Source organism: Vicia villosa, linkage group LG1 (assembly GCF_029867415.1).
Source record: "Vicia villosa cultivar HV-30 ecotype Madison, WI linkage group LG1, Vvil1.0, whole genome shotgun sequence".
NCBI classification, from domain to species: Eukaryota; Viridiplantae; Streptophyta; class Magnoliopsida; order Fabales; family Fabaceae; genus Vicia; species Vicia villosa.
In genome coordinates this window covers 57,101,255-57,173,343 of record NC_081180.1, presented here as the reverse complement: position 1 = coordinate 57,173,343, position 72,089 = coordinate 57,101,255, and the positions used below count along the sequence as shown (strand labels likewise).

At 31.0% G+C, this 72,089-nt stretch overlaps 1 protein-coding gene, 2 long non-coding RNA genes and 1 pseudogene across 5 annotated transcripts; 2 read left to right on the top strand and 2 right to left on the bottom strand.

The window, feature by feature from the left end:
* The first annotated feature begins 2,707 nt into the window (after window positions 1-2,707).
* Window positions 2,708-4,153, top strand: LOC131606893 (probable xyloglucan endotransglucosylase/hydrolase protein 6). Its single transcript, XM_058878986.1, has 4 exons — window positions 2,708-2,959; window positions 3,081-3,181; window positions 3,267-3,463; window positions 3,549-4,153. Exons 1-4 carry the CDS (start codon window positions 2,764-2,766, stop codon window positions 3,937-3,939), a joined length of 885 nt encoding a protein of 294 aa, XP_058734969.1. The 5' UTR covers window positions 2,708-2,763; the 3' UTR covers window positions 3,940-4,153.
* A 27,900-nt stretch (window positions 4,154-32,053) lies between these two features.
* On the top strand, window positions 32,054-33,297 carry LOC131606885 (uncharacterized). The gene is made up of 3 exons (XR_009285097.1): window positions 32,054-32,116; window positions 32,853-32,925; window positions 33,223-33,297. It is a non-coding gene; the product is annotated as an uncharacterized LOC131606885 (long non-coding RNA).
* Window positions 33,298-34,064: 767 nt separating this feature from the next.
* Window positions 34,065-40,882, bottom strand: LOC131643442 (uncharacterized; annotated as a pseudogene).
* A 571-nt stretch (window positions 40,883-41,453) lies between these two features.
* LOC131606870 (uncharacterized) lies at window positions 41,454-44,063 on the bottom strand. 3 transcript variants are annotated; one of them, XR_009285093.1, is made up of 3 exons: window positions 43,935-44,063; window positions 42,331-43,723; window positions 41,454-41,904 (listed from the first exon to the last, which is right to left on the bottom strand). It is a non-coding gene; the product is annotated as an uncharacterized LOC131606870 (long non-coding RNA). The 3 variants fall into 3 exon arrangements; XR_009285091.1 differs by having other exon boundaries at window positions 41,456-41,904; window positions 42,331-43,378; window positions 43,504-44,041; XR_009285090.1 differs by having other exon boundaries at window positions 41,461-41,904; window positions 42,331-42,750; window positions 42,827-44,036.
* Window positions 44,064-72,089: the final 28,026 nt, after the last annotated feature.

The window sequence follows — 72,089 nt, the reverse complement described above, 5'->3', positions numbered from 1 at the left end:
TGCATCTTCAACATGGCGTTAACAACATCCCAACTTCTACATAAATCTCTCATGCTACTTATTAACATATTTTTTTAGTCTCTAGTGAGCAGACTCAACCCTATAAAACATAAACAAAACAATATGTCATTATTTAATAATTAGTAATATAACTATATTTATATTTAAATCGATGTACATGTTCGTTGTTGTGTTCACTATACGAGTGACTCTATTAGTCCAAGCAGTAACAAATATTTCTTTATAGGGTGTCAACCAAGTTTCATGCACATACTGAACAAATTTTGGAATATCAGCACATATAACTTCAAAATGCTTTAGGTGTACCAAAAAAACTTGTCTTCGCATTCGAATATATGTTGTTGTTCCACCCATCTATAAAATGCTCATGCCTATGTGATTCGACATACTCCTTACACTTCATATTAACATTTTTTAAATATGGAACAAACACAAATGAGTTTAGCTTAGAAACACAACTTCCACAACATTCATCAACGCTAGTTCATGGTCAGTAACCAAAACATTTGGTAGAAACTTCATGGAAGAAAAAAACTCTTTTAGCTTGTCTAGTGCCCACTTGAAGTTTTACTCCCTTTCATGCTCAATATATGTGAATCCAACCAAAAAGGTCAACTTTGTAACTGTAACACCAACAATCTCAAGTAGTGGTAGTCGATACCTGTTTGTTTTGTATGTACAATAAATCAACAATAGCCCCTAACAACTTCCAAATCAAATAAATCAAAATAGAAGCATTTGATATAAGAAGTACCTACTTGTTTTGTATGTGCAATAAAAAATAAACTCAAGATAAAACATGTTCAACAACTTCATTGAATCAGGATGCGGCCAAAAGATGTCAGCAATACCATTGGAAAAGTCTTTGTTTCTGGTCCAGTACATGTATTTATCTTTATGAATAAGACTCAATAGATGTTGCATTTTAGTCAACGAACCTCTCTTGTTCGTATTGTATGTAGACCTTGCCTTGTAAACTTGGCTAATGCTTGTTAGATTTTTTGGATCTATATCTTTCAAAGCATCAACTATGTATATGGGAGCCATATAGTATTTGGTCATGTCATTCACAAACTTTCTTCCCAGATCTTTTAAACGACCTAATACATCACCCCATGTAAGTCCTTAGATAGCCCATGATTGTGAAACTCACACCTGACCGTAACCTTCCAACCACTTCCACTGGGCACAGATCTCAGCATAAATGGACATTTCACTTTCATAGTATAACTTCCCGCAATCACATCTTTCTTCTTGTAATTTCCTCCTCTCTCACAACCCATAATCAATTTATATTTCCTCTCTTTCATCCCATTTGCGGTATCACAACGAATAATAACAACAATAATACCATGTTGTTTACCAGCGGACTGCGCCTATGCCAAAACTCAGCCCGAGAGGAAAATATATGACATTTACAACGTATACAAAATAAATTATCAATGTGTGAGATATCATAAATCTATTTAAACTACTTAAAAAGTAAACATTTTATGTAAAATATACCGCGTCAGTGGTGAAAAATAGAGTAAAATCCACAGGGCAACTATCAGGACTAGGACCGCACAATTGAAGCATACTGAACTACCAGATTTTTAGGTTTATGCAAAAAATCTTGTATACCAGATTTTTTGGAAAATCCGATACACAACAAAGTTTTCGATTTTTTTTGAAATCTCCGATAATACCAACATTAGAATCTTGCGAATTCCGAACTTTTTCTAAAAATCCGGTAAAACTTCAAAATGTTTCCACAGTTTTCCTAAAAATCGGGTAAAACTTCACATTGTTTTTCGGATTTTTCCTAAAAACCTTGTAAAAATTTAAAAGATAAATAATATAAAGGATAAATTTATCATTATAAAAAATTGCGGGGTGTCATGCATGTATAACTAGGGTGCGAGAAAGAAATCTCTATATTGTCGTGCCATCAGAGTTCTCCAAGTGTTTTCAACAAAAGGTTCATTTTCAACACAAGTAACAGAAATCAAGATATAGGAGAAGACCTAAAAGAATTATTTTAAAATAAATCTTTATATTAGAGGTTTCATCTACCAAATTAATCACCAATAATTTATATGTTTTTGATTGGTTCTAAGCTCAATCCTTTAAAGGAACTAATCGTTACAAACTAATTCAGTGACTCCATTAACACTGTCTTAACATTCAAACCTTAATTAATGAGATTAGTAAAATCCATCATATAAATTTCAATTTATGATATAGACTAAGATATATATTTTGTAAATCCTAAAAACTCACATCCTCAATTATAGATTACACCACCTTTTCTGAAGAGTTACCGTTGCCCCTATATGCTTCTTCCACTAATTTTTCATATATCTACTAGACATTTAAACATAGTATCGCACGAGTATTCGAAAAAAGAGTGTCCCTAAATTATACATTAAATGCTTTTCATTTTGACTCAAACTATATTTTACAATATTCATATATTTGAAGCACACGCTCATAAAGTTATTAGACAAACAGAGGATTAAATGGGCTAAGAGCAGAAGACAAGCTGTTTAGGTAGGTCCTAATGACGGCAAGCCCTTAGCTGTATGGAAAGCAATGTTATGTTTTTAACATCTTCCATTTCAATGCGACAATGAGTTGAGCCTAATTTTTCTTTCATTTTGCTTTCCAAAACCTCATGTATAAGTATAGGACACTTCCCCATTTCCATTTCACAATCAAATATTTTCTTTAATCTAACAGGTTTATCTATAATAACCAATCATGGTCATAATTTACCCTTTAAGATACAATAGTGTCTTTTCTATGATATTATTATTGTGGATTCTCGTATCTGGTGTTTTTGTTTGGGGAAGACCAGCCACTTTTGAGCAAGACTTTCATGTCACATGGTCTGAGTCCCATATCAAACAAATTGACCAAGGCAGGACAATCCAACTTATCCTAGACCAAGGCTCTGGTAAATACCATATACTTGCCCAAATGTCCAAAACTTTAATATATAATTTTTTAATATATAGTTTGGATAACTTATGTTACCTATTATATCTATCACAAATATTACTAAATATATTTCACAGGTTGCGGGTTTGCTTCCAAGGTGAAGTACTTGTTTGGACGTGTTAGCATGAAGATCAAACTTGTCCCTGGAGATTCTGCTGGCACTGTAACTGCATTTTATGTAAGTTCAAATTAATATTTATATACCTACTCTTTGTTTTAAAGATAATTAAAAAACTGAAAAAAACAATGGTTGTTTGTGGTAGATGAACTCTGATACTGACTCAGTTCGTGATGAGTTGGATTTTGAGTTCTTGGGAAACCGTACTGGACAACCTTACACAGTTCAAACAAACATCTATGCTCATGGAAAAGGTGATAGAGAACAGAGGGTCAACCTCTGGTTTGATCCTGCTGCTGATTTCCATACGTACTCAATCTTGTGGAACCATCACCGTATTGTGTAAGTAAATATATTCATAAACCATATACTGATTTAATATAGTTAACTATGCATATTGAAAAAACCTTGAATATACAAATGGCAGGTTTTACATTGATGAAGTTCCAATAAGAGTGTACAAGAACAATGAAGCAAAGGGGATACCATACCCAAAGATGCAAGCAATGGGGGTATTTTCAACATTATGGGAAGCTGATAATTGGGCAACAAGAGGTGGATTAGAGAAAATAGATTGGAGTAAAGCACCTTTCAGTGCATACTATAAGGATTTTGACATTGAAGGATGCGCGATTCCAGGACCAGCTACATGTGCAACTAACCCAAGAAACTGGTGGGAAGGGGCTGCATATCAAGCACTAAATGCAATTGAAGCAAGAAGGTATAGGTGGGTTCGTATGAATCATATCATCTATGATTATTGTCAAGATAAATCAAGATATCCAATCACCCCACATGAGTGTTTTACAGGCATTTAAAAACCCAACTATAACTTTGTGAGCATTGTTTGTGGTATAAGAAAGTTTGTGTGCATTATTGTGATCAACTCATGAATAAATGTGTACTTAATTGTTGTTATATAGTAAGTAAGTGTCAATTTATGTGGAAAAAAGTTTTCCTCTGTTTCTGGCTAGACAAAAATGAAACTGATTTGATTAATAAGGTTGCCTCTGTTTCAGGGTGGTTTTGACATGTTTGATTTGGAAAGTATTTATTAGTTAGGAGTTTTAGAGTTCAAATTTTTAAAATTGTTTAATATATTTTTTTTTGAAAAAAATAAAAATGATAGGAGTTCAATTGATACTCCAAGTAGATATCATTTATTTAAAAAAAGGAATAAGAGAAAATAAGACATATATTAATACCTTAATTTTTGGCATCTTATGTGTTTGTTTTGAGGTTGTAAAAGATATTCATGGGAATATGGTCATAGAAATGCAATATTTTCATGTTTGATTTAATTTTAAAAAAATTATTCCAAGGCATATTTTATTTCAAGGAACTCTATTAACACATACTATTTCAAAGTTTAAAGGGTGCATTCTCATAGAAATAAAGTTCAACTAATTATAACTTTCCACTACTATTCACATGTATTTATTTATTTTACTTTTTATAAATTTTAAATTAAATAAATATTATAAACTTTTCTAGGAAATTTAGTTTTTGAATAATATTATTTCAAGCAATAATAATGATGGGAATGGAATTCCAAAAAAAAAAAAATTTTTAACTTGAAACAAAACACATTCATAGGAGTTGATACATAATTAAATTTTCTACACTGGCTGTTTATAAATGTAATATGAGTAAAGTTTGTCTATGGAAAGATAAATGACAATTTAAATTGGTGGTTAAAATTATCATCAAATCGGTTTATATGAGCGGTTTAAGTTGAGTTTGGCCAATATTTCTATGAGAATTTTTTTCTCACATTTATATCTTTTTAGGGGTCTCTGCATAATTTTTTTTTCTATTGAATTCAAATATGCATCTACAAACGCACCACATTTTGTATTTTTAGAGGTGTTTTCAGATATGCATATCCGAATTCACCAAATTCACCTTTCTTATGTGGAAAAGAGTTTTTTCAAAAATGCATTTATGAAATATTCCAATATTTGAACTTAAAATTTTTCGGAGATGCATTTCCGAAATAACCAAATATTTGTTAAAAAAATTAAAATCAAGGTGAATCAATTGTATGAATTGTATAATTAATTGTATAAATCAAGATTTCAAATTTCTTTTGATTTTATTTTGTAAAGATAGTTATTTATAATATAGTTATAATTTAATAAATATTTAATTTTATTTTTTTATAATATAGTTATTTTATTTAATTAATAAAAATTTATTTATTTATTTTGAAAAAATATTTGATATTATTTTGAAAAGATTTTATAGATGATTTCTATAGTTTATAAATCATTCATATTTTTCTTACAAGAAGTTAACGCGTTGTCTATTCATTTAATATTAAATATTCTATATTAAAATTATTAATTTTTGATAACATTCAACTTTTGATTATAATATAAATATTTCTTTAATATAATAATTTTTTTAATTACAACTTAAAAATTAATTATCAATTCTATAATAATTTTTTCTTTAAAAAAAGTTTAATTAGAAATGTCAGTTGTATTTCTCCAAATAAAAATGTCATCTAAAATAAATTTAACTTTTAAAATTACAATTAAAAAACATTTCTTATATATTTTATTCAAAAATTATTCATAAATTATTCATAGATAAATAAATAAAGACAAATACATTTCACATTTGCAATTCAAAATTTAATTAATGCATTGTTTAATTTCATATCATAAATTTAATTTAATATTTAGTTTTTAATTATAATTATTCTTCATTAATAATAATTTAATTTAATTATTTTATAAATATATTATTAATAAATATCTTTTTAAAATAAAATCAAAATATATTTTGGATATTGGTTAGTTCGGATATGCATAACCCAAAATCTTTGAAATTAAAATATTGGGATACTTCAGATATGCATATCCGAAAAATTATACCTTAAAAAAAAATTGGATGCGTTCGGATATGCATATTGAAAGGATATTTTGGGGTTTTTAGAGGTGTTTTTAACCACATAAAAGTGTTCTAAGAAATTATCAATCCATATAGGACACTCCGATTTGGGTGAGGTAAAATAACCATTCGCTACATCAATGAGGCAGTTTGGACAAACACACTAATTTTTGGGTTGAATTAGGTTGGGCAGTGGATTGCCCAAATAATTTTTTTGTTTTATTTATTAAATGACTAGATGATGAGTGTCATATTTTTTCATAAAAATTGTTCAACATTTTTTTCTTCTTAAAAATAAATAGATAACCTATTTTTACTATTTCTTAGCATTATAAAATAATAAATGATAACAACAACTAATAAATTTTTTCATAAAATACTAGCAACAAACTAAATTTACATGATATAAAATCGTATTGACATCAATATAACCAAAAAAGTGAAATATCCAAAATTAGTTAAAACCATAGTTCACTAAAATAGTAATTATTCAAGAGAATAAAATTGCAACAATTAAGTTATTATTCATCAAAATCATCTAAATTGTTGAAATAAATGTTTGATTCGTGGGTCAGTGGGTTTTTTGGATTGGGTCTGATTTTACCTAAAACCTTAAAAAATTAATGGATTTTTTAGTTTTTAAATCCATATCCACCCAATTACCCGACCCAACCCACTTTTATGATTTTTTGAGTGGATTTGACCGGATTTTGTGGGTTGACCCAATCCATGTACACCCCTACCTTTATGGATTGACAAAACATGGTAGAGAACGTTAGTTCGAGTTTGTTGCATGTTTTTGTAGATAAGATATGTTCGATTAAAATGAGTTTGAAATAATATTTTATTTAATTTAAAAATAGATTTAATTTAAAGTTAAAACTAATAAATTTAAATGAATCCTATGAACACAAATTATAGTATATTGTTATGGTATATAATACTCAAGAACGGTGCACTTTGTACGATTCTAGAGACTATCGTAGGAAAGTGAATATGAGAAGATTACTACCTTTATTGTCGTCTTAATTTTTCAGAAATATTTATTCGTTTAATGGGATAACGTTTAAATAACTAAACGGTTGAGAGCAAAGACCTCTCATTGGATTTAACTGAATGGTCCAACCCATCACGGTTCATTCAAACACAAAGCCCAATTAAATATTTCATCAATAATTAGTGTTTATTTATAATTGACTGTAGTAAAATTAATTATAAATTGATTAGGTCAATTCATGTTTGATTAATTAAATAATTAATCTAAAATCTCCCACTTGGATGACAATAATCAATTATTAAAAAGTTTAACATTAGATTATTAATTATGGTCAAAAACACTAATCAATCAAAAGAAATGTAAGCTTCAACGTTGCAGAAGTTGTCTTCGATAGAGAAAACAAATCATACATGTTAAAGACTGACATTTATATAAAAATGATGAATTGAGAGTAACATGTTTAAGTTAATAAAATATGTAATAAAGAATGGTCCAAACATATGAAAATGTTATTGATAAACTCCCATTAACCCAAAATATCATAAGACTTACTCATGTGTATAAGTCTTTGGGTAGTGATTATACTGATGAGCTTTAAATTATAGATCATAGAATATCCACATAGGTCTAAAAATAGTAATTATAAATAGGAGTATTGTTGGAGCGGTAAAGCGGAAAGCAACAAAAGTTTTGGAAATATTTATCCGGGAAATTATCGTGTCCACAGAGATTAGTGCTACTGAATTGTCGTTTGACGGATTCTTAGTTATGAGTTTGGGTTAAAATGGGTTTAGACGGTAAATACGGAAATTTAACTTATGAACATAAAAAAGAATTCATTCTTGATAGAGAATAGCTTATCTGGTTTGAATCTAAACTACTCCTCACAAACTTAGATTTATCACTCCGCCGTACTCAATCTACAATACTCTTCAGAATCACCACATATCCCTCACATCAATGTCCATGTCTGCAACACCGACAGAGTTCAACTATATTGCTCTTTCGACGATGTCTCAACCGATCGAACAACACAGAGACATTAAACTCAGATATTAAGTGGATGTTAACCTCAATCCTATGTCTAGAATCAAAAGCTAACAGATATCCCCCTAATCAAGATTTGTGATGTCTATTTCTACAACAACACAAATCCAAAGCATTTAAGCAAAAAGATCAAGGAAACACCTATTAAGATTTGTAAAGCAAACTTTATACAACTAGTAGAAAAAGCAACAAACATCCATGGGTTTAGAGTAATTTACATACAAACTCACCAAAACAGAAATACAAAGAGAAGAGAAGAAGAGGAACCAAACATTTCTTGGTTTGTCAACACCAATCGATGAGAAATTCGACCTTCGATCATCCGATTACAATCTCCAATGGTGTTTCCAAGCTAAATCTACCCAAAAATAACCTAAGATGAGTTGGGGTTCAAAAATACCCAAAACATAACCTAAAAAATCTGATTTCCGCCTATTTATGCAATTTTGAGTTCTGTCCAATGCGCGTCGCGCGCAGGAGCGCGCATCGCGCCCAACCTGCTGAATTGAAAAAACAGCTTTTAGTAAAAATGGCGTAACTTGAGAACCGTAACTCCGATTTACGCCCGGTTCGAAGCGTTGGAAAGCTTATTCAATTTCCTATATAATAATGAATAAATGACAGTCCAATTGATGATTTTTATCATCCTCATTTTGAGCCTTAACCACCGAATGAATTGATTTCGTCGCTCAAAATCGCGCGTTTGAAGCCGTGTCTTCGACACTTTATTGCTCATCCTCCAAATATGCAAGAATACTTACAAAAAGAGTAGAAAACTATCAAAAAGTATAAAAGTGTGTGAAAATATATCTATTCACAAAGTATACGTATTTATGCACAAAACGGGGTATTATTCAAACGTTATTAACAAAAAGTATCGATAAGTGCCACTATTTACAAACACAAAATAACTACATTTTGGCACTTAACAAGTACCCTATTAAGAGAGTAATTACATTTAATTATGAGCACCTTCTTAACACAATATCATACTCGATATGAGTATTGATATTTACTTGTACTTTTATATTATGACCTGACAAAAGTGAACTATTGAAGATAGAATAACACAATATTATTGTATGCTAAAGAATTATTGTGTCTTTTCAATATCGACCTAAACATCAAATTATGGTGTTTCTTGAGATTAAGAGAATAATATATAATCTCAGTATACTAGAATAAAAATTCTTAGAGTTATTGTATATTTTGAAGTCTTTTTAGAATATATCATATTTTATATTGAATGTAATAATATATGACAATATGAGAATAATAATCTATTTTTTTATTTAGATTATTTGATTTTGTATACATGCACTCCCACTGATCGAACATGAATAGCATAAAAATATATCAGACTCACTAGTATTAAATACTCTGATTATGAATGTGATACTAATTTTTTTAGTGCAAAACTATATAGAGAAATGTTTGTATAATATATCATCATTAAAGTTTAACAAACTCAACCACATTGAAATTCTTTGGTACATGGTCAACATATGTTAATACTAATGTTCCAATCAGAACATGACATAAAGACAGATGTTATGACATCTGCTCTTGATATAGAATAATAGCATTCACCTGTAATTTTTGCAAATAGATAAATCACCGAATGACAATCAGTACAAATCACAAGTTAAGACAAATGTCTCAGCATAAACCATAATATCAAGACAGATGTCTTGACATCATCTGCTTGTCATACCCCAAAATTTGCCCATCACATTTTTACTTTCAAGCTCATACAATGATTCAAGGCTCAAGGGTTAACCTAAGGCACACTCTCTTAATCAAAGGCTCCCACAACTAAGGTCTTGCTTCTCTCCAAGTAAAATCAGGCTCTGACACCTCAAGTAGACTCCATGGCCTCTCATATGCCTCATAGTATTCTCATGCCAAGTTTCAAGCTCTAATTCATAAGATTGCTCAAACAACTGCTCAAATGGTCAACAGTCGATCAGTTTGACCTAAAAGTCAACTATGGTCAAATTACAGTCAAAACTCCTGACTTTTGGTCAACATCCTTATTTTGAAGTAACATCCATCATTTGATCAAGGGTTGATCATGATTCATCAAGGAGAGCTCAGAAATCATCAAAAGACCAAGTTGCTAATTTAAGGTTTCTAAGAGAAAGTCAACTGAACTTTGACTGGTCATATCTCTTTCATACTTTATCAAAAATTCCCCAAGCAAAGCTCATTCTCAAGGAAATTCAATTCTATACAACTTTGATGTTGGGTCCAAGATCCAGAAATGCTTCAACATAAGAGATATAAGTCAAAACATTATAGGTCCTTCTAGAAGCTCGCAAAAAGCAGTTGTTTGTCAAAAGCCCATATCATCAAGATAAAATATTCAAATGGAAAAAAGGTTCCAAAGTGGCTTGTAGAGGACATCTTGAGATTTCCAAAAAGTTATAGAACACCTCCATACCATAAAAATTGAAGGAGTTATGCCTTGTCAAAGTTGGTAAATTTATGAAGAAATGCATGAAGAGGATATTGATTAATATTGAAAATTCTCCAAATGGGCCCATATTTCTTTGATACAAACATGATTCTAATCTTGTTAAAGGTCCCTTGGCCCAATCCCATGCCATTTTATTATTTATTTTATGTATCTTGATTTTTAATTCATTTCAAATTCAATGTAATTAAAATAAATAATGGAAAATCAAAGATTTGGTTTTAGGTCTATTATGTGATCAAAATATCATAATTATATCCATATAATTAGATCAAGATTCGTGCAAGGCAAGATTGGAAGAATTAAATTGAAATTGGCAAAATTGGAAGGTTTTACAAATCATATTTCTTCAAATTGCCAATCTTGGATTCAAAGAGATTTAGCCTAGAATTTGTACCCTAATTCCATCCAAAAATATATATATATATATATATATATATATATATATATATATATATATATATATATATATATATATATATATATATATATATATATATATATATATATATATATATATATATATATATATATATATATATATATATATATTTATACAACTCGTGCCAATGCGAAAGAGGAGGATTCACAGGGATTTTGACTGCACCAAGAACCTGAACCGAAGCAAGAAGAAGGTGGAACAAGTTGAATTCGCAGTCAGAATTTTAGGACGTTTGAGCCCATTTGAAACATTAAATAAGGTTCCTCGACGCATACTAGAGCGAACCACATCGTTACCTTCGAGCAACATGTCCATAATCACGGTGCTAGGGGGCACGGTTTGTTGCACTTTCCTTTGTGTCGATTTCATTGATTCCGACATAATTAATATGATTTGAGGACATGTACATGTTCATAATGATGTTGTGAAGCTTCTTGCATAAATTGATTGAAGTTTGAGTGCAGGTATCACGATCTGCCATTGTTAGGTTTCCAAAGCTTCAAATTGGGAACCATGGATGCAAGTAAAATTGGATAGTATTAATGGTACCATTGAACTCAGAAGGGGATTTCGAGTTGGACCAAGGTCTTATTCTTTATTTGTCATGTCTATTCGTCAAATTAGATTTTTGCAGGAATTGACTATGAATAATTTTGTAGCAAAACTGAATTTGTTTCGTAGCAAAAATTACAGTCTCCATGAAGAAGACAAGGCTTGGGCGCGCGTAAGTTCCTGTTTGGATTTTTGACAACTTAATTTTCCTATATTTTATTTGTTGTTCATACCACTAACAAAGTAGCGAAATTGGCCTAGTGGAGTTAGTGTTTGTTTACAACTATTTAGTGCAGGGGCGTGGGATCGATCCCTGCTCCCTGCATATTGTTTTGATTTATTTCTTTGATAAGCCTTAGTCACGGATTCGGTGTTACCTATCCACGTGCTACTACGGTACGCCTGCACATCACAGCCTCAAATTTCCACTGTTACGGGATCAAAAGGCCAGGAAACACTCCCCCATGGTGTTCCTTCTAGACATGTCCACACTGGAGTATACGCCAGGTTTTTCATGATTTTTTATTTTTTATTTTTTATTTTATTATTCCAATGCTTTTCTTTTCTCTTTTTCTTTTAACTTAGATTTTAATTAGTTTTAGGTTAGAACTAAGGTTGATTTATTTAAGTAGAATTTTAGGAATAATTAGATTAATTAGGGTTTAACTTTCCATAAATTAATTAATTGTTTTCCCAATAAGATTAATTTTTAAGTAATTGATATTTGGTTCGATTATATTTAATAATCGCGCTGATTATTAATATCTCTTCTGATTAAAAATGTTCAAATTATATTAATAATTATATAATTTTTATATCAAGGTTTCATTCGTTAATTGTTTTAATCAAACCAATTGATTATGATGATTAGCGATAAAATAAATTTTGTCAAGCTAATTTATATTAGGATCAATTTATTAATTATTTTAATCAAATCAATTAATTACAATGATTAATAATAAATTATTCAATTTTTAATTATAATAATACATTCAAATAGGCTCATTTACTAAGGGTTTTAACCGATTCAATTGGTTACGACAATTAGTAATTATTTATTAATTTGTTAATTATGTTGATCAAATCAATTGATCAACACGATTAACGAAACTTGAAAATATTAATCAGGGTTGTATGCCACGTAATAAATCATTAACATCTTCACAAACTGCGAATTACACAAAATTATGACAATTACCAAACTGCGTACGGTAATTTAAAATACACTTCAACATACAAACTTCAAAGGCGTACAACCTCTAAAAAACACCAACATACCCCGAACTACGTAGACTCTGATCCTCCATAAAGAGGTACGTAGGCACTTGGTAACAAGGCGAGTCCCCTTCCCCAAAACTCCAATTAGGTTCGAATCTTATCGTCCACCCTTGAAAGAATAAACCTTGCCTTAGTATTTTAAGCCACAAACATTACCTTAGAAAAAACCTTAGGAAAGGGTTAAGGGTGCCTAACACCTTCCCTTAACCTGATTATAATAACTTATCCAGATCTGTAAACTTCGTAGGGTTTCCTATTCGCCCTGGCAGAATAGGTAGCGACTCTAAATTCTAATTTTTTAGGGCAAGTTGCTACACTGTTGACATAACACATATCTACAATATAAGAAAGTTAAATGTTCTGGAAAAGACCGAACTGCCCCTTTGCATTCTGCCTCAGCCACGTGGATGCATTGGTTGAGTTTCTTTGTTCTGCTCACTTCATACTTCCTTTTCTCACTTCATTCACTTCACGTTTCCTTTTCTTCTCTTTCATTTCACCAAACCCAACACTTTTTCATTTTCTTGGAAACACAAGTATAGTCTTTTTGAGACTCAACCTCACAACTTTTTCCATTTCACTATTACATCAGAAAACTCTCTTTGTTATTTCTGTAACCGACCTTCATCTTCCACCTTTGCTATTTCTCTAACCGAGCTTCATATCCCACCTTCCTCCGTCTTCAACCTCTGCGTTTCCTGATTTTAACGCTCTGAATCTACATGGCTCGACCGATGGAGAAAGTTATGGACATTAACGACACCAAGAATCGATTTATGGTGTGCGAATAAATTGGATTGTGATTTTAGGGTTTCATATATTTTTTCTAATTTCTTCTGATTTAGTGTTTGTTGTTTTAGGTTTGATTGTGTTGGCTCATGCGGAAAGGGGGAAGATGCGCGGAAAAGGAGATTGTTTCTTCCTTCTCTTTCTGTTTCTGCAGCAAAGTATGTTGTTCTTTTCATCTTGCTAACAAAAATATGAATAAGGTTTTCACCAGTTACTTTTATGTTTTGACATTCAGATCTGTAGCAGCATCAACGGGTTACCGACGATTAGTGTGGTGGTGGTGGAAATGGGTTTCCGACGACGAGTGTGGTGGTGGTCCGATTCGAAAAGGTTTATGTATGACATTTTCAATTTAGGTTTCGTTATTAACTTTCTTTTGTAGAAAGTGTAGGATTTGAACTAATTATTATAGATCTGATATTATTATTATAGATCTCAAAACTCACTCATTTGGTGATGGATTTATCTTATGTGTTCGATCACGGTGGCCGCCGGTGATTAATTAGAAATAAGTTAGGTTTCAACCTTATTTTTTTTCTAATTTGCTCTGTTAATATGATTGCTTTGTTGATATGGTGAAGACATATTGGTGGACATATACGTTTCTGAGAAAAAACCATAATGATACAATAATTTTATTTTTGTCGGTCTTTATGATACAATATTTTTCAACTTTGATAGTTCTTTTTGGAATGGTCAAATATGAATGGTTGGACCAGCTGTTGCAAAACAATCTATCCTCTTGCTGTTTGATTTTACTTCGTCTACTTCTTCTCTGTTCCATGTGTATTTTAGTTGTGCAGGTTGTCGTAATTGTCGGTGAAAATGTGTATAGGGAACGGGTGATGGAAACGTTTGAGAAGGATCTTCATTTACCGGTTGTTTGTGTTGATGCTGTAAATTCAACCGGTTGTTTGGCATGCAGTAGCTTCTTTGTCTGGATATTGGTATAACTCTTTCGCACTTTCGTACAGTCTCCCTTTTGCGGCCATTGCTTTAGTGTCACTTGTGTTCATTGTAACTTCTGTCCCGGAGACAAAAGGCTTGAGCTTAAAAGATATTTAATTAATTTGGAATTACATTAACAAGTAAGCAATGAATTTACTTTCTGTAGGATATGGTGATTCCTGAGTTAGCACTGTTACCTTTCAAGCCTATTGCAATGAAGGTTCTTCAATGTTTGTTTCCCTTTGGAATATGGTAGGATTTCCTTTCCCTTAAAAGACTTGAATTACTTCTAATATGCTCATAACTGTTTGTTGTTTTTGCAAATAATTATTCGAAATCTGGAAAAACATCTAGGCTATATATGTAACAGGAAGTATTGTATAGCCTCGGGAACATAGGTGAGAGAAAACCTTATAAAGAGTAAAATGCAACCATAATAAACTTTTTTTGTGACAGTAGTATTACAATACATGGGTGATTTGGATTAGCATGGTCTTCCTGGCACCATATGTAAGTTGCTACTTTCAGTTGGTGATTTGGACCACACCTCTTTTTGGACTCAAACCTCTGCTTAAGAATTAGAATGAATTTTCATAATGGCACTTCTTTACTAAAATTTGGTCGATGAAAAGTGTAGGTTTTGCTTAATACTAAAAAACGTGTGATCTCTGCTGATGACAGTATGGTTTGTGTATTTAACTTCCTCTCCATATTTGCAGGTTACAGAAAGTTCAACCTATACTCAAGACACTGCAACCAAAGATTGTTCTGATAATTGTACAAATGTTACTTTTATACACTTATGTTTGTTTTCCATTGTTGGTTTGATTTATGGAAGATTTACTATATAAATACGGTATTGACGTTGTGTTCAATGGACGTGTAAGCATATTGCTATTTTTATTTCAAATAATTATTATGCGAAATTCTAATGAGAACATTGATCAGGTTCATTCCTATGAAAGATCAGTTGAGGTAGGAATTCTGACTCGGTGTTTTCGGAGTCATTGTTGCAGCTGGTTTTTTCGGAGTCATGTTCTTATCAATATTTTGGTTGGTCTGGTGCAGGTGAATGATTTGGAGAAAGGTTGGTTTTTGTATGTTGAACGATAAAACTAAGCTTATTTACCGATACATTCTTATGGCCACACGTGTTGTGTATATATGTTAATTAATTTTCATTAATTTCTAGGAGTTATTGTCGTTGTTAGTGTCGCATTTCCAGTCGGTTGCTCTCTGTTTCGATTAAACCGGATGCAATCGGGTGCAACAACTCTAATGAGGAGAGTTGGAAATTGCAATTATTCTGATTGTTTTATATGAAACATTGGAATTTAAATTTTGCTTTCTGCATTGTTGTAGTGAATTGTGTTACCGAAAAGGTGGGTGACACTTATTCTCGGCGTCAAGGTAATTTAAATCGCTTTCAATCTTTTCTATTACGATTTTAAACAATAGGACAGTGTGGATGCAGCAGATGAAAAACCAGAAGATGAAAACGTGGATTCTTACCTGTCTATTGAAGGTAAAACTATGCCTTTTAAAAACTGAAACGAATTTCAGGAACAAACAGTAAAAATGAAAATAAAGGTAAAATATACATAGAAGTGTGCTTTTATGCAAGCTATACAGTGAGTTTGAGATTATCCACTTTCAGATTCTTACCTGTCTATCTTGTGGTGTAGTTTGAGATGAGTCATTGTAGTAAGAGTGACAAAAACCTTTTTGCAGGATGAAGTCAATCATCATAGTTGGTTTGTTCTAAATTATCTTCGTCAACCGAATGGCACGAATACTACATATGTGCAAATGATGGTTTTAATACTGGTATTTAATACTGGTATTTTGTAATGGCTAAGTGATATATAAAATATATAGTTATGCTATGTGAATTGAACTAATATATACTAATTGAGCAGGTTTTGGCAAGTCTCAGATAACTCTGGAATTGAATTGATATATAAAATAAATAGTTATGCTATGTGAATTGAACTAATATATACTAATTGAGCAGGTTTTGGCAAGTCTCTTATTTTATTCAACTGTTTATTCTATAAAAAAAAAAGTATCAAGTTTAAGCATTATTGGAATGGAAAAGCAATGATAGAAAGTGAGAATAAAAGGTAATTAAATGAATAGGACGACGGAATGAATAAAGTGAATATATGATGAAAAATAGTGTATTGAATTTTAATGGAATAAAACTCATGTTTCAATTGTGATTCCAACTCCCCAGTGGACCGTTTTGAGTTTCTATTTAAATGTCGACTGAGCCATTCTCCATACAATATATTTGTATCAGTACAACTAATGTTATTGTAAGGAATAAGTATCTTGCAAAAAAGTGTGGTGTAATTTATATTTAGGCTAAATACCCTTTTTGGTCCCTTATGTTTACCTCGGGGTCCATTCTGGTCCCTTATCTTTAAAAAGTTCCAAAGTGGTCCTTTAACTGTTCAAAAAGGTCCACGTTAGTCCTTTCCGTCTATTTTTTTGAAACGGCGTTAACTTGATGGCACCTGTTTGTACATGACATCTTCAAAGTCATTAAAATTCTGGAAAAAAATTCTAAAATTCTTGTCTTTGACAAGATTCGAACCCAAATCCTTTAGGTTGCATAGATTAGTAACTTACCACTAAAGTAGTTCACAATTGATGATTATTATTCAAATCAATTATACTAATCATATAAACTTTCATTCTACAGTCTTCAATTAAACATTAAAAATACAAAATAATAATTAGAAAACATAAATAAAACCTAGATCTAACTTCATCTCTTTCAACCATTTTTGTTCTTGCTGAACCATATATTGTTCTTGCTGAACCTTATTTTAATTTTCACCTTTTTCGTACAGAACTCAAATCAATTTTGATTTTCACCTCAAAATCCCAATTGACTTTCACCTTCAAAACCCAGAGTGATTTCATCAATGAAATCAATTTCTAATGCCCCAATTTATTTGCAGATCTGGACAGAAAATTGATCCCTATTTTCATCGTTGTTACTGTGAAGGTGGGTTTCACTTTTACTCTCTTTTTCTTGTTCATCCTCCAATGCCAAAAGAAATACACAATTTGTAAATGGAGCTAAAGTTACAATCCAAATCTGCATCTTTTCTGAGATAGCTTTCTTTCTACCAATGATTTGTATCCTTTTATTCACTCCATTGAGACCGTGACGAGTTATTGGAACTAGAAGAAGCATTCCTCCATGAATACACATTATCGTAATTCTGTTGAGTAAGGCTAGCAATGGGAACCATTCAAGATTTTTGATGTAGCTCTGTTGTTGGAAATTCAACGTAAATGGCAAAAAGGCACGATTTTGAATTCGATTTCCATCCCCTTTTGATCTTCTGTGTCAATTCCCTTTCAAATATAACATTTTCTATGGTTATGTAAGGTAAATAATTGATTATTATTCCAATTTTTTTTAGGTTTATGAATCTCAAATCAATCTTGCATTTTCTATGGTTAGCTGATAGCTTTGTAGTGCAATCTGTTGTAAATGATGTTGAAAATGGTTGCAGACTGGATGTTGTTCTGATGAAGATGAACGTGATTTTAATGTTTTTTCTGAAATAATAAACTTGATAAGAAATGTGAATGAAATAGTTAGCATCAATTGTAAAGTGGCGTGGCGGTTAGTTACAATAGCTTGTAAGTAAGGTGTACTCGGTTCGAATCTAGACATGATAAAAAAAATTGGAATATTTTTTCTTAATTTTAAAGACCTTGAAGTATGACCTAGTGCCACGTCAGACGCCACACAAGCAAGAAATGCCACGTCAGACGCCACACAAGCAAAAAATGACGCCGTTAGAAAAAAATGGACGGAAAGGACTAACGTGGACGTTTTTGAACAGTTAAAGGACCACTTTGGAACTTTTTAAAGATAAGGGAAGGACCACTTTGGAACTTTTTAAAGATAAGGGACCAGAATGAACCCCGAGGTATACTTAAGGGACCAAAAAGGGTATTTAGCCTTATATTTATATTTATATTGTCATTTTACAATACCAATGAAACAATTAATATAGTTTTCTCTATTGAGTCCTTAATATTTATTACTCTCTTTCTAACTCTTTTAATTTACTAAGCTCATACCATTACTAAAGGATAATTTTGTAAAGTAACAACAAAATTTGAATTTATTTTTAATTTAAGTTAAATATAATTTAAAGATAATATATGAAAAATTAAAATATATATTATTGATGAAACAATTTTAGTAAAACAATTTAGTTTTTATTTAAAAAATATGTATTTTTTTAAAAAAATAATGAACTATTTTAGTTGAATAATTTTATTTTTATTATTTACATTTTTATTATATTTTGAAAACAAAAGCGTTCGTACCACACCATTACCCGTGCGAATGCAGGGGTTACAAACCAGTACCGTATGAGTGCACGGGTAATCAGACCAATTTCTGTATGAACACACAGGTAATACACCACCGTGTGAATGCACGATTAGTTAAGCCAAATCAGTGTGAACGCACAGGTTACGTACCAGTACCGTGTGAACGCACGGGTAACGAGTCTAAAATTCGTGTGGACGTATAAGTTAACATATAATACTTTTTAAGATAATATATGAATAATTGAAATATATATTATTGATGTCTTTCTGTTAAAAATTTAAAATTTGATACAATTTTGATTTTATTTTAAAAATATGTCTTTTTTTTATATACAAAAAATTTACTATTCATCCAGATATTTTTTATAACGATGCCTAAAAAAATATTTATACATGTGAATATGAAGTTATTGATCAAAATATTGATTGTTAACGGGACATGAAGTTACTGATCAATTTTTTTAATTAATTATGAATTCAATTATTATTTTCTCACGGGTAATCAGACATTTTTCTATTAAAAATATATATATCGGAAACAAATGCGCGTCCCGTACCAGAACCCGTGCAAACGCACGGGTTTGTTACTAGTTTACCAAACAGAAAAGAATGCAGAATGGTCAATAACACAAGGAATTGTTAACCCAGTTCTGTGCAACAACACCTAATCTAGGGGCTACCAAGCCAAGAAGGAAATCCACTATTAGCAGTAATAGTTCAAAATCTAAATAGTCCCAGTTTACAACTTCTTGCCTAACCCCTACCCAGTAACACCCCAATTTTAGTAATTAATTATATATTATATATTAATTAATTGTTTTATTTTTGTGACTAATTGAGTTTATTTAAATTATTTGATAGGTATGTTATGTGATGGCTTAGTCGGTTAAGTATGTTGAAACCATTGAATTATAATTAGTAATAATGTCAGTTTGTGATGCAATTATTTTATTAAGTGAGAATTATAAAAATAGTAGAATAATAAGTAATTGGGCCTAATGATGAAATGTGAAGGGTAAATATGGGGGTATGTTAGTAAGCCCAATAGTGATTACTAGAGTTAGTGTATTATTAAGGGTTTAATAAAAAGAAGAAAATAGAAGTTAGTAAGAGAATAAGAAGAAAATAGGCTAACATAGAGAAAATAGAAAAGGAGAAAGAGTATAAGAGAACCTTAAGGAAGAGATTCGAAGAATTTACCTACAATCAAGGTAAGGGTGAGTTTTTATATGGTTATTGGGATTGTATGATAATGTATGATGGGTAGAAACATATTTATGATGAAGTCCCTAAATTTCCATGGTTTTGTAATTGTTAGGTTTTAATGATAATCCTTGATATGTGATGATTAATTGTGTTTGGATTGTTGTTTGAATTCATAATTGGTATTATGTGTGTGATTATAGAGATGATAAATTGATGTTATGATGGTTTATTTCCCTTGATTCACGTGCCATGTGATATGATATGTTTTGGGGTTGTTGGAGGTCAAAACTTAGGGTCTGGGGTCTATTGAAGGGCTGAAAAATAAGAGAGATCGCATAAAATCACGTGAAAAATATGGTTTTCTGGGCTCTATTACGGCCCGTGATAGCTGTTACGGGGAGCCGTAATAGCCCTTTGGAGTTTTATACCAGAAACGTGAAAAAAGTGGAATTCTGGACTGCGAGCATTACGAATCTTAATGGCCATTACGGGGGGGGGGGGGGTAACAACTCAGGTTTTTGTACTTTTAAATCGTTTTGATCATAACTTTTAATCCGCGTGTCCAAATGACGTCCAGTTTGAAGCGTTAGAAAGCTAACACACTGAACTATAACATGATGGATATGAGTTAATTTTCTGAGTGTTATTACTATGTCCATTATGTATGTGAAGTTGATTGTTCATATGTTGTTTTTTTATAATATGACATGCTTGACGTTTTACCTCATAACTTTTGACCCGTAAGTCCAATTTGAACGCTGTTTAAAGCGTTAGAAAGCTAGTGCGATAATATTTTTAGTAAAACTAGTTTTGTTAGAAGTAGGTGATATAATTAATGTGTGGTTCTGTAAAATGTTGTGTATGTTGTGGAAGTACATTGCTTGTGATGTGATAATGTGATGGTTTGGCATGGTTGCGCTATGAAAGTGAATTGTGTGTGGATAATTCATGAATAAATGTATGTGTGTTTAATTGTGTGGAAATTCAATTGTGATTAATTACGGAATATATGCATGGATGTTAAGATTAGGGAACAATCTTAATTGCATACGGGTGTTGAAATTGAACCTGCATCATTTGGTCAAGAGGCGATGTTCGTTAGTTCTGTGGGAGCTAGTGAGTTGTCTCAAACCTAGAGTGAAGTTTAAAAGCTTAGGGAATGGGATTTTGTTGTGTTATTGGTCTCGGGGACGAACCCGATTTAAATGTAAAAACCGAATAAAGTAATAGGTGATTGGTACCACATGCATGAGTATTGCATCGAGTCTTGCATAGAGTCACATTGTGGTTATGTGAAAGTATGAAATTGTGTAGAAATTATACCTTTTGTGAAAATGTGAATTTCCGGTGTATTCTTGAAAATAGTATTATGATTGAGTGGTGCTATATGTGTGAATTATATAAAGTGTGGTGAATTCATAATTGTGTATGTATGTGATTCATTATATGTTATTATATAATTTCTATAATGATGTGAATTATCACCCTTCTGTTAGAATGATGTTTTATAATGGCATCGCTCAGGTACCGAAGACTAGAGTTGGTACTAGTATGCTTGAAGCTAGAGAAGCTAATTTATTTTATTTTAGCATTTTGGGTTTTGAGTCGTGCTCTGGTCATGTAACACTGGGAGACTTTTTTTTGTGACTTCAATAAGTTAAATGATGTTTGGCTTTTGTGCCTAAGTTTTTAATAAAGTGAAGTTATTATGAGACAATGATGTTTTTGTCCGAATAAATGTGATTTTGTCTTGAAAGTGCATGTGTTGAAGTTTATGGAAACATAAATTATATTTTAAGTATTTTTGAGCATGACAGGTGTTTGTGGTTTTTGCATTATATGTGACACCCATGAAGGGATATGTATGATATATTACTCTGATTTATGTTATATTTTTCGCGGGGTTTAGAAGGTGTTACATACCAACTTCTACCTAAAAATCAACATCTAGATATGAGAAATCGACATCTCACCTCCAATCACCGCAATGATAAACAAACAGTCACAATCCCAGTTACTGTTTCAAAATAAGTCACACCCTAGTAACAAAATCAATCACAAACTAGTTATAAAAGAATATCATCCAAAACAAAATACTTAGTCTTGCTACATAGCTTCAACTAAGAACAATACTTGATCTTGCTTAAAAGCTCCAATCAAGAACAATACTCAATTTTATGCTTAAAAACTTAAAGAGTGAGAACAATACTCAACTCATTACCTAAAGGCTTCTGAGAACATATTGTCTACCACAAGTATCAAAAGATACAAAGATGACTTACACCTACATGAGAGACTCTCAAAACTTCGGACCCAAGGCTTCCCCTAATTTTTCAATTGTGTGAGTTATTCTCTAATTAGGTTAAGGTTCTATTTAAATAGTTTTTCAGCAGTCCATGGACTTCATAACCTTTTTCCAAATGCTACTTGATCCACAAGCTGAGAGTTGCGGTAAATATGTAGAGAAATATTTTTGAATCGTGGAACAAATTTTCAAATTTCCTAAATTGTTCAATCAACCAATTTTAGAAACTTCAATTTTGTCTTGATTTGATTCTATAGTTCCAGATTGAATCTTCTTGACCTGCGAATGTTATTGAGATATATCTAAAGAAAATACACAAAATCAAATCAAATATGTCAAGATTTAAAATAGCCCGTATTGATGTTCTGATACAGAATGTCATGACATCTTGTTAGAAAATCTGTCTTCAATATAAGCTCAAACTTTGTTGTATAAGTATAATCAAGATGTTACGACATCTTGCTCAGTATCTGTCATGAACCATATTTTAGCAAAATTGTTGCCAACCCTAAAAGGTTTACCATCATTTGAGTGAGATAAAATCCTATAATTTAAAATAGAATATATGATTACATTTAACATCTTAATAACTCACTCAAAACTCAAATGATACAAATATAACTACACACATTTGAGAAACATATTATGTTATACGCAGACAAAAAATTGAAACATTAGATGATTTAATGTTGAGAATATAACAAAAATAGTCATAAACTTTAATTACTAACATAGGACTATAATATCCTCAACATAAGTCTTCATAAAATAACATTATATTAAATAAATAATATTTATTTTTCATTTCAAATAGAGTTGACATGTTAAATTTTTTCACTTGATAGAGAATAATAGATAATTATTAATTCAAGAGTTTAGAAAATATTGTAAACATATATTCAACTATTTTTCCTATCACAAAATGATCATGTCAAATAATGTCTTATCAATAGGGTATGTCCATCACTTACATAACACTTGGAGAATTAAAATCTATTTTGAAAATAAGATTTGAAATAAATTATTGGATTTCATTAAACTAAAATATTACATGTCTTTAAAGAGAAACTATTATTTATTGTAGTATCAAATGATGTATCAACAATATTAAATGAGAAATATAACAATGTACAAATATTATGTCATCAAAAATTTATAATACCAATATGATACTCAAATTATAATTTACATAATGATAGCTTACACGTACATTGAACAAAAACAAATTATATTAATAACAACATACGATAGAGTATAACTATTGTTAATATAATATTTGTTATAATTAAAATAAACTTAATTATTTTACTAAATAAAATTTGTACAATTATATCTACGATATGTGAGTTATAGCTATACAAATTAAGAATAATTATATTTTATTCAAAACAGAAAAAATTGTATATTTACATCAACGATATATATATATATATATATATATATATATATATATATATATATATATATATATATATATATATATATATATATATATGTCTCCCTCTCTCTCTCTCTCTCTCTCTCTTATAGTTAGACGTAACTCTTGTGTTTTTAGACTGTATTACAGCTCTTCACTCAGATCTTTAGAATGTTCAATAGCTACATCAATGTAATCAAATTGAGGAATAAGTGATCTCAGTACCTTCTCAATAATCACTTGTTCTGAGAGCATTTCTCCTTAAGTTTTCATCTCAATAGTGATCATAATCACTCTGGAGATGTACTCAGGTGCCTTCTCATTATTCTTCATGTTGAGATTCTCATACTGCTTATGTAGACTCGAAAGCTTCACCTTCCTCACTAATGCGTCACCGCCATAGCACTGTACTAGTGTGTCCCATACAGTCTTCATCATCGTCAAATTAGATATCTTCTCAAACACATTCGCATCCATGCACTGATAAATGTAGAACAACGCTTTCTGATCCTTGTTCTTTGTTTCTTGTTCCGCGTTTCTTTGTGCTTCTATTGCATCTGCAGCAAACTAGAGTGTGACCGTCGTTGATGAGATGAAGCATATCTTGAGCGCCAAACAACACATGCATCTGAACCATCCATCGATTTCAATTCTTTCCATCAAACACGAGAAGTTGTATATTCAAACCACTGTTTCCACCGTTCATCTTCGATATTGTGCAAGAAATCACTCAAATCTCACCAAACACTTGTGTTTCCCGATCCCTCAAAATCAAGAAATATGATTTCACTACGATTTCGATGTTAAATTCACTATGAATTGAATGAATCAGAAATCAAAACAATCACACACCTCACATCCACTTGTGTTTCCCTTCCCGTGGATCTGAACCAGAGCTCTAGATACTAATTATTGGTGCACAACGGATTAAGATGATCAAAGATGAACAAGATGGAAGAAGATAGAGAAAATTGTAACTAACTTTTACTCAATTGAAAAATGGTTACAAGAATGATTTTACACACTTCTACTCTACATCCTATTACAAAGCATAAAATACAATATATACTAAACTCATATGGGGCCAACTAGTAAAGGCCAACTCAAATCCCAAAACAAACTAATATCAAATACTAAATGGAATTACACTTGAAAAATCAATTTTGTCCACTATCAATCCAAACACTTCCTAAACATGTTTTTTTATTACATATTTCTTTAATTTTAAAGTTTTTCGATTTTTATTGAACACTTCCTAAACCCAAAACATTCATCAGAATCAGAGGCAGATTCTTCCGAATTGTTTAATTGATTCACATCATCATAAGTTGATTCATAAGATGATTCTTCGGAAGACGAAGAATCCCCATTGTTTAACATAATATTTTCTAAAGTGTTAATAAGACTTTCTTTTAATTCATCAGAAATATCTAAATTACTGATTTGATTGATATTTTCTTTAACATTACATTTATTAGAGTAATGACCAAACCGACCACATTTAAAACATTTTACATCTTTGTCTTTGTTATGAGATTTCTTAAAAATTCTTTTATTCTGTGGTTTCTTACCATGATTTCTCTTGTACGACTTGTTATAAAATTCTTGATTATCATTTTTATAATGTCTTTTATTATAATGAAAGTTTTTCCTTTTATAACTAACTTGCTTTTTACCTTTTGGGTTACTAGGAGCCCTTATAGGGGCAACTCCATATTGTTCACAAAATGTTCCCATTTCGCGCTTACTATTCATTTTTTCATTTTTAATTTTATTTTGTATTTTATAATCAGTACATATTTGTATACCTGTTTCTATTATATAATTGGAAATTTCTCCCGTAGATAAAGAATTGTAGGGAACAGTCCCATTACACTTTTGTTTAATATTGGTTTTAACCTTTTCAGCGAATAATCTAGGTAAGCCACTAATAAATATTTCTTTCCAATAATCCGCCGCTCCGTCTGATCTAAGGCAGAGTTTAGAAAGAAACATGTCTTTATACCAACGATAATCAGACATGGTTGGGCAATAAGGGTTCATTAATTGATCAGAGGCTCTTTGTTGAAGTTTTAAAGGTTCTCCTAAGAATTTAGTAATTGCATAAAGGAAGGTTGTAACACAATTTTCTTCATATTCTCTCCTTTAACTGTCATATCAATTTTTAACTTATCATCTGGGGCAATGATGTTATCTCACCAACCTTTTAATTGACCAGTAAAGCCCATGACTATCATGTCTTTGGTCTTCTTATCGCTATTTCTTCTAATTTTAAAAGTTGTAGCAGCCATGGTCATTTGTTGAATGGTATCCAAAATTTGTTGCTCTGAAGCACCATCTATATTCCATTCAACTATAGATTCGCCAGAGTAGCTATCTCCTACAAAGCTACTTCTTTCTTCAAATTGCAAATCAGCAAATGAAGGTCTAGGATAATAATTTCTAGTTTTTGGCCTAGGGCCTCTATTCCCCAATTTATTTAATGTACTACTACTTTCTCCTTCGTGAGAAAGGGTGTGTAATGTAGATACGGATCCTAAATTTAAACCATTTAATCTTTTAATTAATTCATTAATTTTCTCATCAGACTCTTGTCCTAGCAGCATACCTTCTATATTGGCCAAAAGCAAAAAGAATGCCCTAAACAGACTCACAAACCTCCTATATATAGGAGTAAACTAAGAAGTCCGGACTTCAAACTTATTACAAACGGATTTCAAAAGAAAAATAAACATACAAAGTGGCATTGAAATCCACACCAGCTAAATTAATTCTAATGGTGGAAGCGGTTGATCGTCTAGCAGCTGAAAGTCTGGCGCTAGAGGAGGCACTAACACTACTAGAAGCATAGTATCGTGGATTGACTCCTATTCATTCTAATTGGTTTGGTCATTACTCTAATAAATGTAATGTTAAAGAAAAAATCAATCAAATCAGTAATTTAGATATTTTTGATGAATTAAAAGAAAGTCTTATTAACACTTTAGAAAATATTATGTTAAACAATGGGGATTCTTCGTCTTCCGAAGAATCATCTTATGAATCAGCTTATGATGATGTGAATCAATTAAACAATTCGGAAGAATCTGCCTCTGATTCTGATGAATGTTTTGGGTTAGATTTTTGTAGTTGTAACAATTGTTCAAAAAGAATTAATGTCCTTACAAATAGTCAAGCAAATACATTAATCACCATATTAGATAAAATGCAAGACTCTGAAAGTAAAGAAGCTTTCATGCGTCAGATAAAAGATATTATTAATGATAATGATGTTCATAAAAATGACATTCATAAAATAGAATTTAAAGATATTATGAAAATGTTTGAACCACCTAAAACAGTTACTATTAATGATTTAAATAACGAAATAAAAATATTAAAGACTGAAATTAGATATCTAAAAGAACGTGAAGATAATTTAGAATTAAAATTTTTAGAGCTACAAGGAAATTTTATTATTAGTCAAGAACAAAAGAGTAGACCAACTGAGAGTCCTTCAATATCATATACTAATAATTCTGAGAATTACATAGATAATATTGCTAGGATTATATCCCATAAATGGTATACAAGAGTACAATTAAATGTTCAAAATCAAACTTATGAATTAATTGCGTTAATTGATTCTGGAGCAGATTTAAATTGTATTCAAGAAGGATTAATCTCAACTCAGTTTTATGAAAAAACAAAAGAATCATTGCGAGGAGCAAATGGTAGTAAATTACAAGTTTCTTATAAATTACCTAGTGCTAAGATCTGCAAAGATCAAATATGTTATAAAACTTCGTTTTTATTAGTAAAGAATATTCATGAAACTATTATACTGGGAACACCATTTCTAACCTTATTATATCCTTTTACTGTTAGCGATACCGCAATAATTACAAATGCTCTAGGAAGAACCATTAAATTTGAATTTTTAAATCAGCCAAAAATTAGGGATCTTAATTCCATTAAAGAAAAAAGTATATCCCATGTAAATCAAATAGATATAAAAAGAAAATAAATTAATTTTATTAATAAAGAAATTCATTTTAAAAGAATAGATGAACAATTACAATCTAAGAAAATTCAGGAAAAAATCAAGGAAATACAAGACAAATTTGTTAAAGACCTTTGTTTAGAACAACCTAACGCTTTTTGGAAAAGAAAAGTTCATGTTGTATCTTTACCTTATGAACCTAATTTTAAGGAAATTAATATACCAACTAAAGCTAGGCCGATTCAGATGAATAAATAACATCTGGATTATTGCAAAGCTGAAATACAAGATTACTTAAAAAAGGGCCTAATTAGGCCAAGCAAGTCTCCTTGGAGTTGTTCTGCCTTTTATGTTGTCAATGCCTCTGAATTAGAGCGAGTAAGTCCTCGTTTGGTAATTAATTATAAACCTTCTATATATAGGAAGTACTCGTTTGGTAATTAAACCATTTAATCTTTTAATTAATTCATTAATTTTCTCATCAGACTCTTGTCCTAGCAGCATACCTTGTAGTTTTTCTTTTGAGGGAATATCATAATGATATATGGGTCTAGTAGGATCAAGTGTCTTGGAAGAGGTATCAGTAGTATGAGGAATAGACTTCTCAATTCTTTCTAATTGTTTTGACATAGTACTTAAAATTTGGTTGGTAAAGTTAAGTTGATTATGAACGTTATTAATATCTTTTCTAGTTTCATCAGGTCGTATAATGGTTTTAAAAGGAGATGCTTCTATCTCAACATTTTCTTTAGGTGGTGTTATTTTAATAGCTTCTAAAGGTGGGTGTATAGAGCTAATAGTTTCTTTTTAAATTGTTTTCCACTGAGTAGTAATTCTAGTGTTAACATCTAAAAATATCTTATTAGCGTATTTTAATTTTTTTCTTCTAAACAGTATAATTCAAACCAAGTAAAGAAATATGTATTAATTTCATGATAACTTAAAAATTCATAAAATTTTTCTAAATATAATTTTGTTAATGTTTTATCAAAAGAAGAGAAATATCAATCTCTTTTTTCTTTATTATAAGATGAGTTAAACTCATTTCTAATCCATGTTTTATCTATAATAAATGGATCTTCTCTAGTTAAGGTACCTAAAACTTGTGAAGCAGTAGGTGAAGGTGATCTAGAGGTTTCTTCTTGATAAATTGGGATAGGAACATCAGGATTGAAATCCACACCAGCTAAATTAATTCTAATGGTGGAATCGGTTGATCGTCTAGCAGCTGAAAGTCTGGCGCTAGAGGAGGCACTAACAGTACTCGAAGCATAGTATCGGTGGGATTGACTCCTATTCATTATAATTCTAACTGATCCATCAATATCTTGAATAACATCTCTAATGGTTCTAGCTTCTATCTTGTCAGTTTTAACAACATCTCTTAATATCCATTCTTCTGGAAGTTTATCTATTATATCAGAAGCAGTTAATATTTTTGGGGTCATAACATTTTTTTTACTCAAATTTGCTTCTATAATACAAGTCTCGTTTCTAGGGGTTGATTTTAGAGATTTAAAATCATATTTAACTTTTGAGATTTTATATGTTATCCTACTAATGACATCTATGTTAGCAACTCCAGGATTAAAAGTGTCTCCAAGAGTTTGAACATAGATAACTAAAGAACTTGGAGTAAACTCATTGGATAAGCTCATACTAAAGTTGGGATGGCAATTAAAATAAACTGGACCATCATTTAAGTTTGACTCAACTACAACTATAGTTGAATTATGAAAATCTTTTATTCTAGTATCTCGTAATATTAGAAGGATTGGAGTATTCAAGCCTAATTTATGTAGAGGTTTTATAGCCACTTGTATTAATCCTAAGTGTATGTACTTGTAACCTTCACGATAATGATTTTCTAATAAGTTTTTATTCAGTAATTTTATAGTTTCATACTTATTAGTGATAGAAGTTGCAGATTCAGTTGTATGAATAATCTTTTTAATATTAAGCTCGAAGGTACTAATCTTATAAATCTCTTTTAATTTAATTTCTGGCATAGACCAGTTAGCTAAACGACTTTCCATTTCTTGAATTTCTAATTCATGGTTTTGGAAATTATCTTGATCTAATTCATAATTGGTATTACTAGAGGACGCAGGACATAAAACTCGATTATTAGTGCTTCTACGACTACTAATTCCTAACTCGCTTAAAGCTCTTAAGATTTGTGACATGATTCAATACTAATTATTTTACAAGAAGACTTTTTAAACAGACTAGTATCCAAAAGTCACTAGATTTCTACTTAACTCTCTCTCACCCCCTTATAGTTTGTTTCTTGGACTGTAACTACAATGAGCTAAACCAACGGTTTTACGGCCTCAACACACGGGACTAACGACCGGGACCACTCACTACCAGTAGGTACACTAACAAGATTCAAAGGTCAGGGTTAAAGAATGGAGAAAATAAGAAATATGTAACTTTAAAATACTAAATATGTTTTCAAAAACTCCTTTTCAAATAATTGTATTAAACCACTATATCAGCTCCTTTTCAGGCTCTGATATTTATATATATATATATATATATATATATATATATATATATATATATATATATATATATATATATAAAGTCCTTCGATATTTTAAGGTGTTTGGAAGCCTTCTCCATTTCAAAGATTACTCTTTGCTTTAATTATTATATCTATAATATAAGAAAAGAAACTGTTCTGGATTTCTCAAAAATACCCTTTTACTTATCTTAGTCTAAATTAATATATTTGAGGGTAAAAAAGGTCTTTTAATTATTTATTAAAAATATTTAGTTGCAACCATGATTTATGACTGGCCCATGAAAAAACAAATTGGAACAAAAAGTCTGTTAGTTTATCACCGGCCCACATCCCAACTAATTAAAACCCTAAAAATTAAATTTTTCTCTGCTCATGCCAGACCACTTTATACCTCTTCACGCCTAATATAGTCCAAATTGTCTCACCCCTTTATCTTCTTTCTCCTAAAATTTCTTGAAACCGTAAAAAGTTATGATTACACACTATTCTTCTTCTGCATACATAAGCCTCACATGCTACCCTTTCGCTCTTCTTCCTTCATACACGTTTCCTACTATCTCTCTCAAAAGGTTTTATACTTCTCCGTTTCTCTTTCCAAATAACAACAAATTGATTCTTCCAACAATCATCTGCTCTCAAGTTTGCAAGTTCTCGCAATGGCAGGACCTTCCGAGAAGCTGAAGGACATCAATGAGAGTAAGGAACTATCCAAAATCGCCGTCAGAATCCATCACAAGTGGACAGTTTTATCAAAGACGACCAAGGAGCACTTCGAATTGATTCTGGTTGATAAAGAGGTTTGTCTTTTGGTTTCGATTTTTTCTTGTTTTTCATGTTAGTGTTTCGTTGTTACAAATCTTAAATTGGTTCTGGTTTCGTGTTTGTCTTCATATTGTTATTCTGGTTTCGTGTTAAACTCGATTTTAATATTTGCATATTTTGTTAAAAAATAAAAAATTGATCGTGTTTCATTTGAGAGTTGGTCTGGTTTGTTGTTAAACTGGAATTTCATTTTAGGGTTTGTTTGTTCCAAAACTGAAATTGAAAGTGTTTCATTTTAGGGTTGGTCTGGTTTCGTGTTAAACTGTGTTTTCTTTTTAGGGTTTGTTTGTTAAGAAACTGAAATTTTCTGCCTACTCAAAAGGTGCATCATAATTTCAGAGAGAAAAACTTATCTCTCTGAATCATATGTCATTTACAACTGCAACACCGTAATGCAGCTCTAGAGATCCAATTTCAAACTATAATGGTTTAAACTAAATTCCGGTTGGGACTTTATTTTTGAAGTCTTGATTTTGAGTAACTGGGTGTCTTTATATGATCATAAAGTTTTGGTCTTTGAAGATTTGTTTGGTGAAATTGAATAGGTAAGTACACCTTTTGAAGTGTGTTTAGTTTTGAGCTTTGATCTATTTGGGTATAGTGACATGAAAATTTGGAGTAGATTATTGTAATTAAAAAATTCTCTGAATTACATTATTTTGTCATGTTAATTCAGCTCAATAGGTAGTTGTGCAGAAACATCTAATATAAGGTCGTGTTCGGACCCGCAACATCTCACTTATTCACCTTTAGAATGAAATTTCAGGCATCAGGCTTTTATACCAAAAAGAATTTGAATATTTTGGTATTGTATATGATCATTTTAAGATGAATATTCTGGTAAAGTGATTTGATTCATTTGTTTAATTCTGCAGGACCAGTGTGTGAAAATAATAGCGCATTTGTTCCATGCTCCTGTCGGTGCAGAAGAAACAACGGTAGGTGTTGGAACTGTAGGATCATCAAAGGCAATAATGTTAGCTGGTTTAGCTTTCAAAATGAATGGTAAACTAAGAGAAAATCATAAGGCAAACCTTATGATAAGCCCAACATTGTTACCAGTGCTAACAGGTTGACAATTTATGACATGTCAATAAACTCTTTGTGATAGCTTATGAAAACAGCTTATAAGTGGCACTATCACGGAATCAATTTGACTTTACTTTATATTTTATTATAAAAATAGTTTATGTCGATGCTGCGAGTGGCGGTTTTGTTGCTCCATTTCTCTGCCCTAATCTGCTATGGGATTTTCGTTTGCCGTTTGTGAAAAGTATCAATGTTAGCCATTTGCGTTATCTTCGGGTAAATACACAACTGACTCAATTTGTCAACACTGTTTCAAAGTTGTGTAAGTTTGTACTTTGTAGCTATATTCAGGGGAGACTCTCCTCATTCTTTCTAATAAATTATCAAGTTTCTAATGAATTCATATTGCCTCTATCAGTTGGAAGTGAAATGCTAGCTACACATTTTACATCAGGTTTCACTAAATAATCTAAGCCCTTAGTTGCCGAGATGGTAGTCTTAAAATTTTCAACTTTGGCTACTGATTATTATCCGTGAGACAAGTGACTCTTGTGCTGATGCATGCCATAACTCTGCATACTTTTTTGATGGTTTTTGTTAACATGTCTTTTTTGTTAATGTTCTCTTTCTTTGCACTTACTGCAGGCTGAGTTTTGATGGCGCAGATCCCAAGGCTTTTGTTGTATTGAAATGCAAGATAATCTTTTGTTACCTTTGGGTTAGTAATGGTTGGGCGGAATATATAAAGGATCCATTTTTAAATTTCGCACAACATACTACTGGCATTAGATTGATATCAAATGATTAATTTTCAACTATGGAGCGGGTACTACTGCTGTTAGGTTGATATCAAATGATAAATGCAGACTAATCTAATGGTTTTAATCTATAGCGCACATGCACGTCATTTAAAAAATGATGTAACTTTAATGTTTCCTTAATAGTTGTATATTCATTCTTCCGAGTCTGTTTATATAGCTACAGATCATCAATTTCGACATCATTTGTTTTTCAGGTTTACTGGCCCATGGATTCAAAATCATATACTGGCCATGTCAAAAGTTATGACAGGGAAGCTAATATACATCATGTACGCCCTTATATAAATTATTGCTCAAATGTTTTGAATAGCTCCGAACAAAATGTTCACCTTTTGTCAAGCTACAGACTTTGAATAGGAAATTACACGAGAAGGTTTGATCTTTCTTTCCTGTCTACTACACTCCTTTTTGTTTTCAGTGTTTCCCTGAGGAAAAAAATTGTTGCGAGATATATGTTTTGTTTATCAGAACAGAGCAAACTTTACTCTTGGGTTGTTTGACAATTGATTTTTTCCGCAAGCTTCCCCAAGACGTGGAGAAAGGTGGAAATCCAACTCACTCACTTTTCGACAGATATAACAATGCTTTTCTTCGTCGAATTGGTAAGAAACAGGAATTCGAGAACTAAGTCGATGATTTGCTTTGTTTCCCCTATTTTTCTTGCTGATACTCTTTTGTATGTAACAGTTACCACAGTCTTGTCCTATGTGAACATGGTATGTAGTAATCTCAGGCATACCATTCCCAAGTCCGTAGTTTATTGTCAAGTGCGCGAAGCTAAGCATAGCTTACTTCATAATTTCTTAGGTTGATGTTTGGTTCAACATGAATCACCTACTGCTTTAATCTTAGCAAGACTTCTTTTATGTGTTGTTCTAACAAAATCTTTGTGTTGGTGTACTTAAATGGTTTATATGTTTTCAATTGAATTTTAGGGTGAATAAAACTCAACCATTGACTCTGTCTCATCGCAACTTTCATTTCCCAAAACACCATAACAACAACAATCATCAATAAGAACAAGATCATCGTCAACAACAACGAGAATCATAATCAAGAACAATCATCAACAACAGAGTCAACGTTTGAAGAAGCCTTCAGAAACGCAAATACAAGGTGAATTAGAGTTGCCACCTGGTTTCAGATTTCATCCAACCGATGAAGAATTGGTGAATCATTACTTGTGTAGAAAATGTGCTGGCCAATCAATTTCTATTCCTGTTGTTAAAGAAGTTGATTTGTATAAGTTTGATCCATGGCAGCTTCATGGTACTTCATTTTTTCACTTATGAATCATTTCTTTTGTTACTTTTCTTTCTAATTGCATATGAATAATTTGTTTTTGCTGATGTATGCAGAAATGGGTTATCACAGTGAGAAAGAATGGTACTTTTTCTCTCCGAGGGATCGAAAATACCCGAACGGTTCCCGCATTAGTGTAGATCCAAATCTAATGGTCCATGCATTGGTGTGTCAATGTGTAAGAGCAGGAAGTCGTGTAGAAAATTCTTGTATTGTTGCTGGCAGTTTTTCATATATTTGTAATATACTTTTCAATTCAAAGAGATGGAATGTTGCTTTATACTATTACACTATTATACGCTTTATTTATGAATCCATGACAAAAACAATGTTCAAAGAAAAAGACTTGCATTAAAATACTAAGAAGTCAGAACACAAAACAACTTCCAATGTATTACTACTAATAAAAATTGAAGCTGCTCAAAGGATTGTCATGTAAAAATATAAATAGTTTATAGTTGATGATGTTACACTGTCTAATTAATGTTCACAACTTGATGTTCCTATGATATACTAATGAGAATAGTAGACATTGTTTGTTGAGGAAAAACTGATATATTCATAGCAGCTCGTCTGTATGAATAAACTGATATTTTAATTTTATTTATTTATTTTGTCATACTTTTATAAATGATGCTACAATTTCGAAAAAACAATTTAACGGTATTATTTTTATTTACGGGAAAATGTATTACTGATTCAAATATTTTTATAAATTATATTAAAATACGAGAAAATAATCTATGGTTAATCCAAATATTTTATAAATAATATTATTTTTATATACGAGAAAAAATGTACTAACTATTCAAATATTTTTATAAATGATGTCAAAACAAAATATTTTTGTCTTATTAATTTATTAATGTGTACAAATGCGCGTAACAAATCAGTACTCGTGCATCCTCACGGCTACTTTTCATACGCTTTGACTCTCTTTTAGTTTCTCTTTTTAAGTTGTTAAACAATTACTAAATACCATGTAATTTTATTTTCAAAAACCGCTTATAATTTACTTTGAATAAAAATATATTTGTACTTCAAATATTTATTTTGTTCTCATTAATGTATTTTTTATAAATAACAATTACTATTTGTGAAAACAATGCGTGTGTCCGACCAGAACCCGTGCGTATGCACGGGTTTGTTACTAGTTTTTTATGAATTTATAATCGTGTTAACTTATATTGTACATATCACCTCTTATGATTTCATCATTTAGTTTGGCGAAAGTTTTTTTAATTGTTTTGAAAATTGGATACTTTTATATTTTATTTATAAAAAACACCTTTTGAATTCACAATCCATGTATGTATGAGGTACTCATACAAAAGAAAGAGGTGCCGTGATAAGGTGGGACTGCAACGTTCACGTACTACAAGAAACACAAAAAGTGTACAACTCATTCCAACTATATGACATTTTTTTCTTTGAAAAGGCAAAAAATATAAAATAAAATAAACAACATAAAATCATCCAAGTCCAATATTTAAATAAATTACTATGAACAAAAAACAATAATATATGCATGTAAATAAATAAAAAACTATATAAGAAATGAAGAAGTGAAACCCCCAGCTGTAAATACACAACTTGTCCCTCTCATCTTCTGAAATTTGTGGCGTTTTGCTGTTTCTGGTTCTCTTTTTCTTTCATTTTATCTTCTCAGGGTTCTTATTCTTTTTCTTCTTCACCAACCCAATTATTATTATTATATATTATATATATATTATAAATAAAATCTTTGTTTAGGGCTCAGTAACCGAAGGAAGGACAAGTGTTTTCCTTTTCAGTTCTCCTCATTTGTCTTTCTATGTTCCATCTTTTCATCTTTCACATTTCTCATCTCAACAATATATTGCTTCTTCTTCTTTCACATTTTCATTTTCTTCATCTCAACCTTCCTTTTTTTTCTTCAGTTTCTAACTACTATTACAATTTTCTCCTTAAAAAAAATGAGATTTGATCATCATTTCATTTGCATTTCTCTTTTCTTTTTGGTAATTTCAAGCTGGATTCACCAAGGGCTAGTTATTGAAGCTAGAAAGACTCCTAAACAAAGTGACTTACACAAGGTAAAATTCGTATTACATATTATTTATTATCCGGTCTTTTCTATTAGTGTATGCTTGAATCTACCGAGATATTGTAAGAGTCACGACTAAATGAATGTCGTGATTCTGACAAACTCAGCAGAGATTAAAAACATACAATAACATAGATTAGGAGTTAAAAGTATTAATTTAGGTTATTTGATTATTTTTTTAGACAATAAGTGAGGAGAAGATGTTTCTAAGGGCACAAATAGGGTCAAGGCCCCCAAAATGTGATAGAAGGTGTAGAACATGTAGACACTGTGAGGCTATTCAGGTGCCTACAAATCCTCAAGTCCAAAATGGAAAGATAAACTCTTCAAAGTTCAATTCAGTTGCTTACTCGAGAGGAAAAGACAATACAAATTACAAGCCTATGAGTTGGAAATGCAAATGTGGGAGCCTCATTTTCAACCCCTAAATACAATTAATTAATCTAATTAATTGTATAGGGATTTATTTTGTACATGATTAATTGATTAATATGATTATACTTCTTTTAATTTTTTTTAGGGTGGTAGCTTTTTTGCTCTATCAATTGTATGACGTAATCCATTCATTGTCTTTATATGCTATCCTTCATAGCTTTTATGGTACCTTACATCACTCTAATTTGTTGCAATATATTACTATTAATAATAATTATAATCAAGAAAATGAAAATTATTAAAATAATTTGTAATAAGTACTTTGTGGCCTGCAATATGCAAACAGAGGAAGCAACAAAAACTATTGACACGCTAAGTTTTGATTGTCCTATATTTTCTTCTTTTATATACTTGACTCCAAAACACGAAAGAGATTGATTAATACTTGTTCTGACGAGTATATATTCAGTTGCTTTCATTTAGATTTCTTAGGGGCACTATATCCTGACCTTAAATTCGAATAAGATAACAATAATAATATATGTAAGTAATTAGACTAAGTGACAAAACTTAACAAAAATAGGTGATATAGTAATTTTGTCAATACTTAATATTTTAAGAAAGAACAAAATTTATTTTAAATTTGGGAGCTTGATTTTCTACATTCATACATTAAGTTGCATCTGACCGTTCGATTTTGATCAAACGATTCTGATTTAAAATTAATTTTTTAAAAATTAAACTTGTTTTCTATAAGTAATGCGATCAAAATCAGACGGCGAGTAGTAGTTTGACTTCATGAATGAGATAAAAATGCAACTATAGGGCATTCAATTTCTAAAACTTGTGTGAGCTTTAATTTAAATGATGGGTATTGGAACTCAACCAAAGTTGGTGATTTCTTTCTACTACTAACAAAATGACAATACAATAACAAGTCACATGATGTAACATGCTTTCCATCTTGCATGCTATTGATTTGTGCATCAATCGTTAGAAAGCATAAGATTCAATCCTATTTTTTAGTGTAAGGTTAAAAAAATCAAAAATTTCTTCTATCTCACATCTTGGTGGTTGAAACTTGAAACGATTGAAAAGAATGGACTAGAATAATTTAGAGTTGAAAATGAAAACAAAGATTGGAAAAGAAAGTGGATGGGATACAACATCGTCCCATGTTCCAAGTTCTTACATCATACCATACACAGAATCAAAAAAATCATTATTTTTTTTATCTGCAGACATGACTCAACGGGAGTGGTTTATAATGCAACTCATGTACGAAATCTTCTTTTCATTTTTTTATGTATCTAAAAACATAATATAACCTGTTACATCAATTCAGTCTTGTCTTAGTCCGTTTGGATCGGTATAAACGAATTATGCATCATGCAAATTTCATCTCAATCTAAATACATACATAAAATTTTGAAATTATGATAATAAGATTTATATAATACTAATATCTTACCAACAAAAGATTAATATAATACTCCACACATTTAACGCGTAGTAATCAAGATATTTTGAGAATTTTTAACGCGTAGTAATCAAGATATTTTGAGAATTTTTTCACGAATTTCACACATTTTTCAAAATTTTCATATTGTACCTATTTCAAACAAAAATAATTTAAGATGGACCCGCCAAAGCAAACGAAGTCCTTCTATAAAAGCAACACACCCACCAATGCATTTAGAGAGCACTCTTATTTATTTATTAAGGAGACAACTTCTTTACCCATCACAAAAAAAAAAGTTGGGTAGTGTACCTCCAACCAATCACATGATTTAATCTCATTTAACACATTTAATTATTTATTAAAATACTACAAATGTTTGTTGTTTTCAAAGCATTTTACAAAGGAGGTAACCTTACCCAACTTTTTGAGTTGGGTAGATAAGAATTCACCATTTATTTATTACTTTTTAAATTATACATATTATTTTTTTATTAATTTATATAATATAAATAAAATATTTAAAAATAAATAAAAAATTAATATTTTTTAGAATTAATTAATAATAGAACTATTTAACAAATTTAGTCAAACTAGTAACTAACCCGTGCGTGTGCACGGGTTCTGGTATGTGACGCGCATTTGTTTCAGATATACATTTTTTAATAGAAAAATGTCTGATACCCGTTAAAAAATAATAATTGAATGTATAGAAATATGTCTGGTACCCGTGAAAAAATAATAATTGAATGTATAGAAAAGTGTCTGGTACCCGTGAAAAATTAATAATTGAATGTATAGAAAAATGTCTGGTACCCGTAAAAAAAATTAATTAAATGTATAGAAAAATGTTGGTACCCGTAAAAACATTTAGATCGATAAAAAATTTTAATATAAAATATGTGAATAATAGAAGATAAAAAATTGTGTAATTGATCATATAACTGTAATGTCTATCGTATTTGACGTGCATTTGTTTTTATCTTAAATTAAAAATAATTTTAAAATAAAAATATTAGTAACATAAATAATTAAAATACAACACATGTTTATCGTATTTGAATTCATACATTATTTTAAATATATTTTATTTTATTTTTTTAATTGTACAAAAAATACAATAACACATGAGTCATGGGCGGTTTTAAGGCCCGGCCAGGCTGGGCACGTGCCCAGGCTCTGGCCCAAAAGTTTTTTGGACATGAGGTTAAAAAAAAGACAAATCAAAGGTAAAAAAAGGGCAAAAAAAAATAGAAGCGGAAAGAAGCCGCAAGAGACGGTGGATAGCGGCAAATTTGCCGGCACCATTTGTTCAACCTGCTACGAAACTCTGAACCCCATCACCGAAGATCTCCAATTTGTCACCATCTGCAGCCACGTCTTCCACGAGCTCTGATAAACCTCTCACCACCTTCCTGAATCCTCATTAATATAATTTAAAACCTAAAATTTCTCTTCTTTACCTAAAATTTGAGTACCGTGTGACATCGAAGAAACACACTTGTCATGTTTGCAAGCAAGGCTGCAAGGTGAAAGATGTGTGTCAAATTTATTTTTAACCGGTTGGAGATGCAAAAGAAGGGGGTCTTAGTCGGAAGCAAAGAGGGGTTGAGTAAGATGCTTGTGTTTTGCAGAAGGAGGTTAAGAGAATGGAGGGGAAAGTTTTAGGGCTCAATACAGTGTTGGAGAATCAAACTAAGGAATTATATGAAGTTAAAGATGAGGTATTTTCCAATTTCTAGAATGTTTTATTAATTTATTTTTGGGTGGTTCATTTGGTTTGAAAAGGGTAAATTTGGGATAAAAAAAGCACAAGATTCAGGTTTGGTTTCAAAAGGGAATGGTTATTTGTAATGTTTCTGCTAGAGTGGTTTTTCTCACTACAGTTGATTTAAGGATTCAACTAATATACAATGCAATAAGCACTTATCTTACTATTTTTCTTCAAAAGAGGTTTTTTTTAACAATCTTAAAAATACCATTGGAGACAATTATGTTTTATAGTATAGAACAATGAGAATAACAATGTCATAAGTTTTCTCCCTGAAGTAACAGTTGCCTAAATGGTTAAATTTCTTATGAATCTAATTGTAGATAAAGTACCATATAGTCATTGAATTAGAGGATAATGGCCAACCGATGGTCTTGAATTGAAATATGGACTTGACATGTAGTAGCATGAAAATTTTGAGGAAATTTTTTTTTGCCCAGGCTCCGTAATTTTTCTGGCTCCGCCACTGACATGAGTTCCTATGAATGCTGGTCTGAATACTCGTGCGTTCCAACGGGTAAGGGTGTGTTACGACAGATGTTCATAAAATATAATAAAAATGGATAGAAACCCGTGCGTTCGCACGGGTTCTGGTACGGGACGCGCATTTGTTTCAGATATATATTTTTTAATAAAAAAAGTCTGGTTATCCGTGAAAAAATAATAATTGAAAGTATAATTAATAAATAAAAAATTTGATCAGTAACTTCATGTCCCGTTTCTAATCAATATTTTGATCAATAACTTCATGTCCCGTTTCAGATGTAAATTATTATTTTTTAATATTAGATGTACATTTTTTTAATATAAAATTAATAATAATTATTTGGTAAATAAATAATCAATATTAAGTACCTTCATGTTCCGTTAAAAAAATATTTTGATCAGTAACTTCATGTCTCGTTAATAATTAATATTTTGATCAATAACTTCATGTTCCGTTTCAGATGTACATTTTTATTTTTTTTATTTTTGAATATTAGATGTATAGTTTTTTAATATAATTTTTTTTAATTAAAATTAATAATCATTATTTGAAAAATAAATAATCAAAATTTTTGTTAGCCAATAAGGTCCCACACACTGTTTATAAAAATATTAATATGAGTAATAACTTTTTCCCAATTATAAGAATATTTATATTAACAATAAACTTTATTTCGTTTATAAAAATATTTGTTCCATATATCTATAGATTTTTTTTGATACAACAAAGAATCTCTTTTTATAACATATTATAATTTATAATTAAAATATTTATCTTTTAATTTCACCTGTTGTACAAATGAGAACTTACATTAACATCATTTAAATTGTCTGCAACTGAAGCAAGACTACCAGTGGTGAATAGAAAACACTTTTTAAGAACATATTTTCTTTTCTTTTTTGCTCAGACAAAATGAATTAATAAACATTAATTTAGGCACAATTTCATGAAAATTTACCATATAGAAAGATTAAGACAAAGGTTAAAAATGACATTGTTTAAATTCAACCATGATGCATCATAGTTTTTTAAAATCAATTATATACATGTCTCATATCATTGCTTCATTCTTCAAAACTGTATACTAACATTAACTTGGCATGACACACTGCAGACTCGACTGGGTGGCTGCAATCAAACATAATAGAGTAGTTTTCCATTTCAAAATAATACAGTTTATTTATGAAAATACTCACAAAGCTAAGTGGCTTCATTCCTTTTTTATTGAGTCACTTCAAATCATGCTACATCTTAGACAAAGCCACAGAGCCACAGTCTTTGCTCATAGCTCATCTTTCAACCTTTCATCTTTTCCATGTTCATCATAGGATGCATATGCCTTAATAATTGACTCATATATTTTGATTCCTTTCAAGTATTCATCTTTGTGGAGATACTGCATAGAGAAGAAGCAACACACGAGTCAAAGTTAAACTCTAAACTAAGGTGCATGACATTAGAATACAACTTCAAAAACGTAAGTGTATATAAGACATTTTCCTTTAATATAAGATGCTTTTCGAAATTACACATCCACTAATGATTTCTTTATAAAAATGTCATATTTAATTTACCATTGAAAACCATAATTTACCATTGAAAACCATAAATTCTTTTTTGCGAACGTAACCGTATAGTGCCGAGTTATACCGATCCCGAATTTTAAGAGATAACAATCGACAAATATGGTGATGAGCTTTTACTGCAACATAACACAAACTAATGCTTCGAGACACAAGTATAAAAAGAAAACACTCATGGTTAACAAAAGCAGGAAGGTGCCGTTAAAGAAAATGCTACAACAAAATAATATGACAAACACCTGAGCTGTAGCAGGAGGAAATTTCATCAGTGACCAAATTGAAAAGTGCAGTTTTGAGTTCTTCGATAGTAATTTCAATAGATTCTTTTTCAACATCTCCTTTGGATTCTTCCAAAAGATCAGCAATGCCACGCATCTGTTTATTCTTTAGGAATAGCTTCACCTGAGGGTATCTTTCAAAGATGTCATCCATTACCGCCTGAAATTCTTTGAGCGTAATTGTTCCTGAGTTATGTATGAAGATGGAATAGTAGCAGTAGCCATAGAAATGGAATTTTGTATCTTTTGGAAAAATGATCTTAAAAAAATAGAAATATGATGTTAGTCTGGTGCTGCATTTAGAGGAATTTGAAATTTACTTTCTTTTTTCTTTAATCCCATCACCAAGTGTGTTTTCAAGTTTGCAGGAACTTCAGTTTCCTTCAAAGAAAGATACATCCAATCATTCATGAATCAACATGACAAAGAACATTGGATCATAAAAAACAAAAAATACCAGTTTCAGATAAACATCAACAAAGGCAACCCAACGTGATCCAGTCTACACACCCAAGTGACCCAACGATGTGAAACTTATTATGATAGCTTTCATCTCACAGCTGCTCTAGCACTCATTGAAGTGTGATAATTTGTGCTTCTCTGCTTCTTGTAAGATGTATATACATCATCATACTAACTCACTTCATTTGGATCAGCCGTGGCCCCAAGTCCCAATCTTCCCGAGCCACTTGATCCCGACTTTCTGTCGACACTCCCATCAGCATAGGTCCCTGTCTATGGATTAATTTGCTGCAAGTTTAGGGGTGGAGGTATGCAAGCACCTCCCTTAAACTATATTGACTTGTTGGAAACAGTAAGAAAAAATAAATAGATTAGTTCGAAACATAATGACTTCAGAATCAAATATTGTATGCCCTCCTTGCTAAACCTCAATGGCATACTTCTAATGACTTAAATTGCTTTCTTTGTTGCCCTTAGATCAAAATAAGAAATCATTACCTTCACGATGCTTTCAAGCCACATAAATAGTTTTGAGATTTCTTTATTTCTGCAAGTTTTTGGGAAACATGAACAAACCTTTATGATAGCAAGTTTTTAAATGACTAAAACTCTAAAACATTAAACATAATTGAAAATTTCTCATAACCCATTGTTGAAAATTATAACTTATACCGTTGTAATTTTAGTTGATAAAACACTTCAACCATTTCGAATCCATCCACAGCCACTCTCGTCGCCGGAAACGTTTAGCCGCCACCATAGATATATCATTGCAAAACTGCACACGTCGTAAAAAAAACATATCCATCAGAAACATATGATAGTAGTAATAACTCACCATATTTAACATATGGTCACCATTCAAACCTACACCACCATCTCCTTCATCAACCTGTAACCACACCAACAACAAATCAACAAACAGCAATCACCTTCAACACAAAAAATACAATAATATAACAAACCAACAAAGACAATACCTTCAATATCATTTGAGAGGAAATAATAATAATTTCAGATCTATAATAATAATAATTTTAGATAAATAATAATTAGTTCAGATCTTGCACTTTCTACATAAGTTGAAAATGTCATAGATAAACCTTTCTGATTTCGGCCACCACCACACTCGTCGACGGAAACCCGTTTCTACCACCACCACCATACTAATCGCCGGTAACCTGTTGTTGCCACCATAGATCTGAATGTTAAAAGCAACTGGTGGAAAGACATGTTTGTTTAAATGACACCTTTTATATTAATTGGAAGCACTAATTATACATTATGTTTAAATGACTTAGTGGAAAGACATGTTTGTTTATGTAGGAAGGCGTTGGGTTTGAATCCTATTTGTGGCACATTTTTGAATAAAATTTGTTTTATTAACAGTGTGTATATATATATATATATATATATATATATATATATATATATATATATATATATATATATATATATATATATATATATATATATATATATATATATATATATGCACTAATTATACATTATGTTTAAATGACTTAGTAGAAAGACATGTTTGTTTATGTAGGAAGGCGTTGGGTTTGAATCCTATTTGTGGGACATTTTTGAATAAATTTGTTATATTAACAGTAATAAAAATTTGATCCAAAATGAAACAATGCAAGGATCAAACTCATGACCAGTTGCCTGCCAAAATACACCTCTTTACCATCTTAACGAGTGCATCTATCGGTTATAAATCCACATGCCAAACTATATAATAGTTTATTATACATGCATGAGTGAAGTGTAAGAAATATTTTTCTGTAACCTATTATCAAAAGATACGCTTAGTGTGTTTACGCAATTCACATTAAGGAATTCAAAGTATCCATAAGAGAATTCTCTGTTAATCTCAATTGCATCCAATATACTATAATTGGTGGGAGCGAATTTTCAAATACGATCTTCATGAATACCTTTTTTGTTCTAGTGCTGCCACATATTCACCAACAACCACAAATATTCAACAATATCTTCATAAGATAATTATTAAGGAGTGAAAATTATGTTTAAATTTGTTGGTGGTGGTGATGATTTTGTATCATTTGTAGTTCACTTTATTAATGATCAAAGAACAACTTTTTGTAGGATTGTTTTTAGCACAAATTTATAAAACACTACATCTTTGTATTTTTATGAACTTTCGTGTATTGTGTTTAACTATTGCATATGCATTTCTAATGATATGTAAGTTCTCCTACAATTTGAATCCACAATTTGTTATGGTTCAAAATTAATTTATAGGAATTACTATCACTATCTTAGTTTCTTTGTTGAAGTCCTCGGCTGGCTTAGCTTTGATGATCATTGAATCTCATCTTTTCAGTGAGTTGTTATGGCATCAATAATACTCTTGGACATAAAGGAACCACTAGTTATTGCATCAAGGAATAGTAATTAATTTTACTTAAGACCATTTATGAAAATATGAACATGTGTAATTTCATAAAAATCATAGTTTGAACATTTCATTCCCGTTGTGATGTATTGTTCCCATGCTACGCATAATATTTCAATGACACACTTAGAAAACATGGAAATAGTTGTTTTGACCTCTATAAATCTATTCTACAAGAAAAATCAGTTGAGGAATCTCACTTTAAGAATGGGCTAATGTGACTTTACTTTTACTTATTGATCCAAATACCACTCCTAAGCATTTAAAATTAATGAATAATGAAGTAGTCCTATGTAGGGATGTTTTAGGAGTTGAATACCAGAGATTCACTCAAGAACCGGTCCGATATAACCTGACTATTGGACCGACCGAAACGTGGCGTGGTTCGGGAATGGATAAAATTTAATCTGATACCCGAAACAAGAACCGGCCCAAGTATCTAATAAGTAATTGTAGCTATTAGTATAAATTATATTTTTATTTCATTTCCAAACATTCATCTCCCTCCTTCAGTTCAGTCACTCTAAGTCTCCATCTCCACCTCTGACGACCTCCTTCTCCCCTCTCTCTCTTTCCAATCAAGCCAAAAACTTTATAATATTGAGTGTGATATACTGATATTATCTGTTCTTGAATATTAAGTGTAATATTCTTTGTGATATTATATGTTAGAGTGAATCATTCAAGCCACAATTTTGTAATGTATTCAACCATTTTTTTGTTATACTATTCTTTACCATGTTTGCATCTTTGAGTTCTTGAATCGTTCTTTTATCTGTTCTTTACATGCTTGTTTCAATTTTGACCTAACATGTTTCAATTTTGACCTAAAATGTTCTTTTATATGTTCTTCTGAGTTTTGACCTAAATATGTTTTGATTGTTGTGAGTTTGTACATGTATGTGTCAATTTTGACCTAAGTTTTGACATTTGATTAATAATAATAATAATAAAGAGGTTGTCTTTTGTTGCCGAGTTTTGTTCTTAATAAGGGTTCAACTAGGGTTTTGAATTTGGTTTTTTTAATAATAGTAGGTTGTCTTCTGTTGCTGAGTTTAATTTCGTATTACATTATTGTTTGATTGATGTTGTATTTTCTTCCATGTCTTTTCAAGATTCTGCATTGACTCCAACCATGGATGATCTTATTGATATTAATATGTTGCTTGATAGGATTGGGGAAAATGAGACAATGGATGGAATTATAGATATTAGTGAGATGATTGATTTAAAGCTTCCAGTTCCAACTGAGAACACTATTAAAAATACTACTACTCAAAATACTACTACTACTACTGATGGGTTAACCCCTCAAGGTGCAAATGATGAGATAAGCTTTACACTTATGATGTGAAGTGGAAAAGTACTTCTAATGGTAAGAAACATTTAGAAGCTTGTATTCAAAGAAATTTGAAGTTGAAAGGTAATAATAACAAAGAGGTTGCACAGTCTAGGTTAAATGTAGGTGGTAGTGATAGTAATCCTAGTTTGGCAACTTGGACATATAATCATGCTAGGGTTAGAGAAGTTGCAGCACATATGGTTCTAGGTCATGAATTTCCTTTTTATGCTATGGAAGATGTTATCTTTAATGAGTTTCTAAGAGAGATTTATCCATGGTACAAAAATATTACTAGGCAACGGGCTAAGCTTAATTGTGAGACATTTTATGAGGTTGAGAGAGTTAAGATGAAAAATTCTATGTCTTTGACTAATAGGATAATTCTTACAACTGACTTATGTTGGTCTGGTGAACAGAAAATAGGTTATATGACTGTGACTGGTCATTTCATGATTCAAAATGGCAACTTCACAAAAGAGTTTTATGTTTTAAGAATATGCCACCAACACATTATAGGGAGTTTCAGTGTAGGGAGTTGATTAAGGTGATGGATGATTGGGGAATAAGGGATAAGGTTGTTTCAATTTCAGTAGAATTCTAATGCCAATAATAACTGCATTGCTAGATTGAAGAGAGATTATTCTGATAGCAGAAATTTACCATTAGATGGTAAACTATTTCATGTGAAGTGTTGTGCACACATCTTAAATTTGTTGGTTTAGGATGATTTTGATATGATTAAGGTGATTGTTGATAAGATTATAAACGGTATGAAATACTTGCTGAGTTCCGAAACTAGAAGCAAAACATTCAAAAAAATGTGTTGATGAGTTGCAACTTGAAGGGAGAATGTAAGTGTTGGATACTAAGACAAGGTGGAACTCAACTTGGTTGATGTTTTCCACTGCATACCAATACAAAGAAGTGTGGCCTAGATATGCTGAGGAAAATGGTGTGTTTCTCAACTTTTTTCCAGAGGCAAATGATTGGGAAGATGTTCATGATATTTGCAATTTTTTGAAAGTTTTTGCTTATGTTACATCAATTATAAGTGGCACCTCTTACCCTACTGCTAATTTGTTCTTGGTTGAGCTTTACAGGGTGAAGTGTCTACTTAATAAACCTTCAAGCATCTCAAATAATCCTTAACTCCAAGAACTAATACATTGACAAGTATTGATTAGAGTCTAATACATTGATTTCTATTCGTGCGATTCTTGATCCAAGGTATGTACAAGTAGATAGCTAATTAAGTTGCTATTTCATTGTACCTTAGGTAGCTAGCTTTATGCTTGATATGTTGCCTTGTGATTTAATTTTTCCTATGATGATTTATGTTTGATATGAAATATGTCTGAGGCCAATTGTGTTTGATCTTCTTGATATGTTGCCTTGTGATTCATGTTGTGCCTACGATGATATCTGTTTGATATGAAATATGTCTGAGGCCAATTCTGTTTGATCAGCTTGATATGTTTCCTTGTGATTCATGTTGTGCATATGATGATTTATGTTTGATATGAAATATGTTTGAGGCCAATTCTATTTGATCTGCTTGATATGAATTATGTATTTGGCCGATTTTGTTTCCTTGTGAATTATGTTGCCTTATGAATTATGTGCCTATCATGAATTTTGTTGCCTTGTGATTCAGTTGTGTCTATCATGAATTTTGTTGCCTTGTGATTCAGTTGTGTCTATCATGAATTATGTTGCCTTTGACTTGTGAGCTGTGATTCAATTGTGCCTATGATTCAATTATGTTGCCTTGTGAATTATATTCCTATGATGAATTCAAAAACTGAGGCCAATTTTTTTAACCTTGTGAATTATGTGCTTATGATGAAATTAACTTCTGAGGACAATCATGTTGCCTTGTGAATTATGTTGTATTTGATAAAATATGTATAAGATGATCTTCATCAAATGGGTATATTTGTTCTTGTATCTAAATCCTATCAACAATAGTTGTCAACCAACTTAAATTCCCTCTTCCAATTGTATCAAGATACCTATGGAACCAATGATTATGATGCCCATGTATCTGAAACTCCAGAAGTAGGATCTAGTTTTGGGTTGGGAAAGATGAATTTTGAGGAGCCTCCCTTGAAAGTTCCCCCTAAAGCTAAGTTTGATGTTTTAACATGGTGGTTAGGGAATGAAGCAAAGTATCATGTTCTTAGTAAATTGGCAAAGGACATGCTAACTGTTCCAGTTACTACTGTTGCTTTAGAAGCAACTTTTAGTGCTGGAAAAGGGTTATTGATCTGAAACGATCATCTATGAAAACTATGACAGTTGAAATGGTAGCTTGTGGGGGGATTGGGTGAAGGAGAAGTATGGAATTAATAAGGGCTGCACTGCTAGTGTTGCAAGTAGCTTTTGCTTATTGTCTTTTTTTGCTTAATATATATATGCTTAATATGTTTTCTAACTTTAAGCTTTTACATTTGTAGCTTGAAGAACCATAAGATGAACCATTGACATATCATTTTGGTGAAGATACGGTGTCGATTCTTCAACAACTGCAACTTGAATATTTTTATTTTGCATTGTCAATGATGAGATTGTTCTGAGACATCATTCAAAAATGTAATCTCCTTTTGTAGTTTTTTGAAAATTTAAGTTTCATAACTTATGTTTAAACAATTGTTTTGAGAATTGAACAATTGTGTCCTTCTTTTTTAATATTATGTTATGTGAATCAAGATTCTGGAAATTCTGGAAGTTTTTGTTTGTTCTTCCTTATCATTGTTTATTTCAAATTTTGGAAATTAATTTTTTTTCTATTTCGAGTGGTCCTGGTACCCGCTTGAAAAATATTGGTCCGGTCTCAGTTCCAACAAAACAATCAACAATATTTTGGTCTGGTTTCGATTTACCCGAACGTACATAAAAAACAGTCCATAACTATTTTGGTCTGGTCTCGGTTTACCTGATTAAGTTTTGGTCCATCTCTCGGGAGACTAAATACCCGGACCAGCTTGGACCGAAAACAACCTTAAGAATCCTATGAACATAATTTATTTCTTTTCTTTTGATGCTCTAAGTGAAACTGTGAGTTCAAATAATCAATCAGGATAAATATGCATAAGGATCTTCATGATTTAAACCTACGAAAGGGTCATCGGGATTGGAACTTGTCGTCTTGGAATGTTACTTCCAGATGAATTTTTGCAACCTACCATAGCTCTCTAACTACACAAAAGACACTTAAAGTATATTCTAACAATAAATAAATACTACACCGAGTTAATGCATAATCATAGTTTTTGCAAGGTCTAATAAATTGGCTAAGGGGATGCACGCTCGCTTAAAGATTTACTATAACAACAAAATAATTATTACAATGTTTCTTCGAATAATAGAGTTTAGGGAAAAAATAAAATATTGACGCAATTATCTGGCGATTACACCGTTTGGTAAAGTCGTATTGTCTTGCTGAAGTATTTGTATTATTGTATCAACAAAAACCGGTGAATATGATAACCGTTCATAGTTTATTACTATTTAACGTAAAAAAAATAAACAAATTACAGCAAACAATACAATAATTGAAATGAAACTTAAAGGATTAAAAAACCACAAAAGAATAGAACAAGATACACAAGGGAGGACCAAACCAAAACCCCTTAAAAGAAAATCCTAAGTCTACGGGTACCCTTCTTGTCTAAAAGGTAGTTCTTAACTAAAATGAAATGAATAAAATTGAACCAAGAATAACACCTAATAGACAATCCAAGGTTCGCAAGAAAATTGGCACAAAAATGGGATTAGAATTAACATTATGCTATTAACCAACATAATAGCATTATAACATTATGTTCTTAAAATGCTTTTTTACTGTCAATCAACTAACATCAAGTGATGATATTATTCAAGATCCTTTAAATAAAAAAGACTTAGGCAAGCATTCTCTAAATTAAAAGTCCAATTTCAAAATTTTAAAAAGAATGAAAATAATCAACTTTATTAAAATTTACATCACATTCCTATCTAAATAAGTAGACTCTTGAAGTAGACCAGCATTTTTCCAAACTACACGGCCTATTTTCCTTTGTTACCTCATAGTGTGAAAAAGTTAAGATTCTTCTTTTTGAATGGTTCTGAGTTTGTATTTATATGTTTCAAAAAGTGAGAATTCTCTAGAAAAATGGTGTCTCACCTTACAAGTTGGTGTAAGCCCTTGAGGACAAAAGTTATGTCTTTAAATGTAGAACTTATATCATGTATTATACTTGTTTCAAAAGAACGAAGTCCCTAGAATAGTTAATTATTTTTTCTTTTATGGAGTTTCTCCAAATGCCAAACCAGAGAGAATAAACCCACAATATGAAGAAGTAGAAGCACGAAATGAACATGAATGTTATCTTCATAAATGGTGATCAAAAGAAAGGGAGAAATTTTATACTTGCACTTATGATGAGAGATGGTGTTATGATGAGAGATGGTGTATGAAGTTGAACTTATAGAACTTAAGGAGAATTTTTTCTCTGAGAATATAGAAAGCGTAGATATGGCATCTAAAAGAAAGTTTCCAGAATACCATTAATATACGCGCAAAAGGTAAGAAAGTAAAACCATCGACAACACATCTTTGACACGTGCAGTAAGATCAAAGGTTCATAATGTTTCCACTTTCTTAAGATAAATTCATCATGATAGGGCATGTAATGATCCACATGCTTCCCCTAGCAACACTTTAGGGGATCTCCCTAAGAGACACTTGAGGGACTCGCCCCAAGCGACGCTTAAAGACTCAACCCAAAGCAACGCTTGAGGAACTATCCCCAAGATATGTTTGAGGGAGTTGCCTCAAGAAACACTTGATAAAATTGTCTGAAGAGACGATTGGGACTCGCCTCAAGCAACGCTTGAGGAACTCATCATAAATAACGCTTGAGGGACTCACTTAGAGCGTTTATTAAAGAACCCTCTTCAAAGTTTTCAAATAGAGTGACATTCATCCAATATAATCACTTCACCCGTTATAAACTTCGTAATTGAGAGACTTGGAACTAGAATAATTTTACTAGGCCCATGAGAGGAAAACAACCCATAGTCCAAATAGCCCAATTGATGGTAAAAGGTCATGCAAGCACACTTTTGGGTCACCTAACCTAAATACAAGCGCGTTATTCGTCCACTTCACCCTTACGTGATATGTGAGTGATCCAGTTCTATTCACACCAGCAAAGGAGGAAACTTCCTCTATTCAAGAGGAAGAACCGCTCCCCTACTCCCACATATTCGTCGAGCATTTTGAAAAATATTGTTTCTCATTCATAATATGGCTCAAACAGCTATCTATAAATGTTCCAGCCTCTAAAGTCGAAAGGGGATTCAATAATTTAACATAATCAAAACATTCACGCTCTCTTGCTTATGATTCAAGTGAGCCGAGTCACTCTATTGTATTTCATAGGTACAAATTTATATATATATATATATATATATATATATATATATATATATATATATATATATATATATATATATATATATATATATATATATATATATATATATATAAAATTTTATATTTATAAGTTAATATTACTTTAAAAAAAATATAATACAAACTTAATTGCATGCTTTCTTTGTTACGCTTAACTTATTAACTATGAGCTATAGGTCTTGATGTTCATCAAATATGAAATAAGATGATAAGTTAGGAGGCTTATAAAAAAAGAATTTAACACCTTATGGGGGAGAATGAATAATATGAAGGTACAAGTGAGATCATTTTAAAAGTGTTGCTAACTTGTAAACTGAAATTTTTTCCACAAAATTGATAATTTTAAAACAAATGAATATTTTTAAAGAATTATTTATATTTTTAACCTTTTAACATGCTTTTAAGTGATTTTGTTTTAAATGACATAATACTAAAAAAAATTGTAAAAAAATCCACAAAATATTTTAATATGTCCTCTACAACTGTAAAATAACTGAAAAAAGCCACCTCATTCTATTTGGCGTTTGATCCTAAAACATTTAGAAATATACTACTACATCCAAATTAACAAAAGACGTTACTGGCGAATACGCCCTGACAAATTAAAGCTTTATTAAATCATGTGGCTAGCTTTATAACTCGTTCACCGACTCTTAAACCCATCAGCATCAGATTGGAACTTGAGTATGCCATGGCTTGCTTTATAATTATGATCACTTTTCTACGCCACAAAGAATGAATGGGGCAACTTCAAAACCAAAAACTTTTTTGATATTTACTCCACAGCACAAAAAACTCCAACTAAAAGGGCAATGTGAAAAAGGAATCAGAATCCTTATTTGGTTTGAGTGGTCCATTCACCCAGCTTTTCAGTTTGAGTCTGTCATCGCTTTTGATCCAACATTCTCTTTTATCTCTTTCAGTCTCTACAAAGGATAGATTATAACATGATCATGGGGGCCTCCCCCGTCCCATTTTATTTTTTCAGAGTCTCACGTGACTGCTTCTGCCACACACCCACCCTTACCCTCACCCTGTACTGTGTACTCTCATATTCTTCTAGCTATGGTTTGATTTTAATAATAAAATGAAATAAACAAACATTTAATAACATTCTTTCAAATAAAATCCACATATATATCTAATTTTTTTCATTAGTTATTTATAAAATTCCTTAACTAGAATACGACTTGATAGAAAACTCTGAATATTTGTTGTGGTGACTATTTTGTTTTTTCAAAACTTTTCATAACCTCTTTTTATTTTTATTTAATATTTTATTTTTGTTTTTTCACCTTACTTTTTTCTTTGTCGTTTTTTTTTCTCTTTACTTTATTCAAATGTAGTTAATCACAATTTTAACTCATTGATACCCATTACCTTTTTTAACATGTCTCTTAGATTTTTATTTTCTCTATTCAATGTTAACACCTCATCCTCAAGAAGAAATATGATGAAGTGATAAAGAAGACTAATATATTTTATTCTCGGATGAAATGAAGAATTATTTGTGTAAAATTCGAGGTTGAAGAGGGCGGAGAATAATATCATATAGCACCCGAGGCCTAACAGGGTAGAGATTGCTCACCAAATTCACAACGAAATGAGAATGATCATGAGATTGTGCAGAGAAGGGACTAAATTGTTAAAGGAATGTTTATAAGGACTTATTGATACTACATATGCCGACAACATGGATCTTCTTTTCGGCAGCCTAATAAATAAGAACTCCTTAATTAGGGAGGCTTGACTTTGAGTAGTATTTAGATGGGTGGCCTTTTGGGAATTTTCGTAAAAAGCGTGTGAGTGAGGACTAAGCATTGCTAAAAAGACCCGTGTTGGTTTTTGGGGTTAGTTGGTAATTCTGAAAGCAGTCTGAGGCGTTACAATTTTCCCTATGTATTGTCATTTGACTAATATTATAGAAAACATTTTTCTCCCAGTACAAAGTGGTTTGGGGAAAAATCAACCGAGCGGAAGCTAGTGGGCATGTAACACTCGAGGCGAAAGAGGACAGAGAGTGGTCAAATATATTACCTGAGGCTGAAGAGGGTGGAGAGTGGTCACTGAATTCACATCAGAATGAGAGGGATCCCGAGGTTGTGCAAAGAATGAACTACATGGTTAAAGGAAGGATTATAAGGATTGATTGGTACTACGTACCTACCTATACCAACAAGATGCATATTCTTTTCGGTAGCCTAACAAATAAGAACTCCATAGTTAAGGAGGCTTAACTTGGAGTAGTATTTGGATGATTGACCTTTTGGGAAGTTTTCTGGAAAGCGGGTGATTGGGGATTAAACATGCTGAAAAGGCCCATGTTGGTTTGTGGGGTCATTCGGTAATTGTGAAAGTAATCTGGGTGTTACATTTTGCCCTATGTATTGTTATTTGACTATTACTATACAAAACACTATTCTCATATGTGAAATCCTACTTTATTAACATTCCCCAAAGTCATACCAACTATTTATTGACTTTTGTTATTGCTACATACTCATTCCTTGTGATAGATAAATATATAGATGTACTTGCTAAAAAGTACAGAAGTGTGACACCCCTGTGCTAGTAGGGGTATCCAAAGGCTTTTAGTGTTTGTGAAATCTTAGGATAAGCTCACAGTGGTGAGAGACCATGTTTTAAGGGTGTTTTCTATGTGCCTTGAGCAAGTCCACGATGGTGAAAAACTCTGTTACAAGGGTATTTTTTGGTGAATATCATATTCTCCCCCTAACCCTAAGGTTGAGGTATATGTAGGGCATATAGTTCTAAATTTTATAAATTCTAAAAAGTAGTAACTGCTCCATTTTGACCGGGGAGCCTGTTGACTACTTAATCCTTAGAGAATCATGGTCATGACTTCTTTTATACGTGGCCAATGACTGTGAATAAGTCACTACCCATGTTTCCCTTTAGGGCAAGCTACTTGTAGATGTTTTGATTGGCTGCATTTTGTGGTAAAACATTCATGTGTATTCTGTTGTCTTGACTAAGGTCATGACATGTGGTGTGTAGTGTTAAAGGTTATGCAGGTTCTGGTTGTGTAAGCTAATACATGCTGTGAGTTGGATGTCATGCTCGACGTCATGACATCAGTGTTTGACAGCAGTAGCTGCTACATTTTCTATTCTATTTCTATTATGTTTCCTTATTTATCTCAGTCTTTATTTTGGGAAACTAAAGATTGTGTTGACTGTACATCAGTAATATAACAAATCATGGGCTGTCTTTTTGGCACCCTGATATGTGAGAAGCAGAGAATTGAAGTGAAGAATACTGTTTGCTGTGATTTATGCAGAACAGGTACAACATCAAGATGTTCTATGGAACGTCACGACATGCTCTGTAACATCAGTATTTGACAGCAGTTACTATTATATTTAGCTGTCACGCGCCTGCTGAGCTGGAATATAAAGATTCAGTAAGTACTCAAAAGATGCAGAATATTCTATGGAATATTATGCAATCCTATGTGGCGCAGGTTTAAAGGTCAAGAGAATCAAGATTAGAATATTTGAGAATTATGCAGTTTCTAATTATGAAGATAAATTAGGAAACTTATGATTGAAGACCTTGTTTTTAGCAGAAAGTTTTCTGTGATTTGTAACAGCAAGGAGTGCTGCGATTTTAAGCCCAAGTCCAACTAGGATCAGGTTATAAATAGGAATCTTTGTAGCCTTGTAAACCTAACGATCATAATGTAGTCATTAGGGTTTGTTGTGTAGGTGAACCACCTGGATTGTGGGATGGTCACCGATGTGTTCCTCAAAGCCTGTAGGCAAGAGGTATATGTACTCACTCAGAAGCTGTGAAGCAATGAGTGTAGATGTGTCGTTTGATCGAAGCTGTGAAGCAAGATCAAAGTGTGTATTGGAAGTGGATCTTCTACTTTGACTATTGTCAGTGTGTTATCACATGAGGTGATTGTCGGTGAGAAGCTGTCAAGCATAGGCTAGGGGCTGGAGTGCTTGGACATCACTGCGGTGATTGGGAGTGGAATGGGGATATTCCATATCTAGGGAGGACCTAGGTAGAGGGGTCATTGGGTAGTGATTAAGTGAGGAGTTGTAAACTTGGAGTTTAACTCTGAATTGATACTGCTAATAGTGAACTTCATCCCTGGCTTGGTAGCCCCCAGAGTAGGTTAGTTAGAACCGAACTGGGTAAACAATTCTTTGTGTTATTTATGTTTCTGCATTGTTTATTTGTAAGTTCAGTTTGGATGTCATAACATCGTGCATGACATCAGTGTGTGATTTAATGACTGTGCTAACATAGAATCTCTGCAAAGCAGATTTGTTTATGTTAACTGAACTGATATGTGATCCCAACACTTCCAGACTTCTGGATGTTAGAAGTAATAAAAATTGGGGGATCTGTAGGTACTGCCTCAGCTAAGCTGATGACAGAAAAGATATCGTGACATTGTGTATGACATTCTGAGTCTGTCTTACCAGAATTTCACTACTAACTAAGTAAGGACCATACATAGGCGTCACATTCTAGGGAAGGGCGTTTAATAAGGTTTGGCCCCATATTGTCCCATTGCGTGCCTTTACAAATATATCATTATGCAGTCCCTCAAGCATGAAACCTTGTAAATGGTGAAGTGAACCATGTAATTTTAAACCCTTTGTTTATTATAGGTGAGTCTTGTAGTTAGAGGAGAGTCCCTCAGTTAAGGGTGGGTCTCAGTTAAGGGTAAGTCTTTCAATTAAGACGGAGTTCCTCAGTTAAAGGTGAGTCCCCCAATTAAGGTCTCTCATGTAACTCATGTATCAGCTGAGGCATGTCAAATATCATTCTTGTGATTTTTAGAGATGTCAAAACATTGGTTAGTTAAGGAAACTTGATCGTTTGGTGGAAAAAGTGTATGTGGCATTTAATGTTGCTCATGATGATTTTTCTAGGGAAACTCAATCTAGTTCCTTTTTCTCATACGTGTCCTTAACGTGTAAAACCTCTTTTATTTGTTGAAACAGTAGCATTAGTAGACAATCTAGTTCCTTTTCTGAAACAAAAATGTAACATTGTAACTACACATCTAGAATAGCAATTACATTATTAACTTCTGGTACTGGTGTTGCACCCCAATTTTGCCCCTCCTTTTTTTTAATTTTCAATTTTCATTTGAATAGGTCATACATTTAACATACCATTCATCACATTTTATATAGCATAATCATCAGGTCAAGGTTCGATGATTATTCGAGTTTATTATTCGAGTTTATTCCCCATTTTTACTCATGACGTGGATAATCTCTTTATTTGAGATTTGTGGTTGTTAGAATTATCACTTAATTCATAAATCACTTGAATTTGAAGAAAATGGCAAAATGAGAATAAAAGAGAATATTTCATTCATTCACGGAAATCCATGTTACAATACATTTTGATTGAGAATCAAGTCAAGTGAATAGACTACATGAAATTAGGAAGAAAAATGCTACAATTTTGGTTTGGTTGACTTTTTGTCTACTTTCAACTATATACTCGAACTATTTCACAATGATTTGACAATGGTATTCATCATCGTTTTTGAGAAAATCAGAAACTACATGATTATGTCACATAAAGAAATTTTCGACAAAATGCTAAAGTATCGTGGTTCTTCTCTTCATTCTTCATTGCCCACCAAATTTTAATCTTCTACTTCAATGGTCGTCTCGCTACAAGAAAAGGTGAAATCAAGTTAGTCTCCATGAATCATGAGCATAAGCTATAAAAAGTCCAAAGAAAAACATGAGAAACTGACATTTTTGACTTAGGGAAAAATTCCCCCATAGTAACGTTTGTTTTTGCAACATTCCCCAATTTTTGCAAGCTAAAAAATCATAATTTAATCATTTAGAAAAAGTGCTTAAAAGCATGGTTTATTCCCCCATAGTAATGTTTGTTTTTGCAACTCCCAAAGAGAAGCATTCAAAAGCATGGCTTATTTCATGAAAATTCAAGACAAAAAGTGTGGAATTCAATACAAAATAAAGCTATTTCAAGTGATATTACAAGTGACCATTAGTCTTAAATTGAGACTTAGTACTAATGCTAAAACCTAACATGCCTTGCATCTAACTTCCTTCAATTACCTATTTATTCTCAAACCCATGTAAAGTAGGGCAAGGTTTTAAGCCCGCACCCTAAACAAATCTCGCCTCGTCCCGTCCTATTTTTTTGCAAGACGAGCCCAAACGGGGAAGACATGCCCATTTGGCACCCTTAATATGAACACCTCGCTTGAGGGACTTAAAGTCTCATCAGACAAGTTCATCTAAACGCCTCGCCTGAGGGACTTAGAGTCACATCAGACATGCTTAACTTAAAGTATCACCTAAGGGTTTCGATTGAAGACTGATCTGAGAGACTTAACTTAAAGTCCTGCCTGAAGGACTTGACCAAAGTCTTCCTCGAGAAACTGAACTCTAAATCTCGAGGGACATAGAGTCTCATCAGTCAGATTGATCTAAGCGCCTCACGTGAGGGACTTAAAGTCTCATCAGAGAGGCTTATATAAATGCCTCACATGAGAGACTTAGAGTCACATTGTAGCATCCCTATTTTTATTAATTATATTAGTAATTATATTATTTGATGTTTTTAATAATTATTTGCTTAATTTAGTCATTTCTGATGTTTATTGGAATTTTCGCGTTTTGGAACGATTTGGTCGGTATTAGTTCGGGATAGCAGATCGATATTTAATCAAAAAATTTAATATTTTTAGTATTAGAAATATTAATGAGTTAATATTTAGCGTTTTGGGAATTTTTGGAGTAATTAAGATTAGACCGGAAATATGAGGCATTGAGTAATAACGAGTATATTTTATTAGGCTCATGTATGTGTTAATTATTTATTTAATTGTTGTGTGATATAATAATTAATTTAATTAATTAACTTGTGTTTTTTTATGTTTAATTAGTAGTAGAATAAATGACATAATAGTTATTGGGCCTAATTAGTTAGAATGTGGGATAAGTTGGGTTAAGCCCAATAAGAATAAAGATAGTGAGAGTTTAGAGAATAAAAACATTATTTTCATTTGTTCTTTGGCAAGAGTAGAGAAAGAGAGGAAGCGGAGCAAAAGAGGGAGCTAGGGTTTCAAGAAATTCAAGAGGCAAGGGGGAAATCCTTATTATTATGAGTTAGTATGATTGGGTCAATGGGTAGATTAACGTGATTTAGGAATTTTGTTCTTCTAAATTAGGTTTTTGACATGTTAGGTTTTGTTGAGAATCTATGAAATTGATGTTAGTAATTGATACATTGGTGAAATTAGGGAATAGTTGAGAATCACAAATAGTTATATAATATATATTAAAAATGCTTACTGTAGCGTAGTGCTTGTTTTCTTCTACATCACAGTGTAGCGTCACTTTATATTCTCTAAGATAATTGTATTCTGGTACTTAGAAATTATGTTTTAGCTAAAAATCATGTTTCAGTATATAAATATATACATATTGTTGCATTAGTTCATTGATATAGATACCAAATTGAGATATACTGTAGCGACACACTAGGAGTTAAATTGAGAGTAATCAAATGAAATTAATACTGTACTGCACTGTGTCATCAGAATTGAAGATAACCTGTTTTAATGTTCAAAGTTACTAACATATAGTAATTCATAATAATAATTATAATAATAGTAATATTGATAGCTTAATATGATTAATATAATATTTTTTTAAGGAGTTTAAGTTAGAGATAAACATTGACATTATCTAAATAAGTAAATTTTAATTCTGTTAAAGTTGTCAATAGAGTTGTTAGAGTTGTCAACAAAGTTATCAGAGTTGTTTTGAATTATTAAGAGTCATACTTTTAATTGTTTTATGTAAATCTGACATGTTTAGAGTTGTCAGTTTAGGATGTCAGTGTTTACATTCTCGTTGAAACTTTACAAATTCATAACTTTCAAACTGTGAATCCGTTTTGAGTACCGTTCAAAGCGTTAGAAAGCTAGCGTTACATTATTTTCAATAAAAAATAGTTTTGTTGGCAGTAGGTGATATTAATTGGTGATTAATAGTTGTATTAATTGCATTGAGCCAATTTGATTGGATTATGTTCGGACTTGGATCGATTATTCGGTTTATCGGTAAATTGCGGTATTTTATGAAATGGACCGAATTTGTATTTTGGCTTGAATATTTATGTTGAGAATAAAATATTGCTATGCCAATTATGTCGTTTTGCAAGTGTTCTATGTGGATAGCCGTATGGCGTGAATCCTAGTGATTAGATGATGTTTGTGAAAGGGTGTATTCAATTGTATTTTGATAATCGCGGATTAACATGAGATAGTATGATACTAGTGTTAATTGGATTTTGTGAATCATAATTGATTAATTGGCCTTTTATATGTGAATGATACGTATGTGTTGTGAATGTTGTGTACAATTGGTGGATAATTCATTGAGTTGAATTATTGTGATATGTGGAATGTTAAGATGGTAAAGATGATCTTAATTGCATAATTGGTTGGTAATTGTACATTCATTCATGGCATAGTCGGATTTATTATGGAAGTGGTGAAACTGTGGGTTCACATGGTATTAGACGGTGATCCTTGAATGGAAATAGACGTAGATTACGTTGATCCTTAATTGGAAACATTCATAGTGGTTTTGATCTTGTCCGGATCGGAAGCGGCTTGGATTCTAGAGTGAATTCAGAAAGCGGTAAACTATATGTTTACATTTGGTGGCTTCGATCTTGTCCAGATCTAAAGCGTGGCTAGATTCTATATGAATCGGAAGCGGTGGAACTTTAGGTCCACATTGGGTACCACATGCATTGAGTCATATGTTTTGCATTGAGTCACATTGAGGTTATGTGATGTTTGAATATATGCATTTATGTGATTGTTATGTGTACATGAGATGTGATAATTGGATTTGGTGATGTTTTGACACATGTCTTGGTAAAATATATGATTATGTGATAATTATAGTTATGTGTATTATTTGGGAATATAGTATTGGAATTTAATATTATACTCCTCGATTTTTGATGTATGCTTGTAACATGTGAAATAAATGTTGGTTAGTATTATTTACATGGTTATTTAAGTGTGATGAATTCCTATAACTGTTGATTGAATCATTGTATCTTATTATACTTTCTTCATAATGATTCGTATTCTCACCCTTCTATTTTAATGTTGCCCTCGTTTGGCGACATGCAGGTTCTAGAAATTAGTAGTTCGTACGAGATTTAGTCGGAGAGCTTCCAAGTTTGTTTGATGATTAAGTAGCAAGTTAATGCTCTGGTCATGTAACACTGGGTAGACTAGGCGTGTTGAACTCATGTTTCTATTTGGTTATGTATTATGTTACAAATTGTGAACCTGTTTATTTGGCTACTTATTGTTTGAAAGGCTTTAAGCCAATTATTCTGATTATGGTTTATTTTATATTGAGAGTGTTATTGAGTTATGATCATGGTATGGGACATGAATCATTTAATGGAATACATGAGTATTTTAGTATTTTCCGCTGTGAATGCATATGTTTTATCTGAAATGACCAGGTGTGTTGTGTTTTGTGGATAAATGTTGTCGATTTTTAAAAGCTTTTAGTTTTTGAAAACGTCGATGTAACACCCTTTTGAATTGTATGCATGCTTATTCTCTGATTATATGCTTATTTATTTTGGGTATAAAAGGGGTGTTACACACATCATACAAGCTTAACTTAAATTCTCACCTAAGGGACTCGATTAAAGTATATCCCATAAGATTTAACTTAAAGTCTCACCTAATTGACTCAATTGAAGTTTGGCCTGAGAGACTTAACTTAAAATCTTTCCTGAGGGAATCGATTGAAGTCTTGCTCGAGAGACTCAACTCTAAACGTCTAGCTTGGCATGCTTAGAGTATCATTAGACAAAGATTCATCTAAATACCTCACCTGAGGAACATAGAGTCTCATCAGACAAACTCATATAAATGTCTCTCTTGAGGGACTTAGAGTCCCGTCAGACAGGGTAAGCTTAAGTTCTCGCCTAAGGGATTCGATTAAAATCTCGCCCAGGAGACTTAACTTAAAACCTCGCCCGGGGGTTTTGACTTAGAGTCATATTATATAGACAACCCCATCACATAGTAAATTAAGAAATCCTCCCTTTGACAAGCCCTTGTGCTTGAGGGACTATGTAGTGATATATTTGTGAAGGGCCCACTCAGAGCAAGGAAGCCACATCGTGAACAAGGGGCGACAAAGTCCTACCTCCCAAGAGGGACATAACCCCTCTTGAGACACTCCCTACTCTCCCAGTATAGGGAAATATGGGAATGACATGTCTTGGTCAGAGAGAACACAAAAAATATAGTCAATAGACTAAACCACGTATTCCTAAAAAATAGGATTCAACGGTCCACTACTATGACTAAGTGGACGGTTGCTATTTCCGAGAAACCTAGATGTAGGGCCATGGACCTCTATTAATAGGAATGATAAAAATATCATTTTGAATACACCACAAAACACCTCAGAAATACAAAGCTTCTCACCTCATGTGAGCTTGTCCTCTCTTTAGTGAAATCACCTTTGAAACATGGCCTCTAACCACCGTGAGCTTGCCATAAACCAGTGAAAATACTTAAAGCTTCAGGCCATCGCTACCAACATATGGGTGTCATGCATCTTTACTTTTTAGCCAGTACAAGTATCCATACACATTTAGGTCCTTGAGTCTTAGGTTTTTTTAAATGTTTAAAAAACTTAGATTCATGATGACCAATTTGATTACAATAAGTGCATTTTCTCTTTTTCCTGAAGTAAAAATTTGACTCACGATAGTTAATTTTTTTCAATAACAACATATTTTATGAGGTTTTCGTTGTTTGGATTTTTCTTGATGCTTTCACCATCTTTTCAAACGACTTTTCCTTTTTTATTTCATTATTTTTTCTTTCGGGAATAAAATTAATTTTATAGTTGTTAATCTTTCTAAAAACTTTCATCCTTCTTGTATACATATTTTACCTGATTGATTCTTTAGTCCTTGCTATTAAGGACAAAAAGATTTTTTTGTAAATCTTTTGATTTTTGAAAATATTGAATCTAATTTCAACTTTGTCAAAAAATTCTACTTTAGATTACATGATATTTTTAGAAAAGTTCCAGTAAATTTTATGAAGACATTTTTTTGTGTAAGAAATTTTATGAAGATATTTAACATCATTTGTTAATTCCTCAACTTTCATTTTTAATGCATTATTCTCTTTTTGAATTTCACAAGGATTTTGAGGATGAACATCACTCATCCTTTTATTTAGGATCTTGTATATGTTTCTTAAACATTTTACAATCAAATAGTTGCATGCTTTGAATGATTTTAAGATATTCATCATTCCTAATTTGTAACATTTTTTTTCTTACGTTATCTTGTAAAAAAATTAGAGATAAATATTTTTTAGACAAAATTTTTGTATCATTGAAAAGACTATCAAACTCTACTTAAATATGTTTACATAAAATGTAAGGTTGAGAGACATTTACTTATTTGATATTTGAGTTTGCCATTATACATGTGTTTCTTTATTTCTCTTTTAATTTTGAGGATGATATTTTATATATTAGTTTGTTCGGAATTAACTAATTCATTTTCATCTTCAACTGTCGAGTGTGTTGTTGATACTACATCTTACTCTTTCGTCAATAGTATTTCTTACTCTAAATATTTCTATTTGAATATGTTGGTCTACTTGAGGATTCTTTTGCATGTACACACTTTGTTGATTATGACATTTTGCATGGATCTTTTCGTTTTTCACTGTTAAGTGCTTTAATATTAGAGGTTGAGTTCTTTTACTAATTGAAGTATATATAAATGTCATTAGAAGGAGGGTTGAATAATGAACATTTTTATATTTTTATTTTTTATTTTTAAAACAAACCTATCAAATAATATAGTGTAAATATTATTGTGTGTGTAATTTGGGTTTAAAATAAGTATAATTAAAAAGAGAAAAGTTTAAGAAGAATCACACAAGAATTTATATCGATTCACCAAAAGTTGACTACTTCAATCTTCACACTTTGTGAGATTTTCTAACTGATGTTCAACATCTTGTTTGGTCTTTCCTTACAAGACCATGTATTTTCTTAGCATTACCAGATTTACAATGTTGATCAATAAGCTTGATCAACAAACTTACAATCTCACATAAGTTCAAATTAACTTGAAGATATACAAAATATTTTAGAAATTTGTGATGTAAAACAAATTTAAAACTTCATAATAAATGACTATTGATATATTATGATTTTAAGAAAATTCTTTTAGAAATGTTGATCATTGATGTTAAAAATATAAATAAATTTAATAAGAGTATGATTTTAGAGTGATATTGTTGTTTCTTTCATTTAAAATTTTCTTTGAATGAGTATGTTATATAGGAGGAGGATAATGAAGTATTTTTAGAGGTCTTAATCCTCTAGAATCTAGATGCTCGAGAGACAATGTTGCCTATGTTATAAAGTTATGTCTACAGGACTATCATTAAAAGTTTAGTTTGCGGTTTGTATTTTGTAAACCAAACCAAACTGAATTAAACCGCATTATGTTACAAACTAACTTTTACTTAACTCACATTCAAACCAAATTTAAACTTATTATACCTTAGTCTTATGATTACGAACAATTTTCATCATCCTTACACATATGATTTCAGTCCCGATCTTCTCAAATCTCTAATATCATTATCGCGCACTATTTGCCTCATACATCTTCCTCTTCTTCTCTAATTTTCCCTCTCTTATATTTTTTCTTTTTCACCTTCTCATTTTTATGCAAATGTTCCATATTTCAGTTTCATTTTTATTGTACATCTTATTCTCTAATCTCTCAACTCTTTTGTTTTTCCTTTTCATCTTCACTGATCTCTCGTCTCTTCTATTTTTTTCATTATAATAATTTTTATATTGTTTTATGTTATTATTTTATATTTATTATTCCACTTTTGTCTAATTTCATTTTTACATATTAATTGGAAAGTTGTTGTCAAAATATGACGAGTTTTATTGTTATTTGATAGTGTATGAATGACTCAATAAAATATTTGCAAAATACCGAACCAATCCAAACCAGTGGCGGAGCCAGAAATTTTAGAAAGCCTGGGCAAAAATCTTACACCATATTTTTACTAATTTTACATCCTATTTCTACTAATTTTGTCCAAAAATTTCACATCATGTTTTTATTAATTTTATCTAAAAATTACTAATTTTGCCCCTGGTATTGTCTAAAAACCGACTATTATATACTAGTATACAACAAAAGGAGGGGTTGAGCTCGGGCTCGTGCCCGGGTCTGCTGGGCTGTAGATCTGCCCATGAACCAAACTGCATTGGTTTGGTTTGATTCGTTTTTTTTCTAAAAGCCAACTGAACCAAACCAAACCAAACCGCACAATTTTTTCTCTTGTGTTTCGGATAATTTTTTTCAAGACCGCCCAAACCATGTCGCGAACACCCCTATTATTATTTACAATACTATCACTCGATAATATTGTTCATCTTTAACTTAGTGTACGTTTGGTTTGACTTTTAGAAATGCCAAAAGCAATTCTAGAATTAGAGAATTGATTTTGGGTGATTTTAAGATGTTTGGTTAGACAGAAGTAGAATTGATTCTGTCTCGAGAATTGATTCTACTTGAAGCTACAATTTGTAACTTCTGCCTCTAAAATTGATTCTGGATAATTTGTACACTATAATTTATTATTCAACACACTTTTACATAAATTTATCCAAATATAAATCAATTCTAATAAAATCAATTCTACCAAACTCAATTTTGCTAGAATCAATTATGTCCACCGAAAATCCAAACACACCCTCAATGTGATGTATAATCTCAAAAGTGCTGTTAAGTGACTTTTTCATTTTCAATATGATGCAGAATTTCATAACTGTTTTAATCTCATTTCATTGATGATAAACTTTAAATATACATGTCTTACTTATTTCTATTCAAAAACACATATTAAATATTCTCTCCGATCTCATATATAAGTAATTTTACAAAAAGATTACTCTCTAAGGGTGTGTTTGTTTCAAGGTTTCAAATTACATTTCTTGGAATAATATTCCCAGGATTATTATTCCCTGGATTATTATTCTCATTTATGTGTTTGGTAGAGATTAATGTTTCTTAGAAATAATTGTAAATTTGGTTAATTTAAAATTTAAAAAAAAAAATAAAAATAAAAATAATTGTGATTAGTAGTGGGAAGTTATAGTTGGTTGAAGTTATTCCCATGGGAATGTTATATTTCCACCCTTTAAGCCTTTGAATAAAAATAAAAGAAGCAAGTGTAAATAAGATTCCTTGGAATAAAAAGTTCCCTGGAATAATTTTTTTAAACTTGAATCAAACATAGGAATGTTGGATTCCCATAGTCCTATTCCTGGGAATATTTTTTCTAATCTTGAAACAAACACACCCTAAAAAAATGTCTAAATACATTTAAGTCTTATCTTTTTTATATTTTTACCTATACTTTTTGTTTTGAAAATCGTTAAAAACATAATAATGTAAAAAAGAAGTAGAGTTATATTTGAAAGAGAAAATGGGTGATGCACTGACAGTGTAAAATAGTTTTACACAGTCAACCAATCACAACCATGTATCCAATTAAAGCCCTCTTTTATTTTAAAAAATCTTTAATGACATGGCAGATTTGTGGTTTTCTATTGGATGACAGTGTAAAACTATTTTACACTGTCAGTGCATATCCATTAAACTCTATTTGAAATAACAACATTGAATGTAATAATTATAGGTGACTTTTGCTTATACTATTTAACACTAAAGATTTTTTTTGTTGTTGTTGCTTATATTCGAGAATGGAGGGAGTAACAAATAACATCATAACTTTAATCATATATATACAAAAATTTATTACCTTTAAAACATGAAGAAAGAAAAAATTCCTCGACAACAACTTCTAAGAGACTGTTTGGCCCAACTTTTTATCTACTTTTCTTCTCCTTATAAGGAGATGGAGGGCCAAACACATTTTTCATAAAGCTCTTATGAAAAAAAGTAGCTTTTTTTAAAGACAAAAAATTGAATAAAAGGAGCTTGTAAAAAAGGAGTTGAAACCAACTTTTTAGGAGCTTAAAATATGTGGTCGCGGTTCGAATCTCATTGAAGACACTTTTCTTTAAAAAAATAACACTAGTACAATAAACCGTAACTTTTTCAATATTTTTTATGGTTCATAACATTTAAAATTATAAATTTTTCTTTTCTTCTGTTTACATTATCATTTTTGTAGATACTAATATTTTTTAACTTTTATTCATTTTGTATATTATATTTTCTTTATTGTATAATGATTTTCAATAATATTATAATTATATATGTTAATACAACAATTAATCAATATATATATATATATATATATGAGGTCAGGATCAAATGACACCAAAATGTCAAACTTAGAAAATAATTATAACCAAACAACTTTAACTTTATTTTAAAAGCTCTTATTTTTAACTTTAACTTTAAAGTAACTTTTAAGACTTAAAAAAGCTCTCATTTTGTTACATTTTTTAATAAGATATTTTAAAAAATTATTTCCTTTTAATAATACTTTTTTTTTCATTGTAAACACACAAATAATTTATATATTTTATAAAAATATCAAAAGAACTTTTGAGGATTGTTATCACTAACTTTTTATAATATTTTAAATTTGTTTGTCAAAAATTATATAAATTTTAAAAAATTAAATATTTATTAAGGTGTGTTTGTTTGAAAATTGGAAAAAATATTCTTAGGAATATTGTCGTTGGAATTGGAATGCAACATTATCATGTTTGATTCAAGTTTTAAAAAGTTATTGCAAGGCAATTTTTATTTTTAGGATTCAAATTTACACATGATTTTTCTATTCTTAGGCTCTTTGATAAAACTAGCTGGTAGCTAGTGACTGATAGCTGGTAGCTGGTAACTGATAGCTGATAGCTGGTGACTGATAGCTGATAAGTTAATTTGAGTATTTGGTAAATTAGCTGTTACACTAGCTGATAAATACAAAATGACACTAAAGGACATTCTTATTAAAAAATTTGTGATTTATTTATCTTATCATATTATATTATTATATTATTAAATTAATTTATATTTGATAAAAATAAATATATTAATACAAACTTACAAAGTAATTTTAATATATGTGAAAAATTTAAGAACATCAAAATATTTTAAATTTGTATATAAATTATATAAATAAATTTAATAAATACATGAAATTTGAATTCAGTTAAATTAATCAAAATTAATGATAAAAATAAGTTTATTATTTAATATTATACCATAAAAATATAACAAAAATTTTAATTTTCTCCGCCTCGGTTAATCTCATTGATTCTTCGATTATGTTTCACTAACTTGAGAATTATCAACACTAGGAAATTTCTTTATCCACCCCATGTCTTCTTGGTCACCTCTGGCGAAAAACCCCAAATACCCCTAACTTCGGAAATGCATTTCCGAAACGCCTTTTTTTTCAAAATTTGTCTTATTTCGGAAATGCACTTCCGAAAACACGAAAAAAAGGTGTTTTCGGAGATGCATTTCTGAAAACACCCTTTTTTGGGAGAGGGGTGTCTTCGGAGATGCATATCCGAAATATTCCAAGACCAAATCGGTCTTGAAATGTTTCGCATATACACTTCCGAAAGAATTCAATAATTATTAAAAAATTAAAATCAAGGTGAATCAATACAATTAATAGGTATAAAATCAAGGTGAATCAATAAAATGAAGGTGAATCAAAAAAATCAAGGTGAATCAAAATTTCCTAAACAATTTTAAAGTTAAAAATTATTTTACTAACTTATATAAATTAAAAACATTTTAATTTCATAGTAAATTTTGAATTATATAGAATTAAATATAAAATTTATTCATTAAATAAAATTAAGACAAATTTTTTTTAAACTAAATAAAAAATTATAATTCATTTTTAATTATGAAAAGTAATTTTTTTATCATAATTCATGGCTCATGAACTCCTAAGAGGCTACAATAGAAAGCATGTTTCCCCAAGATGTACCATTCAGATGGATTTGCAAAAGGCGTATGACACAGTTAACTGGATGCACTGGAGATGATAATGAGAGAACTGAGCTTCCCAAGTCAGTTTGTGAACTGGATCATGGTGGCAGTGCGTACAGTGTCATATAGATATATTATCAATGGTCAAGTGAGTAATATTGTTAAGGCTAAGAGGGGGTTGAGACAAGGTGATCCAGTGTCACCCCTCTTATTTGTACTGATCATGGAGTACCTTAATAGATGATTGAGTGAACTGAAAAACTGCCCTGGTTTTAAATTCCACCCCAAATGTGATAAGCTAAACATTACACATATCTGTTTTGCTGATGACTTAATGTTTTTCTCCAGGGGTGATGTAAACTCAGTCCAGGTGATGATGGAGGCTTTTAGTCATTTCTCATAGGCAACTGGTTTGATAGCTAACCCGGCAAAGTGCAAAGTTTACTTTGGTGGTACTGCTTGTCAGGTTCAGCAAGAGATTTTGGGGGTGACTGGCTTTGGTGAGGGTAATTTGCCAGTTAAATATCTTGGAGTCCCACTGTCCAGCCGTAAGCTCTCTATTGCCCAATGTCAGCCATTAGTTGATAAGATGGTGTCAAAGATTCAGCACTGGTCCACCAATTTACTAAGCTACGCAGGAAGGCAACAACTTGTAAATAGTGTCTTAATGTCGATTACAAGCTACTGGATGCATGTCTTCCCAATTCCTAAGAAGATCATCAAAACAGTGGAGGGAATTTGCCGCAACTTCTTGTGGTCTGCTAAGGCTGAGGGGAGAAAAACATATGTTTCATGGAAAATTGTCTGCGAACCAAAAAATGCTGGTGGACTCAACATCAAAAACCTAGCTATTTGGAACAAAGTGTTGTTGATGAAGCTCCTTTGGAATATCCACATGAAAGCGGATAAACTCTGGATTCGATGGTTGGATAGCTATTTTATGAAAGGCATCCCTATTCTCCAATGGCAAACCCATAAAACTGATTCATGGATGATAAACCCTAAACCCTAGCCCAAGAGCAAGATTTACTCTTTGGCTTACCTTAAGGGAGAAGCTCCCCACCAAGGACAGATTAATGAGGTTTGGTTTTATTCAAGATAATACATGTTGTTTTTGCAAGAAGGAGGAAACCTTGGAGCATTTATTTTTTGGCCGTGAGTTTACTAACAGAATATGGGGGAAAATGCTTGTTTGGAATGGTTACCATAGGAGCATACTACCTTGGGACAGTGAGAGGCAGTGGCTTATATCTGAAACGTCCAAGAAGGGATGGCGTAGAGAGATTCTAAAAATCACTTTTGCAGAAACTGTGTATCAGTTGTGGCTGACTAGAAATGATGTTGTTTTCAACCACAATCCCCCTAGATTGGATATTCATAATGGTATCCAAGAAAGAATTATTGGTAGAAGTCTCACAAATAGAAAATTAAGTATCCATGTGGATGTGAGTCTTATGAGTCTTCGATAGATGCTTGTTGTATTTGAGGCCTGGATCTTCGGATTGGTTTGTAATGACTGTTTTTTGGATTAATATAAAGTTTTATTTGCTCAAAAAAAAATTCATGATGAAAAATAATTTTTATTATTATTATTAGGGTTAATACCTATTTTCGCCCCTGCCATATGGGGTGTATTTGAAAAATCCCTAAAAGTTTCAACTCGAACCTTTAGCCAGCCACATCATCAAAAAATCTGATGTAAATATCAAATTTAAAAAACTGGTCCCATGAGGTGTTGAACCCAAGAACCATAGAATCCATGTCAAACACCTTACCACTGCGCTATGGTTTCTTTTATGATCTATAGTTCCCTTATAAAATATATAATAACTATTGTTTACGTTATTAAGATTAATAGTTAATGTTTACATTATTAATTAATATTAATATTATAAGTTAATAATTATTAGTTACTAGTTAATATCTATTAGTTAATGTTAACGTTATTAAATAATATTATTTAAATTATAAAATAATAATTAATATTTATTTTACTGTTTAACTTGATTAAATTATAAAATATAAACTAAATTAATTAATTTTAACTAATATTAGTTTATATTAATTTAATTTAGTTTAATTTAATTTATATTTTATAATTAATGCTATTTTAGTTTATATTTTACTGTTAACATTATTAATTAATATTTGTTTATATTAATTTAATTTAGTTTATATTTTCTAATTAATATTAGTGTAATTAAATTTAATATTAATGCTTATATGTAATTTAATTTAGTTAATGTTATTTTACTTTTAACGTTATATTTAACTTAATAAATTTAATTTAAAGATTTTATATAAATGTTTATATCTAATTTAATTTAATTTATTTTACTGTTAACGTTATTAATTAATATTTGTTTACATTAATTTAATTTAGTTTATATTTTCTAATTAATATTAGTTTAATTTAATTTAACGTTTATGTTTAATTTAATTTAATTTATTTTTATTTAATTTATTTAATATTATTTTACTATTAACGTTATATTTAAGTTAATTAATTTAATTTAAACAATTTATATTAATATTTATATTTAATTTAAATTACTATTAACGTTATTAATTAATATTATTTTATATTAATTTATTTTATAATTTAATTAACTTTAATAGTAAAATAAATATTAATTATTATTTTATAATTTAGTAATATTAATTAATAACATTAACTATTAACTATTAATTATTAACTAATAATATTAATATTAAATAATAATGAAAATAGTAATTAAACAAAAAGTAATAATGAAACTTTAACACTATCTATTATAATATAGCTAAGTCAATTCTATAACAAAATGTGAAGCGTAGCCCATTGGTTATGTTGTTTGACATGGATTCTTTGGTTCCTGGGTTCAATGTAACACCCTTCTAAAACCCCCACGGATATACAATAATAATCAGAGTAATCATACAGCAAGGATGTTACAATTAATAAAATAAAG

Bases quoted from the DNA above. Each gene is read 5' to 3' on its own strand.
- LOC131606893 (XM_058878986.1), top strand. From the start codon at position 2,764: ATGGTCATAATTTACCCTTTAAGATACAATAGTGTCTTTTCTATGATA. The intron at 2,960-3,080 runs GTAAATACCATA...TATATTTCACAG, and splicing joins TATCCTAGACCAAGGCTCTG to GTTGCGGGTTTGCTTCCAAG. The intron at 3,182-3,266 runs GTAAGTTCAAAT...TGTTTGTGGTAG, and splicing joins GCACTGTAACTGCATTTTAT to ATGAACTCTGATACTGACTC.